The 60948-nt window shown below is 43.7% G+C and overlaps 1 pseudogene; it reads right to left on the bottom strand.

Annotated features, from left to right (window-relative positions):
• Nucleotides 1–35897: 35897 nt before the first annotated feature.
• Nucleotides 35898–58448, bottom strand: LOC118372072 (E3 ubiquitin-protein ligase HACE1-like; annotated as a pseudogene).
• Between the last annotated feature and the right edge of the window lie 2500 nt (nt 58449–60948).

Consider the following 60948-nt stretch of genomic DNA (forward strand, 5'->3'; position numbering starts at 1 on the left):
CTCGACGACTCATTGCGAGCTCACAGAACAGGGCTCCGGGCAGCCGAGCGGAAATGGAGGAAAACTCGCCTCCCTGCGGACCTGGCATCCTTTCGCTCCCTCCTCTCTACATTTTCCTCCTCTGTCTCTGCTGCTAAAGCCACTTTCTACCACTCTAAATTCCAAGCATCTGCCTCTAACCCTAGGAAGCTCTTTGCCACCTTCTCCTCCCTCCTGAATCCTCCTCCCCCTCCCCCCTCCTCCCTCTCTGCAGATGACTTCGTCAACCATTTTGAAAAGAAGGTCGACGACATCCGATCCTCGTTTGCTAAGTCAAACGACACCGCTGGTTCTGCTCACACTGCCCTACCCTGTGCTCTGACCTCTTTCTCCCTCTCTCTCCAGATGAAATCTCGCGTCTTGTGACGGCCGGCCGCCCAACAACCTGCCCGCTCGACCCTATCCCCTCCTCTCTTCTCCAGACCATTTCCGGAGACCTTCTCCCTTACCTCACCTCGCTCATCAACTCATCCCTGACCGCTGGCTACATCCCTTCCGTCTTCAAGAGAGCGAGAGTTGCACCCCTTCTGAATAAAACCTACACTCGATCCCTCCGATGTCAACAACTACAGACCAGTATCCCTTCTTTCTTTTCTCTCCAAAACTCTTGAACGTGCCGTCCTTGGCCAGCTCTCCCGCTATCTCTCTCAGAATGACCTTCTTGATCCAAATCAGTCAGGTTTCAAGACTAGTCATTCAACTGAGACTGCTCTTCTCTGTATCACGGAGGCGCTCCGCACCGCTAAAGCTAACTCTCTCTCCTCTGCTCTCATCCTTCTAGACCTATCGGCTGCCTTCGATACTGTGAACCATCAGATCCTCCTCTCCACCCTCCCCGAGTTGGGCATCTCCGGCGCGGCCCACGCTTGGATTGCGTCCTACCTGACAGGTCGCTCCTACCAGGTGGCGTGGCGAGAATCTGTCTCCTCACCACGCGCTCTCACCACTGGTGTCCCCCAGGGCTCTGTTCTAGGCCCTCTCCTATTCTCGCTATACACCAAGTCACTTGGCTCTGTCATAACCTCACATGGTCTCTCCTATCATTGCTATGCAGACGACACACAATTAATCTTCTCCTTTCCCCCTTCTGATGACCAGGTGGCGAATCGCATCTCTGCATGTCTGGCAGACATATCAGTGTGGATGACGGATCACCACCTCAAGCTGAACCTCGGCAAGACGGAGCTGCTCTTCCTCCCGGGGAAGGACTGCCCGTTCCATGATCTCGCCATCACAGTTGACAACTCCATTGTGTCCTCCTCCCAGAGCGCTAAGAACCTTGGCGTGATCCTGGACAACACCCTGTCGTTCTCAACTAACATCAAGGCGGTGGCCCGTTCCTGTAGGTTCATGCTCTACAACATCCGCAGAGTACGACCCTGCCTCACACAGGAAGCGGCGCAGGTCCTAATCCAGGCACTTGTCATCTCCCGTCTGGATTACTGCAACTCACTGTTGGCTGGGCTCCCTGCCTGTGCCATTAAACCCCTACAACTCATCCAGAACGCCGCAGCCCGTCTGGTGTTCAACCTTCCCAAGTTCTCTCACGTCACCCCGCTCCTCCGCTCTCTCCACTGGCTTCCAGTTGAAGCTCGCATCCGCTACAAGACCATGGTGCTTGCCTACGGAGCTGTGAGGGGAACGGCACCTCAGTACCTCCAGGCTCTGATCAGGCCCTACACCCAAACAAGGGCACTGCGTTCATCCACCTCTGGCCTGCTCGCCTCCCTACCACTGAGGAAGTACAGTTCCCGCTCAGCCCAGTCAAAACTGTTCGCTGCTCTGGCTCCCCAATGGTGGAACACACTCCCTCACGACGCCAGGACAGCGGAGTCAATCACCACCTTCCGGAGACACCTGAAACCCCACCTCTTTAAGGAATACCTAGGATAGGATAAAGTAATCCTTCTCACCCCCCTTAAAAGATTTAGATGCACTATTGTAAAGTGGCTGTTCCACTGGATGTCATAAGGTGAATGCACCAATTTGTAAGTCGCTCTGGATAAGAGCGTCTGCTAAATGACTTAAATGTAAATGTAAATGTATGTGAGGATGCTGTTCATCGACTACAGCTCAGCATTTAACACCATAGTACCCTCCAAACTCGTCATCAAGCTCGAGACCCTGGGTCTCGACCCCGCCCTGTGCAACTGGGTACTGGACTTCTTGACGGGCCGCCCCCAGGTGGTGAGGGTAGGTAACAACATCTCCACCCCGCTGATCCTCAACACTGGAGCCCCACAAGGGTGCGTTCTGAGCCCTCTCCTGTACTCCCTGTTCACCCACGACTGCGTGGCCATGCACGCCTCCAACTCAATCATAAAGTTTGCAGAAGACACTACAGTAGGCTTGATTACCAACAACGACGAGACGGCCTACAGGGAGGAGGTGAGGGCCCTCGGAGTGTGGTGTCAGGAAAATAACCTCACACTCAACGTCAACAAAACAAAGGAGATGATTGTGGACTTCAGGAAACAGCAGAGGGAGCACCCCCCTATCCACATCGACAGGACAGTAGGGGAGAGGGTAGTAAGTTTTAAGTTCCTCGGCGTACACATCACGGACAAACTGAAATGGTCCACCCACACAGACAGCGTCGTGTAGAAAGCGCAGCAGCGCCTCTTCAACCTTAGGAGGCTGAAGAAATTCGGCTTGTCACCAAAAGCACTCACAAACATCTACAGATGCACAATCGAGAGCATCCTGTCGGGCTGTATCACCGCCTGGTACGGCAACTGCTCCGCCCACAACCGTAAGGCTCTCCAGAGGGTTGTGAGGTCTGCACAACGCATCACCGGGGGCAAACTACCTGCCCTCCAGGACACCTACACCACCCGATGTCACAGGAAGGCCATAAAGATCATCAAGGACAACAACCACCCGAGCCACTGCCTGTTCACCCGCTATCATCCAGAAGGCGAGGTCAGTACAGGTGCATCAAAGCAGGGACCGAGAGACTGAAAAACAGCTTATATCTCAAGGCCATCAGACTGTTAAACAGCCACCACTAACATTGAGTGGCTGCTGCCAACACACTGACTCAACTCCAGCCACTTTAATGGAAATTGATGTCAAAATATAGCACTAGCCACTTTAAACAGTGCTACTTAATATAATGTTTACATACCCTACATTACTCATCTCATATGTATATGTATATACTGTACTCTATATCATCTACTGCATCTTTATGTAATACATGTATCACTAGCCACTTTAAACTAAGCCACTTTGTTTACATACCCTACATTACTCATCTCATATGTATATACTGTACTCGATACCATCTACTGCATCTTGCCTATGCCGTTCTGTGCCATCACTCATTCATATATCTTTATGTACATATTCTTTATAATATATTATATATTATATATTATATTTATATTTTACAATTGTGTGTATAAGGTAGTAGTTTTGGAATTGTTAGATTAGATTACTCATGGGTTATTACTGCATTGTCGAAACTAGAAGCACAAGCATTTCGCTACACTCGCATTAATAGCTGCTAACCATGTGTATGTGACAAATACATTTGATTTGATTTGATTTGGAAAGCTATACACCTGTCTATATAAGGTCCCATAGTTGACAGTACATGTCAGAGCAAAAACCAAGCCATGAGGTTGAAGGAATTGTCCATAGAGCTCCGAAACAGGAGGATTGTGTAGAGAAACAGATCTGGGGAAGGGTACCAAAACATTTACGCAGCATTGAAGATCCCAAGAACACAGTGACCTCCATCATTGTTAAATGGAATAAGTTTGGAACCACCCAGACACTTCCTAAAGCTGGTCGCCTGGCCAAACTGAGCAACAGGGGGAGAAGGGCCTTGGTCAGGGAGGTGACCAAGAACCCGATGGTCACTCTGACAGAGCTCTAGAGTTCCTCTGTGGAAATGGGAGAGTCTTCCAGATGGACAACCATCTCTGCAGCATTCCACCAATCAAGCCTTTATGGTAGAGTGACCAGACAGAAAAAGGCACATGACAGCCTGCTTGGAGTTTGCCAAAAGGAACCTAAAGACTCTCAGACCATGAGAAACAATATTCTCTGGTCTGATGAAACCAAGATTGAACACTTTCGCCTGAATGCCAAGCGTCACATCTGGAGGAAATCTGGCACCGTCCCTAAGATGTAGCATGGTGGTGGCAGCATCATCCTGTGGGAATGTTTTTCAGCGGCAGGGACTGGGAGACTAGTCAGGATTCAGGGAAAGATGAACAGAGCAATGTACAGAGAGATCCATGATGAAAACCTGCTCCAGATTGCTCAGGACCTCAGACTGGGGGCGAAGGTTCACCTTCCAACAGGACATCGACCCTAAGCACACAGCCAAAATAAGGCAGGAGTGGCTTTGGGACAAGTCTATGAATGTCCATGAGTGGTCCAGCCAGAGCCCAGACTTGAACCCGATCAAACATCTCTGGAGGCCTGAAAATAGCTGTGCAGCGATGCTCCCCATCCAACCTGACAGGGCTTGAGAGGATCTGCAGAGAAGAATGGGAGAAACTCCCCAAATACAAGTGTGCCAAGCTTGTAGCATCATACCCAAGAAGACGTGAGGAGGTAAACGCTGCCATAGGTGCTTCAATAAATTACTGAGTAAAGGGTCTAAATAGTTATGTAAATGTGATATTTCAGTTGAATGTTTTTATACATTTGCAAAAATGTCTAAAAAAAACTATTTTTGCTTTCTCATTATGGGGTATTGTGTGTAGATTGATCTGAAGACAAAACGATTTAATTAGGCTTTAACGTACAAAATGTAGAAAAAGTCAAGGGGTCTGAATACTTTCCCGAATCTCTGGGATTGTAGAATTGTAGAATTGTAGATTGTAAATTGTAGATTGTAGAATCTCAGAGTTGTAGAAATAATTGTTACCATTACATTCTGCATCAAGTTATAAATAACTTTGATCTAGCTGTTTGATAAAGCAGAACTGTATAATGGAACAGTATTCTAAGGCTGCATTTACACAGTCAGGCCAATTCTGATCTTTTTTCACGAATTGGTCTTTTGACCAATCAGATCAGGTCTGAAAACAATCTGTTGTGAAAAGATCTGATGTGATTGGTAAAAATACCAATTAGTGTGAAAAAATATATCAGAATTGGGCTGCCTGTGTAAACGCAGCTTTCAAGTCCACAGTGCCCCCACCACCTTTGTTACCAAGAGCTCTATTCTAAACAGAAGGACATTACTACTGACTGACTCTCGTTGAACACAACAAAACAGCATGGTCTCTGTGTATTATATACAATGCAACACAAATTCTATATTCTATAGAATACCAAGAGCCAAAACGGTTTTGTTGTGTTCAATCCCACTAGGCACTTCAATAAAAAATTTAATTTCAATGAAATGACATTGAACAAACGTGGAATAGACGTTGAAGTGATGTCTGTGCCCAGTGGGATGTGTCAGTCAGGAGTAGAATCTATGTGCCTGTGTTTACTGTTCCATCTGTCTTGTTTCCCCTACAGTCTATGCTCCCTGCTCCTGTTTATAATTGTGTTCCCACTGAAGCAGATAATAGGTGTAAAACTGGAAACTCAGCCGTATTCACACACAAGCCCTGCAAGCGCTTTGATAGCACTGAAACTTGAACTTGAAGGCTACAGGGAGGAGGACTGTCGCACTTTGGTTCCCTGTGACTCACTAAAACAGTTTAACTGGATGAAGTATGTAGATACACACAGACACACACCTCTGCTACATCTGCAACACACTCCCACTCAGAAAAGGCCGTCGTCACAGGAGGCCTTCAGTAAGTGTGCACCTGTTTGATCCTAACTTGATTCCTGCTATCTATGACACATCGTCTCTGTGTGTGATCTCATGGCTGTATTGGGAAGGACAGTCAAATTAGATGACAAAAAAGATCCCCCCCGTCGCCCACTACCTCCCATCCCTCCCACTCCCTCCTCTCAGCCCCTCCCTAACCCATCCACCCCTGTGAACAGCGAGGTCATGTCATTAGTGAGCGCCTCCCTCCAGGCTAGTTGGAAGGTCGGTGTTAGAAGGTGTTCCTGTGGCTGGCTGCTGTAATCAGACCACAGACTCCATCATCACTATCCGGGACCATCATTAGTGCAGCATCATCTTAATTAAAACTTCAACTGCTAATTAAGAGTCATTGTTTACCTTGCAGGGTTCAGGCATTGATATTCTTGTCATTGCTGCTGCCAATGTTTTTCATGGCTTTCCAAACCCCCGTTCTCCTCCAAACTACTCACGGGCACAGCTAGGCTACCCCGTCGACCGGCACCGTCGCCATCTCTCTCTCTCTCTCTCTCTCTCTCTCTCTCTCTCTCTCTCTCTCTCTCTCTTTCTCTCTTTCTCCATCCCTCTACATCTCTCTCATCGTGCCTTATTTTATTTATGTTATTTTTGTCAAATACATACAGGGGAACCTCCGGCTTCGACCCAATTCTACAGAGTTTGCTGATCTTCCTTTCCCCGGCCAGACCATAATGACAGGTTTTATTATGAGGAGGACCTTCCCGTGAGGCGGGGTAATGGGAGAAATACTGTGAACATATCCAAACGTAACCCCTTACTTGTGTTGTGTAGATCTGAGCGGATTGCGTTGGTAAAATAGATATGGAGATAATTCCGACTGGCCTATTAGAAAGCAAGATGGAGTGATCATTATATTGCTTATACCTATCCAATATTCTCATATCTACTCTGTGGCTAGGGGGGCAGGGGCTGGGCGTTGATTTGGGATTCAGGGAGAGAGGTGGTGGTATTTGCAGATAGACAGGTTGGTTACATGTAGTCCAATTACAAAAAACTGTAACTGTAATCAATTACGTTACCAACAAAAATATTGGAATCGGAATACAGATACTTTTGAAAAACTAGATGATTATATCTTGGATAACTTTAAACAAAAAAATATACAATGACACCTTTCTGTTTTCTCAATGACATTCAAATCAGCATTGAGGGCACAAGGTTAAAAAAAGTCCACCTGAACGAGTCTGACCACAAGTCAGAAACCACTATGATGACACACCAAATGCGATTGTCTAGTTATCCTAAAGTAATTGGAAATAGCCCGATTACGTTACTGAGTTTGGGTAATCCAAGAGTTACAATACTGATTACATCATTTTGGACAGGTAACTAGCAACTGTAACAGATTACATTTAGAAAGTAACCTATCCAACCCTGGATAGAGATCACAGAAGAGAAGAGCAGGCAGAACCTGTGGAGGAAGGTTGAACTAACACAGTCATTTGAAGCTACACAGAGAGACAGTCTCAATGGGACATCGTAAAGAAACACTGATTTTTCCACTCTGTGCTGTTGCATTTTTCATAAGGCTGCTTGGCTGAGCACTCTCATGCAGTTGCTTTATGATGAATGTTCAGACACACACACACACTTAATTCCATCATTATTCATACTTCAACAAATAGGCCTGTATACCAAGCACGCAAACTGCCACGTATTTCAGATTCTATGAATCTATGCATTGCAGTGCAGTTTAGCAATACGTTTGTGTGTTATGGCTCCAGTACATTATATATAAGAGGCAGTAGATAGTGATACACTATAAAAAATAAAAAACAAGGAGACAACTCTAAAAGTGTCTTAAAGCCAGTCTTTAAAAGACCATGCACTTGGACAATAGGCTACAATAGACACTTTCCACAGTCCGGCGAATTAGCATATCCCTCTGTCGTGGTTTTAGAACTGAAGTGGAGGTTCTCTCATAATGGTGTTAGAGGTATGGGGGAGTGGAGTCACACGCACACACACACACACACGCACACACGCACGCACGCACGCACGCACGCACGCACGCACACACACACACACACACACACACACACACACACACACACACACACACACACACACACACACACACACACACACACACACACACACACACGGATCATCTCTTGTAATTGTTGAATCATATTGTTGATTCATCTCTATATGGTCTGCTCTAGTCTGTGTGCTCACCGGTCTCCTTCCAATCTCTGCCCTCCCTCTAATAACGTCCACAGTCATTTCCCCCAAACCATAGCGTATAATGTACAGTACATCATCAGGACCAGTCCCTGGCTGAGTGGAAAATAGTGGACTAGACAGAGCCTAGCAGTCAATACTACATGCATGTACTCGCGCTCGTATGCACACACACACACCATGTCCAGTCATCACCTTGGCAACAGTGTGAGCTGGCAGTGTTCTGGGCACACGGAGGGAGTCAGGGGGAGACATTATTCCCTCAGTAATGGGAACAAACCTAAGACAAATCTGGCAACAACTCCTGAAGCGGAGTAGCATAAATCCGGTCATTTGTTTGAGGATCGAGGTGTGTGTGTGTGTGTGTGTGTGTTTGGCTCTGAGTAAGGCAGTAACGAGGCCAAAGGGCCTCCAAGGGACCAATTTCCCTGTCTGCTCTGTTCTGCAGGCCGTGGCACCTCACTTTTTACAACATGAAGGGATGAAGAAGAGAAAGAGTAAGAGAGAGAGATTAGAGTAATTGGTGCATGTGTTAACAGCTAGCTACCTGCCACAAATCTTTCAAGAAGATAAAAAAGATCACCGTGATTTGTGAGTTCTGCTCCACTCAGTTCAATCAAATTTTAACGGGGAGACAGAAAAATCCCTGGGAAAGTCCACAGAATGTCAGGAACCTAAACACAAAAAACGCTCCACTGATTTTGGTCTGTCAGAATCATTCCTCTCCTGCCCCAGGTCTCTGGACTCCTCAACATTTCCACTATCATCTACTCTTTTCCCACCCTTTCCCAGACACCCAGGTCAGAGGTTAGAGGTCAGAAGTCTTCTCAGCAGAAGACAGGGGGTATGTGGGGAGGCAGTCTAACCTGAACAAGGCTGTGCTGATTCATCAGAGTCCTCATTATAGAAGTGCACACTGCAAGGTGTGACCTATCACCACACACACACACACCAACAGGTAACTGACAAAATAATGGAAACACTTGAGTAATTGAGGGATACCAAGTATAATGAAAGCAGGTGCTTCCACACAGGAGTGGTTCCTGAGTTAATTAAGCAATTAACATCCTATCATGCTTAAGATCGTGTATAAAAATGCTGTGCAGGCCATTATTTTGGCTACTATGGCTATGCCCCTATAGGATATCAATGCCCCCATCTACAGGGCACGAGCAGTCTCGGAATGGTTTGATGACCGTAAAGACTATGTAAACCATATGCAATGGCCTTATCAGTCACCAGATCTCAACCCAATTGAACACTTACGGGAGATTCTGGAGAGGCTCCTGAGACAGCGTTTTCCACCACCATCAACCAAAGCATATCATTTATCTTGGAAGAATTATGTCACATCACTCCAATAGAGTTCCAGACACTTGTAGAATCTAGGCCAAGGTGCATTGAAGCTGTTCTGGCCCAACCCCCTATGAAGACACTTTATGTTGGTGTTTCATTTATTTTAACTGTTACCTATATACTATTTGAAGGCTACATACTGTATTGTAGTTCAGGGCTGGTCAACCCTCCTCCTATTGGACCTACTAGTTTGCAGACCTTTGCTCCAACCCTACACAAACAAAAACAAATGATTCAACTGGCAAGTCCTGAGTAGCAGCTGATTAGTAAAATTAGGTGTGTTAGATTAGGGCCGGAAATGCAGGTTGGTAACTGGCTGGAACTGGATGATAACTTCTTGAGAAAGGTTGGCCACCCCTGATGTAGATAAAGACACCAATGAGCTACACAGCCTTGCTGACCCTCTGGTCCTCACTCAGTCTCTCAGAGAAAACAACTGCATCCCCAGTGAGCCTAACACATCACAGCTTGCACTCTCTGTCAAAGGAAGGCCAAGAAGATCATTAACACCAGTCACCCAAACCACAGACTGTTGACTCGGTTACCGTCTGACAGACAGAGACAGTACAAGTACATCAGTGCCAAGACAGGGAGACTGAAAAACTGCATATATTAGAATGGCCATCAGACTGTTGAACAGCTTTGATTACCAGGCCATCAGATTGTTGAACCGTATCTATTAACAGGCCATCAGACTGTTGAACAGATTCTATTACCGGGACATCAGATTGTTCAACCGTATCTATTAACAGGCCATCAGACTGTTGAACAGATTCTATTACCAGGACATCAGATTGTTGAACCGTATCTATTAAAAGGCCATCAGACTGTTGAACAGATTCTATTACCAGACCATCAGACTGTTGAACAGCTTCTATTACCAGACCATCAGACTGTTGAACAGATTCTATTACCAGACAATAAGACTGTTGAACAGCTTCTATTAACCGACAATCAGACTGTTGAACAGATTCTATTACCAGACCATCAGACTGTTGAACAGATTATATTACCAGACCATCAGACTGTTGAACCGCATCAGGCCATTAGACTGTTGAACAGCTTCTATTCCCAGACCATCAGACTGTTGAACAGATTCTATTACCAGACCATCAGACTGTTGAACAGATTATATTACCAGACCATCAGACTGTTGACCAGCTTCTATTACCTGACAATAAGACTGTTGAACAGCTTCTATTAACCGACAATCAGACTGTTGAACAGATTCTATTACCAGACCATCAGACTGTTGAACAGATTATATTACCAGACCATCAGACTGTTGACCAGCTTCTATTACCTGACAATAAGACTGTTGAACAGCTTCTATTAACCGACAATCAGACTGTTGAACAGCTTCTATTACCAGACCATCAGACTGTTGAACAGCTTCTATTCCCAGACCATCAGACTGTTGAACAGCTTCTATTAAATGACAATAAGACTGTTGAACAGCTTCCATTAGCAGACCATCAGACTGTTGAACAGCTTCTATTACCTGACAATAAGACTGTTGAACAGCTTCTATTACCAGACCATCAGACTGTTGAACAGCTTATATTACCAGACCATCATACTGTTGAACAGCTTCTATTACCAGACCATCAGACTGTTGAACAGATTCTATTACCAGACCATCAGACTGTTGAACAGATTCTATTACCAGACCATCAGACTGTTGAACAGATTCTATTACCAGACCATCAGACTGTTGAACAGATTCTATTTCCAAACCATCAGACTGTTGAACAGATTCTATTACCAGACCATCAGACTGTTGAACAGATTCTATTTCCAAACCATCAGACTGTTGAACAGATTCTATTACCAGACCATCAGACTGTTGAATCGCATCCGGGCAGCCGAGCGGAAATGGAGGAAAACTCGCCTCCCTGCGGACCTGGCATCCTTTCACTCCCTCCTCTCTACATTTTCCTCCTCTGTCTCTGCTGCTAAAGCCACTTTCTACCATTCTAAATTCCAAGCATCCGCCTCTAACCCTAGGAAGCTCTTTGCCACCTTCTCCTCCCTCCTGAATCCTCCCCCCTCCCTCCTCCCTCTCTGCAGATGACTTCGTCAACCATTTTGAAAAGAAGGTCGATGACATCCGATCCTCGTTTGCTAAGTCAAACGACACCGCTGGTTCTGCTCACACTCCCCTACCCTATGCTCTGACCTCTTTCTCCCCTCTCTCTCCAGATGAAATCTCGCGTCTTGTGACGGCCGGCCGCCCAACAACCTGCCCGCTTGACCCTATCCCCTCCTCTCTTCTCCAGACCATTTCCGGAGACCTTCTCCCTTACCTCACCTCGCTCATCAACTCATCCCTGACCGCTGGCTACGTCCCTCCCGTCTTCAAGAGAGCGAGAGTTGCACCCCTTCTGAAAAAACCTACACTCGATCCCTCCGATGTCAACAACTACAGACCAGTATCCCTTCTCTCTTTTCTCTCCAAAACTCTTGAGCGTGCCGTCCTTGGCCAGCTCTACCGCTATCTCTCTCAGAATGACCTTCTTGATCCAAATCAGTCAGGTTTCAAGACTAGTCATTCAACTGAGACTGCTCTTCTCTGTATCACGGAGGCGCTCCGCACTGCTAAAGCTAACTCTCTCTCCTCTGCTCTCATCCTTCTAGACCTATCGGCTGCCTTCGATACTGTGAACCATCAGATCCTCCTCTCCACCCTCTCCGAGTTGGGCATCTCCGGCGCGGCCCACGCTTGGATTGCGTCCTACCTGACAGGTCGCTCCTACCAGGTGGCGTGGCGAGAATCTGTCTCCTCACCACGCGCTCTCACCACTGGTGTCCCCCAGGGCTCTGTTCTAGGCCCTCTCTTATTCTCGCTATACACCAAGTCACTTGGCTCTGTCATAACCTCACATGGTCTCTCCTATCATTGCTATGCAGACGACACACAATTAATCTTCTCCTTTCCCCCTTCTGATGACCAGGTGGCGAATCGCATCTCTGCATGTCTGGCAGACATATCAGTGTGGATGACGGATCACCACCTCAAGCTGAACCTCAGCAAGACGGAGCTCCTCTTCCTCCTGGGGAAGGACTGCCCGTTCCATGATCTCGCCATCACGGTTGACAACTCCATTGTGTCCTCCTCCCAGAGCGCTAAGAACCTTGGCGTGATCCTGGACAACACCCTGACGTTCTCAACTAACATCAAGGCGGTGTCCCGTTCCTGTAGGTTCATGCTCTACAACATCCGCAGAGTACGACCCTGCCTCACACAGGAAGCGGCGCAGGTCCTAATCCAGGCACTTGTCATCTCCCGTCTTGATTACTGCAACTCGCTGTTGGCTGGGCTCCCTGCCTGTGCCATTAAACCCCTACAACTCATCCAGAACGCCGCAGCCCGTCTGGTGTTCAACCTTCCCAAGTTCTCTCACGTCACCCCGCTCCTCCGCTCTCTCCACTGGCTTCCAGTTGAAGCTCGCATCCGCTACAAGACCATGGTGCTCGCCTACGGAGCTGTGAGGGGAACGGCACCTCAGTACCTCCAGGCTCTGATCAGGCCCTACACCCAAACAAGGGCACTGCGTTCATCCACCTCTGGCCTGCTCGCCTCCCTACCACTGAGGAAGTACAGTTCCCGCTCAGCCCAGTCAAAACTGTTCGCTGCTCTGGCCCCCAATGGTGGAACAAACTCCCTCACGACGCCAGGACAGCGGAGTCAATCACCACCTTCCGGAGACACCTGAAACCCCACCTCTTCAAGGAATACCTAGGATAAGGTAAGTAAGGGTAAGTAATCCTTCTCACCCCCCCTTCTCCCCCAACAAGATTTAGATGCAAGTGGCTGTTCCACTGGTTGTCATAAGGTGTATGCACCAATTTGTAAGTCGCTCTGGATAAGAGCGTCTGCTAAATGACTTAAATGTAAATGTAAATCTATTAACAGGCCATCAGACTGTTGAACAGATTCTATTACCAGACCATCAGACTGTTGAACCGCATCTATTAACAGGCCATCAGACTGTTGAACAGATTCTATTACCAGACCATCAGACTGTTGAACAGATTCTATTCCCAGACCATCAGACTGTTGAACAGATTCTATTACCAGACCATCAGACTGTTGAACAGATTCTATTACCAGACCATCAGACTGTTGAACAGATTCTATTACCAGACCATCAGACTGTTGAACAGATTCTATTACCAGACCATCAGACTGTTGAATCGCATCTATTAACAGGCCATCAGACTGTTGAACAGATTCTATTACCAGACCATCAGACTGTTGAACCGCATCTATTAACAGGCCATCAGACTGTTGAACAGATTCTATTACCAGACCATCAGACTGTTGAACAGATTCTATTTCCAAACCATCAGACTGTTGAATCGCATCTATTAACAGGCCATCAGACTGTTGAACAGATTCTATTACCAGACCATCAGACTGTTGAACAGCTTCTATTACCAGACCATCAGACTGTTGAACAGCTTCTATTACCAGACCATCAGACTGTTGAACAGCTTCTATTACCTGACAATAAGACTGTTGAACAGATTCTATTACCAGACCATCAGACTGTTGAACAGCTTCTATTACCAGACCATCAGACTGTTGAAAAGATTCTATTACCAGACCATCAGACTGTTGAACAGCTTCTATTACCAGACCATCAGACTGTTGAACAGCTTCTATTACCAGACCATCAGACTGTTGAACCGCATCTATTAACAGGCCATTAGACTGTTGAACAGCTTCTATTCCCAGACCATCAGACTGTTGAACAGATTCTATTACCAGACCATCAGACTGTTGAACCGCATCTATTAACAGGCCATCAGACTGTTGAACAGCTTCTATTCCCAGACCATCAGACTGTTGAACAGCTTCTATTAAATGACAATAAGACTGTTGAACAGCTTCTATTACCAGACCATCAGACTGTTGAACAGCTTCTATTACCAGACCATCATACTGTTGAACAGCTTCTATTAACCGACAATCAGACTGTTGAACAGCTTCTATTACCAGACCATCAGACTGTTGAACAGCTTCTATTTCCAGAACATCAGACTGTTGAACAGCTTCTATTAACCGACAATCAGACTGTTGAACAGCTTCTATTACCAGACCATCAGACTGTTGAACAGATTATATTACCAGACCATCAGACTGTTGAACAGATTATATTACCAGACCATCAGACTGTTGAACAGATTATATTACCAGACCATCAGACTGTTGAACAGATTATATTACCAGACCATCAGACTGTTGAACCGCATCTATTAACAGGCCATCAGACTGTTGAACAGCTTCTATTACCAGACCATCAGACTGTTGAACAGCTTCTATTACCAGACCATCAGACTGTTGAAAATCTTCTATTACCAGACCATAAGACTGTTGAAAATCTTCTATTACCAGACCATAAGACTGTTGAAAATCTTCTATTACCAGGCCATCAGACTCTTGAACTACTTCTATTTCCAGAACATCAGACTGTTGAACAGTTTCTAATACCAGACCATCAGACTGTTGAACAGCTTCTATTACCAGGCCATCAGACTGTTGAACATCCGTCACTAGCTGTCTACCATGTGATTCACACTCACTGACACAAAACACACACACAATCTATCACACACCTTATACTCACAAACACATGCACACTCACACACACTCACACTCACACCCTCACACACACACAGACTACGCTGCTATTCCATGTTGCTATCCCACTGGACACTTCTCGACATAGCTCAATATAACTATTATACTACTGTACATTGTGTTTTAGTCAGGCTGTTTAATCCACAGCACATTTATAAACTGAATTCTTGACATAGCTCACTCTAATATATCTTATGCTGAACAAATCATTCTTAGTGTATCTTGTGTTAATTCATCAGATGTGTACATACGTATAAATTGCATTTGGATTTTACTGTGATTTTGGGGTTGTTAATTAGATATGTTCTTATGTTTCTTTGTTTCTTTATTTTACTTATAATTTGAGTTATTTAAGCTCTAGCATCTGCTAAACTGTGTTTGATTTGTTCTGAGGACCTCTGGGCTAGTCTGGACCTCGGAAGAATTTGGAATTTGGACAAACCTCATGTTCCAGGATTAAGATTTCTAACGGAGAGTAAAGGAACATTTCTTAAAGCCACCGACACGTCCACACACAAACACATGTGTATTATTGTAGTGGAATGCTAAGATTCGTCTGGCCTATGTGTGTAGTTAGAGAGATGGTGTGATGGTGAGTAAACTTTCATCTCTATGATCCATTGACACCACCACTATGTGTAGTCATAGTGGCAGTATGTGTGTGTATGCAGAGTTGTTGAGATGGTGTGCTGTGTGTGTTGGGAATGGGATGGTGTGTTATGTTATGTGCAGTTTCTGTGTGATGAGTGTTGAAATGGTGTACGTAGGCTGTCCTCATGCTGTTATGTTGATGTAGTTTTGTCTCGTGTTGTGGTATGTTGTGTTTTGTAGTGTGGTTCCTACGGAATGTGTGTGTGTGTGTGTTGAGAGCCTATCTGTGTAGAGAAATAATCAGAAGGTGCACTGAGAGGGGAGCTGAGAGCTCAGAGGGTCCTCTCCCCCCACCCCACTTATATCGCTACCACTGGGGAATGAGAGTAATCACTCTGCTCTCTCCCAGCAGACCCCCCCCTCCACTCCACCCTATTCATAAATCCTGTGCACACACACACACACACACACACACACACACACACACACACACACACACACACACACACACACACACACACACACACACACACACACACACACACACACACACACACACACACACACACACACACACACACACACACACACACACCAAACCTCCCACCCAGCCATCTGCCTCCAACTCAGTGGTACCAGGCCAGCGGGATGGAAAATTGCATCTTGTCATTTAATTTCCAAAAAAATCGTTGTTTTCACAGGATTAATCTTTCTGCTTTGCTCCACTTAAGTTGAAAGCTCAGCAAAATGAAGCAGCCTGTATCTGTGTCTGCAATCTGTGGGGACAGAGTTGGAGAACTCGCACAAAGATGAATGATGATCAGCTAGTTGTCGGGCAGCGTGTTACAGTACCCTGCGTACACACACACACATGCACACACACATTTGCTCTGCAAAAGCTACATATTACCCTGTTAAGGCCTTGAGGTACGGCACTCCAGTGGAATGCATTCTTATTAAGGGAAATAACCTGACAAAAGGTGGCCTTTCAGTCTTCCACTGTCTGTGTTACCATCAACTGTTTTCATTAGCTGCTCTGTAAGCTCTGTTAAGCAAATTATGTAGGAATTGCCCTTGATTGAATATGTAATGATGTCTCATTTAAAGATGAGACAGATTCATTCCTATGATCACTAAAGAGTGTTTTAATGCATAATGAGACTATAGATTAGTGTAACATTTACATTACATTTAAGTCATTTAGCAGACGCTCTTATCCAGAGCGACTTACAAATTGGTGCATTCACCTTATGACATCCAGTGGAACAGTCACTTTACAATAGTGCATCTAAATCTTAAAGGGGGTGAGAAGGATTACTTATCCTATCCTAGGTATTCCTTAAAGAGGTGGGGTTTCAGGTGTCTCCGGAAGGTGGTGATTGACTCCGCTGTCCTGGCGTCGTGAGGGAGTTTGTTCCACCATTGGGGGGCCAGAGCAGCGAACAGTTTTGACTGGGCTGAGCGGGAACTGTACTTCCTCAGTGGTAGGGAGGCGAGCAGGCCAGAGGTGGATGAACGCAGTGCCCTTGTTTGGGTGTAGGGCCTGAAGGTAGAGCCTGGAGGTACTGAGGTGCCGTTCCCCTCACAGCTCTGTAGGCAAGCACCATGGTCTTGTAGCGGATGCGAGCTTCAACTGGAAGCCAGTGGAGAGAGCGGAGGAGCGGGGTGTAAATTTGTTATTCTGCAAGGCAATTGATTGGCTGGAACACACAGATATACCCCACTACCCATATGTACTCATATTAACTCAACATTCACATAGCCCATTATCAATGTCCATGCACATTTCATATTGGTCGTGACTTATGGCAGCACTCAAGTAGTTGCTTACATTATATCATACTGAAGAAAAACCTTCCCATGATCCTTCCCATTGCCTGATCCAATCGCAAACCCCTCAACAAACGACCTGATCAGTTGATCAATCACTTTGTACAATCAGCAGTGGCTCCTACAGGGCTCATAAAGATGTCATTAATGAAAAAACAAATAGATGCAGACGGACAGACGAGAGGGGTTGGTGGGGGAAACACACTGTGGTGTGGAGACATGGATTGGATGGTGGATCAGGACATATGGTGAAGGCCGGGGGGGAAAGGGGAAGGAAGCTGGGTTATACTTATTAACCTTTTTGAAATGGCCCATGGAACTGAGGCTTTATTGATGACCCGGGTTATGAAGTCACAATGATTTCTCTAGGAAGTTCAAATGAAAGGTTAAACTATTCACATGAATTGCTCTATGAGGTCGTTTATCGACAGATTCCCTAAGCTTCAAGAGCTGCAGAAAGAGGGGCAGAGAGTGAGAAGGAAAGTGAGAGGGAGAGGAAAGGGAAAGAGATGGGAGGGAGAGAATGACAGCGAGAGAGAGAGAGAGAATTATCGGCCTAATAATAAAGACGTAATTTTAAATGAATTATAATTTAATGTGGCATGATTACAACCAAAAATAGTCTGTTCGCCCACTCCAAAAGAATTCCAGCATCCAAATTGCATGTATACATTTGATGAATGGAAATAGACATCTGTCACAAAACACCAAAAAGTGTGCTTAATGACATTCAGTGATTGCTAACATTGATTGATGCGTCTTGCTGACAAATGTACCTTTTTGATAGCCTGATATTTCGGGACACTGGATGGTCACCCTAACACACAGGGTCAACTTACTAGACTACAATGTGTATTACCATGAACTTTAAATAAGCCAGTGATGTAGTGGTCAAAAATAGGTGGGTAAACTGTGCCAGTCAAGTAAAAATAATTAGAATAATAATGCTTTCCATACTTTCAATACATTTTTCAGAAAAAGGTGGGTAAACAGCATTTAGTGACGTTTACCCTCCACTAGGCCTACATCACTGCCGGTAGCTTACCCTCTCAGCCAGGACAATTTTATACACGAACACATGCAGAAGAGGTAGCGTACATTCAATATAATACATGAGTTGAATCAAAAACATGTTTTACATCCTAGATCATGAGTTGTCCATCATTCATGCGTAAATGAGTCTTCACATATGTGACATAAAACAGTACCTTTCTTTCTTTACATTAATGACATTAATGACAGTGTTATTTGTCATAAATAAAACATTTAACAATTGAATTAGATCATTGAATTTAGGGGAGCTAATGTCTCATTGAGTGGAGCTGAGCACCCCCTGGCTCCCCCGTAATTCACACCTTGGTGGTAGGATGAAGGGAGCTACTTGATGTTGGTTGAGAGTTATGAACAAGCATTTTTTTATAGTGCTGTGCTTTTTAAAGGGCTATGAATAACTCAGAAGGTAGGCGCTGATGACAGCCGTCACAACTCTCAGAGGATTCCATATTCCATGAATAACATCACCACGCTGGGGAATTTACACTGGCAAACACAATGCATTTGCACATAAATGTGTAGCTCTAAGCAATGGGTCCACACAGCAACCTGCCACTCCTCATCCTCCTTCTCCTCCTCCTCGTCCTCTTTTCTGCCACCCAGAAACATTTAACACAGCCCACTACTCATGTGTACCAGTCAAAAGTTTGGACATACCTACTCATTCAAAGTTTTTCTTAATTTTTACAATTTTCTACATTGTGGAATAATAGTGAAGACATCAAAACGGTTAAATAACAAATATGGAATCATGTAGTAACCAGAAAAAAAGTCTTAAACAAAGTAACCACCCTTTGCCTTGATGACAGCTTTGCACACTTGGCATTCTCTCAACCAACTTCACCTGGAATGGTTTTCCAACAATCTTGAAGGAGTTCCCACATATCCTACCTATCTCTCTGATTTGGTCCTGCCGTACACACCCACACGTACGCTACGGTCACAAGACGCAGGCCTCCTAATTGTCCCTAGAATTTCTAAGCAAACAGCTGGAGGCAGGGCTTTCTCCTATAGAGCTCCATTTTTATGGAATGGTCTGCCTACCCATATGAGAGACACAAACTCGGTCTCAACCTTTAAGTCTACTGAAGACTCATCTCTTCAGTGCATCATATGATTGAGTGTAGTCTGGCCCAGGAGTGTGAAGGTGAACGGAAAGGCTCTGGTGCAACAAACAGCCCTTGCTGTCTGGCCGGTTCCCCTCTTTCCACTGGGATTCTCTGCCTCTAACCCTATTACAGGGGCTGAGTCACTGGCTTACTAGGGCTCTTTCATACCGTCCCTAGAAGGGGTGCGTCACTTGAGTGGGTTGAATTACTGATGTGATCTTCCTGTCTGGGTTGGCGCCCCCCCTTGGGTTGTGCCGTGGCGGAGATCTTTGTGGGCTATACTTGGCCTTGTCTCAGGATGGTAAGTTGGTGGTTGAAGATATCCCTCTAGTGGTGTGGGGGCTGTGCTTTGGCAAAGTGGGTGGGGTTATATCCTTCCTGTTTGGTCCTGTCCGGGGGTGTCATCAGATGGGGCCACAGTGTCTCCTGACCCCTCCTGTCTCAGCCTCCAGCATTTATGCTGCAGTAGTTTATATGTCGGGGGCTAGGGTCAGTTTGTTATATCTGGAGTACTTCTCCTGTCCTATCCGGTGTCCTGTGTGAATTTAAGTATGCTCTCTCTAATTCTCTCTTTCTTTCTCTCTCTCAGAGGACCTGAGCTCTAGGACCATGCCTCAGGACTACCTGACATGATGACTCCTTGCTGTCCCCAGTCCACCTGGCCGTGCTGCTGCTCCAGTTTCAACTGTTCTGCCTGTGATTATTATTATTTGACCATGCTGGTCATTTATGAACATTTGAACATCTTGGCCATGTTCTGTTATAATCTCCAACCGGCACAGCCAGAAGAGGACTGGCCACCCCACATAGCCTGGTTCCTCTCTTGGTTTATTCCTAGGTGCTGACCTTTCTAGGGAGTTTTTCCTAGCCATCGTGCTTCTACACCTGCATTGCTTGCTGTTTGGGGTTTTAGGCTGGGTTTCTGTACAGCACTTTGAGATATCAGCTGATGTACGAAGGGCTATATAAATACATTTGATTTGATTTGATATGCTGAGCACTTCTTGGCTGCTTTTCCTTCACTCTGCGGTCCAACTCATCCCAAACCTTCTCAAGGTCTGGTTATTGTGGAGGCCAGGTCATCTGACGCAACACTCCATCCCTCTCCTTCTTGGTCAAATAGCCCCTTACACAGCCTGGAGGTGTGTTGGGTCATTGTCCTGTTGAAAAAATAATTATAGTCCCACTAATCACAAACCAGATGGGATGGCGTATCGCTTCAGAATGCTGTGGTAGCCATGCTGGTTAAGTGTGCCTTGAATTCTAAATAAATCACTGACAGTGTCACCAGCAAAGCATCCCCACATTATCACACCTCCTCCTCCTCCATGCTTAAAGGTGGGAACCACACATTCAGAGATCATCTGTTCACCTACTCTACGTCTCACAAATACACGGTTGGAACCAAAAATCTCAAATTTGGACTCATCAGACCAAATGACAGATTTCCACCAGCCTATTGCTGGTTTTTCTTGGCCCAAACAAGTCTCTAATTCTTATTGGTGTTCTTTTGTAGTGGTTTCTTTGCAGCAATTCAACCATGAAGGACTGACTCATGCAGTCTCCTCTGAACAGTTAATGTTGAGATGTGTTTGTTACTTGAACTCTGTGAAGCATTTACTTGGGCTGAAATTTCTGAGGCTGTTAACTCCAATGAGTTAAGGTACAGTAACTCTGGATCTTGCTTTCCTGTGACAGTTCTGATGAGAGACAGTTTCATCATAGCGCTTGATGGTTTTTGCGACACAAAGTTCTTAAAATTTTCCATATTGTCTGACCTTCATGTCTTAAAATAATGATGGAATGTAATTTCTCTTTTCTTATTTGAGCTGTTCTTTCCATAATATGGAGTTGGTATTTTACTAAATAGATCTTCTGTATACCACCCCTACCTTGTCTCAACACAACTGATTGGTTCAAACGCATTAAGAAAGAAAGAAAGAAATCCACAAATGAACTTTTAACAAGGCACACCTGTTAATTGAAATGCATTCCAGGTGACTACCTCATGAAGCTGGTTGAGAGAATGCCAAGAGTGTGCAAAGCTATCATCAAGGCAACGGGTGGATATTTTGAAGAATCTCAAATATAGAATATTCTTTGATTTGTTTAAACCTTTTTTGGTTACTAAATTCAGCAAGAAAAGAAATGTCCTCTCACTGTCAACTGTGGTTATTTAACATAGCAAGATTCAACAACTGTGACATAAACTGAACAAGTTCCAGACATGTGACTAACAGAAATGGAATAAGGTGTCCCTGAACAAAGGGGACGGGTCAAAATCAATAGTAACAATCAGTATCTGGTGTGGCCACCAGCTGCATTAAGTACTACAGTGCATCGCCGGGCTCTTCGCTGGCCTTGCTGGATGACACACCGCCCCAGACCATGACGGACCCTCCAGCTCTAAATCGATCCCACTTCAGAGTACATGCCTCAGTGTAACGCTCATTCCTTCGACGATAAATGTGAATCCGACCATCACCCCTGGTGTGACAAAACCGCGACTCGTCAGTGAATAGCACTTTTTGCCAGTCCTGTCTGGTCCAGCGACGGTGGCTTTATGCCCATAGGCGACGCTGTTGCTAGTGATGTCTGGTGTGGACCTGCCTTACAACAGACCTACAAGCCCTCAGTCTAGCCTCTCTCAGCCTATTGTGGACAGTCCGAGCACTGATGGAGGGATTGTGCGTTCCTAGTGTAACTCGTGCAGTTGTTGCCATCCTGTACCTGTCCTGCAGGAGTGATGTTTGGATGTACCGATTCTATGCAGGTGTTGTTACACGTGGTCTGCTACTACGAGGATGATCAGCTGCCCATCCTGTCTCCCTGTAGCACTGTCTTAGGTGTCTCACAGTACAGACATTGCAATTTATTGCCTTGGCCACAAGTGCAGTCCTCATGCCTCCTTGCAGCATGCCTAAAGCACGTTCACACAGATGAGCAGGGCATCTTTCTTTTGGTGTTTTTCAGAGTCAGTAGAAAGGCCTCTTTCGTGTCCTAAGTTTTCATAACTGTGACCTTAATTGCTACCGTCTGTAAGCTGTTAGTGTCTTAACGATCGTTCCACAGGTGCATGTTCATTAATTGTTTATGGTCCATTGAAAAAGCAGTGTTAAAACCCATTACAATGAAGATCTGTGAAGTTATTTGGATTTTTACTAATTCATCTTTGAAAGACTAGATCCTGAAAAAGTGACAATTCTTTTTTGGCTGAGTTTACATGATTCCATATTTGATATTTCATAGTTTTGATGTCTTCACTATTATTCTACAATGTAGTATATAGTAAAAAAATAAGTAAATCCCTTGAATGAGTAGGTGTGTCCAATCTTTTGACTGGTACTGTATGTACAGAGCATGTTGAAATTACACTGAACACGGGGCTACAGCCACAAAGGGAGTGAGGGAAGAAAGATGGAGAGGCAGATAGAGGGGGAGGTGGAGAGGGAGAGCACGTGAGAGAGAGAGGGAGGGGTAAAGAGAAACAGATATGGAGAGAGAGAAAGATAAAGGGAGAGAGAAAGCAATTTATGTACTAGTCATTGAATGTGACCTCCAGTGGTGCCTCGTCACAAAGATAATGGTGATTGAGGTGGGTTGAGGCAGGTGGGGGCTGGGGGTTGGGGGGGGTTGATAAAGGGAGCAGGTCGAGGTGATTTGTCAAAGGATCGTTCATCTGCTTAGCTGCACATAGTTGCACCACGAGAGTTCAACTAAGGGCTATGCAAACACCATGGGCCCTTCATTCTCCCCCATGACATGGAGATATAGCGTGGAACAGTGGTAGTAGTGGTGGTAGGGAGCACTGGTCATAATGGCATGCCTATAATACATGTAGATGTTTATCTTCAAGACCACTCTTATCAGACCCGGGGTAGATTTAATTTCCCTTTTGGCCTGTGTTGATATCACTGTAGGGCTTTTACAACTGGACGTGGCTCTGGATAAGAGCGTCCGCTAAAAGACTAAAATGGACAATGGAAAAATAACTCCATATGCAAAGAACCCCCCCTCCCCTCCGCCCCAGTCCCCCCTCCATCTTTCTTTTCCCACACTGTCTCTCTCTTTCAGTGTTCAGCAGTAGAACATGTTCTTTATTCAAAGTCCTTGTCTGTTAACCAGGGAATATTACTCTGTTACAGTTTTGTTGTGCATTTCCATGAAGAACAACAAAAGAACAGAACAGCCAATTATTGCACGATATCCAAGGATATCCTGTTGTTTTCCTCTCAAGGACAAGAACCTGTCTTCTCTTCCTCCTCATCACCCCCTTCTCTCTCACCCAGTCTCTCTCTCTCTCTCTCTCTCTTTCTCTCACCCAGTCTCTCTCTCTTTCTTCTCTCACCCAGTCTCTCTCTCTCTCTCTTTCTCTCTCTCTCTCTCTCTCTCTCTCTCTCTCTCTCTCTCTCTCTCTCTCTCTCTCTCTCTCTCTCTCTCTCTCTCTCTCTCTCTCTCTCTCTCTCTCTCTCTCTCTCACCCTCTCTCTCTCTCTTTCTCTCACCCAGTCTCTCTCTCTCTCTCTCTCTCTCTCTCTCTCTCTCTCTCTCTCTCTCTCTCTCTCACCCTCTCTCTCTCTCTCTCTCTTTCTCTCTCTCTCTCTCTCTCTCTCTCTCTCTCTCTCTCTCTCTCTCTCACCCAGTCTCTCTCTCTCTCACCCGGTCTCTCTCTCTCCATCTCCCCCCCCCCTCCCACCCACCCACACACACAGCAGGGGGATGTGTATGTTTTCTGCTCTACCTCATCTTAGAGCTGGGACGATAAACTGAAAACTGATCACTCATCGCAGGCATTTTGATATTGTTCATTACAATAAGTAGCCTGTACTAGATAAATGTTTGAAATGAAATAGGTTTGCTAATATGGGTGATTGTTAAAAGGACAGTAAATGGCTACAGTACAACCATCAACATTTTTTTAAAACTGTGGTGCACATTAATGTTATAAACGTATTGTTATATTTATCATTTTTGCAATTTATCTTGATATGGATGTTTGTCCATATCGCCCAGCTCTACCTCATCCTCCGTTTCATTGTTAACAAGGCCAGTTCAGTACTTCTCCTCTCACAGTCCATCACTGTACCAACCAGAGCAGTGCATTATGCAGGAAATAATACTTCAAAGACTTCTATCAGGCTGCATTCCACTTATTCCTGACAACATCCTTCTACAGGATTTACATTATAATAGTACTCAAGAACAAAAGCTGCCGTTATCTGGAAAGGAACTGAGTTGACATCTGACAAATATTAAATACAGTTATGAAGTATATGTAGTGACTCGACCATGTATACAGGGACTCTTTTCCTAAAATCTCAACACCACATTTAGCTAGAGGAACAAAATGACCGCCACATTTTTTAAGCACTTTTTCTATGTAAAATACGTGGTAGTTTCCCTGTCAGAATTCCCTCAAACTTGTGTAAGTACATTTCTCTCTCACCCCCAATGGGCTTGAACAATAAAAAGCTATTAGAGCAGATTTATATTAGTCATAAGGAGGTGGTAGGTGGTGGTAGGGGGGGTAATGTCAGCGCTCACGCTTCATGGGCCTGGGGTGTGGGCGGGATGTGTGGCGCGGACTCTGGAGCAACGCCCGTCAAATCAAATCAACCCTAAAAGGAGGCATTATGCAGGGCTAATGGAGATTAAAAGCCCTGGCCGTCAGAGCTCTTTCTCCATCTCCACAGTTCCATTCTGCTCTACCTCTGTTCACTTACCTGCCCCATTCTTATTGTCCTAAATCTGACCAACACACAAAAGACTAAAAGCTTCTAACCGCTGTTCCACTTCAAAGCATCTGCTGTACCCCAAGAAAGGCAATTTCAGCCCTATTATAAGGCAGGGACGTACGGCACGCAGGCCCTCATAGAACAAGCACGCCCTCATAGAACAAGAACACACTCATGCATGCACGTGTACACACAAACACACATTCACTAAAACACACACATTCGCTAAAAGACACGCTATGGAAACAGGAGAGGGTTCCGTTGAGCCCATGACAACAACTAACCACCTTGAGACATAATCACAGATAATGATAAGTAGCCTTTCTCCCTGCATCGGTTCTCCACATAGAGAGGGCACTGGGAGACGAGGCTTCAACAGTCATCTCCATCAACTCCATCTGGTCCTCCTCTCGTATCTGAGTGGATGGACTCAACAATAGACCATCAGTTAAAATGAACCCTTGAGATGGTGAGGTTGATGATGATTCAAGTAGCTAGCCCACCACGACGCAAGACAAGGCACTAATAAAGGAGTTGGCTCAGTCCTTGAATAGATTGATTTAATTACTGACCTCCTCTCATTGGCTAATTTCCCAGAAAGCAGTGCAGGGATAAAACAGTAGTAGGGCAGATATGATTTGTGTTCTGTGTAAACCATGGGGGGGTTGACGGTTAGATGTCAATCAGTGGTAGATGGGGGAGCATGTACTCATTCTCTCCACAGGATATTATTGAGGACTAATCAGGACAATAATCACTGTAATGAGCTCTCTTTAGAGGCAACAAGGGATCCCGTTGATGTTCTGGATCTCATTACGTTCAACAGACCTGGGAAGAATGTCATTTCAAATACTCTAGGTCAGGTATTCCCAAAACGGGGTACATGCAATGCGGTCGGGGGTACGCCAAATAAAATTGTGATTCACGTTTAATAAGACATTTTTAAAACATGTTTATATATATAGATTTTTTTCTTCACATTTTCAAACAGTCCATTTCTATTTTCCATAAATTTGGGTTATTTTTCTTTCTTGCCTGAGTAGCCTAGTTTCACTTCCAAAAATTAAACAATCTAGTGTTTAATAGCAAATTAACAACACAATGCTAGTGTTTATCTAGCAAAAAAACAACAACACAATGACAAATACAGGTAGCCTAGTCAAATAATAAACATCCAATCACATTACCCGTTACTCTCTCGCGGGAATTCCACTAACAGTCCGTATGTAGCCAAACATATCTGCTGCTCAAGTTGGTATCTGTACTGATGGAGCAAAAGCCATGACAGGGAGACATAGTGGAGTGGTAACGCGCTTGCAAGCAGTGCTTGCTCCCAATGCCACTTGGGTACACTGCAGCATCCACCGAGAGGCTCTTGCTGCCAAGGGAATGACTGACAGCTTGAAAGACGTTTTGGACACAGAGTGAAAATGGTTAAGTTTGTTAAAGCAAGGCCCCTGAACTCTTGTGTATTTTTTGCGCTATGCAATGATATGGGCAGCGACCATGTAAAGCTTTTACAACATACAGAAGTGAACTAGTTATCAAAGAGCAAAGTATTGACACCTTTTTTTTAATTGAGAGACGAGCTTAAAGTTTTCTTTACTGACCATAATTTTCACTTGTCTGACCACTTGCATGATGGCAAGTTTCTCACACGACTGGCCTATCTGGGTGATGTTTATTCTCGCCTTTATGATCTGAATCTAGGATTACAGGGACTCTCCACAACTATATTCAATGTGTGGGACAAAATTGAGGCTATGATTAAGAAGTTGGAGCTCTTCTTTGTCTGCACTAACAAGGACAACACACAGGTCTTTCCATCATTTTATGATTTTTTTGTGTGCAAATGAACACAAGCTTACGGACAATGTTAAATGTGATATAGTGAAGCACCTGAGTGAGTTGGGTGTGCAATTACGCAGGTTCTTCCCCGAAACGGATGACACAAACAACTGGATTCGTTATCCCTTTCATGCCCTGCCTCTAGTCCATTTACCAATATTTGAACAAGAGAGCTTCTTCGAAATTGCAACAAGCGGCTCTGTGAAAATGTAATTTAATCAGAAGCGACTGCCAGATTTCTGGATTGGGCTGTTCTCAGAGTATCCTGCCTTGGCAAATCATGCTGTTAAGACACTGATGCCCTTTGCAAACACTTACCAATGTGAGAGTGGATTCTCGGCCCTCACTATTATGACACTAAATACAGGCACAGATTGTGTGTGGAAAATGATTTAACACTGAGACTCTCTCCCATAAAAGCCAACATTGCAGAGTTATGTGCATCCTTTCAAGCACACCCTTCTCATTAACCTGTGGTGAGTTATTCACAATATTTGATGAACAAATCAGGTTTTATATGTAAGATGGTTAAATAAATAGCAAAATTATTGATTATTATATTATTATTATTTGTGCCCTGGTCCTATAAGTGCTCTTTGTCACTTCCCACCAGTCGGGTTGTGACTAAAACTCACACTCATTCTTATGTTTTAATAAATGTATTGTATAGTGTGTGTGGCAGGCTTACAATGATGGCAAAAACAACATTTGAGAGTGCGCTGACCCTGGTGCTAGAGGGGGTACAGCTGACCCTGGTGCTCGAGGGGGTACGCAGCTGGAGGTTGAATGTTTGAAGGGGTAGGGGACTATAAAAAGTTTGGGATCACTGTTCTAGGTTGTCGAATAGTCTATATACATTTTTACTAAAAGGCTATTTTCTTTGATATTCAAATAAACCTCTCATAAAACCAAATAATAATTGAAAGTATTTTGAATACATCAGAAAACCAAATGTATTTGAAGTTTTTTGAAAATATATATTTGTTTTGATAGCTGCCAAGAAACAAAAACTACAACAGCTATTGAATTAGTGTAAATATAATGGTTTGGAGGGCTCTTAGATATGAATCTAACATAGCCATATAGACTAGAATGAAATACATGAGGGACATGGAATCACCTCGACATTAGAGTAGACCACTTTTGCAGCTTCAAAATAACTAACAAATATATTTTCATAACGGGTGAGACGTAAGGTAATGCAGAAACACTTCTTATATATTTAGTTAGTTCTTATAAGTACAGTTGTCATGAAACCCTGACAACATCACCTGGTGGAGGTTTGGAGCACCAGGACTCTTAACAGTATAAAGTTTGAGTTCTCGGGACCAGCGAATCACAGTAACCATAAAACACAAGGAGGCAAGATTTCAGCAAAAAACTATGGACATTTATTTTAAACAAAAATAAATAGGTAAACATTTAGGCCACTAACTAATTGGCTAAAGTAGAATTTTAAGAGGTGGGGAAGTCCTTTCATGTTATTCCTTCTGCTCTGTCCACTCCAGATTCACCACCTCTGGGTTAGGCCTGAGGCACAAAGAAATTTTGAGCAGTACAATGCCACACAATTGTCTTTAAATATATATATCTTTACAATAAACCAGTCTATTCCTTAAAATCCAAAATCCATTATTTAAAATCACCCAGTCCGGTCGAAAATAGTTAAACGATGCACTTCCCTGTTACTTCACTGTTTGTCTGAGTTCCTTCCTCATTGGCGCCCAACGCGGTTCTGCCCCCCATGCTGCTTCTGCAAGGCTTTAAATACAGGCTTCAATATGCAGTGAACCAATGGGAATACATCTGAATGATTGTACCTGCATTCTCACAAGGGGAGGTGTGCCAATCGGGCTGTGAGTTGTTCTGGTTCCTCCCGTTGTTACACTCCAGTGATTATCGGCAATGTTACTATGAATCCACTCAGTGACGCTCCAAAACAAAACTTATGTGAAATCACAAAAAAATATATGTGAAAAAAGTAAGAGCAACATTTTCATATGATTTCATCTTATCATGACATACTAACCTTGTGATTATTACAATAGCACATTGTTATTACATAGGATTTTGGAAGTTACTGAGATTGCTAACAGTAACCAAATATGGCTATTAAGTGTTACTGAGATTGCGTGTTTAAGTGATTAAGTGTTGAAAGGAAACTAAATATCCCAAAACTGCCTTCTTGTATCAATTGCAGCCAAGGTAGGTTGAAAATCATATTAGTTTGGTTTCTGAGTAAACTCTCTCTTTAAATATCATATAGTGTGTGTTTGAAAAAACAACATGTCATTTGAAACAACCTCTCATGTCATCATCATTACCCATCCTGCATGTCTAGAGGGTGAAACGGAGAGAGGGTGAGGGGAGATGAATGCGCTGTAATTATCCATCCATGGCACATATCAATCACACACAGCCAACACACACAGACACACAAACACACACACACACACACACACATGAATCACGTGTCCTGGAGACCTTGCCACAGAGCGAGTGCCGGAAAGGAAAAGCAGATGAGGAAAACCCGTTTGACCTGTCCAAGACTAAATTAATTATCCAATTACTCGTCTCCTCTCCGACTGACTGTGCTGCCCAGATAACTCTGCAGCTATTTACAACTGACTGGCTCCCCAAGATAACAAAAAGGGCCATTTGCAGCATAATCACTTCACGTGGTGAACGATCGGAGCAAACTCTCTGAGACTGCCAAAAACTCGGAGGAGTCGGACCTCCAAAATCTAATTAGCATTTCTTTTAGCTTTCCACACTCAGTCCATCCAGAATGACTGACGACGAGGAAGTCTCCAACAATTGAATGACATGCATTTTAGTGGCCCACCTCTTGACGGCAGAGAGAAACATTTACGTTTTAATGCAGAATTCCTGCAATTCTACAAATGTTGCTATGGTGCATAGAGAAAATGGTGCAGTTTTAATTAAAGCAAGTTTCCTATAATTCTACACATTTTGCCATGGGGTGGAGAGAAATGTTTGCAGTTTTAAAGCTCATTTTCTGCAATTCAACACATTTTGCCATGACTTATGCCATGTTAATATAATATGGGAATGAGAGTGATTAACAAAATCAATGGGGGCCCCTGGAGGTCAGGGCCCCTGGGCACGTACCCTGCATAACCAGGTGAGTATTCAGTCATGATTACTACAAGTTTAGATAGCTGGCTAGACTATCTTACCATCTACAAATCATTAGCTCACATAGCTCATTGAGTGACTGTGAGTGACTGACAACAATAGAAAACCTGCTGATGCACAACCAAATTTTGAAATGGCTCTTTCTATATTCTGCTATTCTTACTCTCAATATTACATTGAGACTCCAACTGAGTTCCTGGTCGGAGCCCCCTAGTGACTGCGTATGTCTCTTATGCATGGACGCACGCACGCACACACACACACACACACAGGCCAGCAGGAAAATCTGACAGAGCCCTGTAATAATCTCAATGTATCAAAGAGCTCTTCACGGCTCCTCACGGGACAATATGTCTTCCCCTGTTCGCCAGGAGTAAGCATATTTCTCCTAGGAAAACAAGAGCAGGGACGAAAGAAGAAGGGAGGGATATATATTTGTTATTGCATGGAAACAAGACAGGGCTTTAGACTGTTATCTGTCAAAGAGCAAAATAGGACGTTCCATCCCTTTCTTCTACCTTCTCCTTAGATATGCTAATGATAAACCCCTGTCCTTACCTCACCCCCTTCTCCCTTCCTCTTTCCCTCTCTCCATCCCTCTCTCTCTTTCCCTCTCTCCATCCCTCTCTCTCTCTTTCCCTCTCTCCATCCCTCTCTCTCTTTCCCTCTCTCCATCCCTCTCTCTCTTTCTCTCTCGCTCCCTTTAACTTCTTCTCTTCTCTCTGACAAGAGTTTTTCAAAAGACAATGTGTGGGCTTAAATGATTTAAAAATATATATATTTTGAATCGTACACCTGAAAAAGTGCAGCAAAGGCAAAGACATGCCACAGTTAGGCAAGATTATAACACACTAAAGAGAGTTCGAAACATAAAAGATGTATTACCCACAACTGAAAGACAAAGAAGCAAACAACAAGTCAAGCTGAACTAATGACAATTACAGTACAGACAGCAAAGAAAAAACCCAACAGCACTCTGGGAAAGATTATGGAGGACCTCAGAGGTGTATGTGATTGTTTGACATGGAATTGGAAGGATGGGATGGACAGATCAATATTGTATGTCAGTGTTCCAGAACCAGAACCCTTCTGAGAGGAGCCCTCTGCCACTATGAAGGGGAGGTAGTGCGTGGCAGCGTGAAACAAACTGAGCACGCTCACAACTGCCAACATCAGAGCCAAAGTCAAACAGAGGTGGAGAGAGTTCAAACGCAGAAACACATTGATGTGTATTCATGAATGTGTAAATAAGGAGAGGAAGGCCAAAATGTAGGAGAATGTGAATAGCAAACACACATACACACACACGCTTACACAATAATACAGGCACACACACACATATTATGGAGTAGTTCATCTGCTGTTTGATGGGGTGCCCCTTTCATGGTGCTCTCAGGCAGAAAAAGCACTGACGCCAACCCTGACCATATCCCTGACCTCTCTTTTGAGGCCACAGGCATGATGGAGGGAGAGGGAGAGAGGGAAAGAGAAATGAATAGAAAAACAGCCCCCGGCGTCACCTCCCTTGTCTCTCTCTGCCCTCCGGTGTTCCCATAATCCCCCCAACCTTGAGGTCACTACCTACCAGCTTCAGCACTGCATAACTATTTTCTGACTCTTTTGGTTAGGCAGAAATCTGCTGCTATGTGAATGACTGACACATATCACAGTTTATATCACCTTTCAAAAATATTCTTAGTTACACCCCAGCTAGCACATAACGTTCTGAGAACCATATGTTTCTTAGAGCTTGGTGTGAGCATGGTTGTCCTATGGTTATTTTACATAGAACCTTCCCACAAGAACACTTTAGTAACGTTCAGAGAACATTAGAAGAATGTCATTTAAAAACATATACATTACGTAGCATCAACAAAACTCTCTCTATGCTCTAAGTGTGTTCATATGTGTTGGCCACGCCCACTATTTTGCCACCTGATCTTAATGAGTGCTTGTTTCCTTTGAAAGGTGGTCTGTTTGAATAGACTAAAATGAACAGCTCTGAATGTGTAAAACAACCTGGCATGCCTGCTCCATCTTGGTGGAACAGTGGACTAATTCCATTCATAGAGACCAGAATATCATAGGCTTGAATCTCACTGATGATGTGTCACAATAAAATTAAACAATAATGCCTAAGGAAATGAATTCCCATGTGTCTTATCTGTGTTGGAGTTCAAAAAGGTTAACAGTATTATTGAAACATTTAAAGAAAGTTTTAAGAAAGGTTTTTAAAAACCTCTAAATAACCTACCATTTCAGTTCTCAGAGCATTAATAAAACCTCCCACATAAACTTTCAAGGAACCAGAATTGGCTGTGTACTCAGAACCTCCCTGAACCTCCCTGCAACCTAAAAACATATGTTCCCAGAATGGGCTAAATGTTCAAGTCTGTTCTCAGAACATTAGAACATTTTGGGGTTTAACTGGTCAGGAAACATTTGGCTTCCTTCCCACAACCAATGTGAAACCATAAACATATGTTCCACCAACTTCCAAGGAACCAAATGTGCTTGCTGGGACATATTATTGCCTCAGGCCTCTTACTAAAATGACTCTTGTACTGATGAAGCAATGTTCCCAAAGCAACATGACCAGGGCAGTGGGGAAAAGAGCAGGACAGCAGTGTGGGAGTCAGCAATAAAAGAGAGGCGAAATGAGAGAGTTTTCCATGAAAAACGTCAATCCATCTTTAAATAGAAACATGAATAGTTCATGAAAATAGGTCAGGTCATTTGGGCATCTGGGCAGGGTGATGTTATTGATGTTTGTGTGTGTTTGCATTCTGTCGTTTGTATGTGTATATTTTGTACTGTTTGAAAAAAATTAGCTTACAAAAATAAGCCAGCTCTGTGCTAAAGTATGAAGCACTTTACAGGAGAGTTATTTTTTATTTATTTTATTTTACCTTTATTTAACCAGGTAGGCCAGCTGAGAACAAGTTCTCATTTACAACTGCGACCTGGCTAAGATAAAGCAAAGCAGAGCGACAAAAACAACAACAGAGTTACACATAAACAAACGTAGTCAATAACACAGTAGAACAATCTATGTACGGTGTGTGCAAAAGTAGAAGAGTATGGAGGTAAGGCAATAAATAGACCATAGAGCAAAATAATTACAATTTAGCATTAACACTGGAGTGATAGATGTGCAGATGATGATGTGCAAGTAGAGATACAGGGGTGCAAAAGAGCGAGAGGGTAAGTAATAATATGGGGATGAGGTAGGTGGGTGTGCTGTTTACAGATTGGCTGTGTACAGGTACAGTGATCAGTAAGCTGCTCTGACAGCTGATGCTTAAAGTTATAGAGGGAGATATAAGACTCCAGCTTCAGTGATTTTTACAATTCATTCCAGTCGTTGGCAACAGAGAACTGGAAGGAAAGGCGGCCAAAGGAAGTGTTGGCTTTGGGGATGACTAGTAAAATATACCTGCTGGAGCGCGTGCTATGGGTGGGTGTTGCTATGCTGACCAGTGAGCTGAGAAAAGGCAGGGCTTTACCAAGCAAAGACTTATAGATGACCTGGAGCCAGTGGGTCTGGCGACGAATATGCAGGTGGGGCCAGCCAACGAGAACATACAGGTCACAGTGGTGGGTAGTATATGGGACTTTGGTGACAAAACCGATGGTACTGTGATAGACTACATCCAGTTTGCTGAGTAGAGTGTTGGAGGCTATTTAGTAAATGACGTCGCCGAAGTCAAGGATCGGTAGGATAGTCAGTTTTACGAGGGTAAGTTTGGCAGCATGAGTGAAGGAGGCTTTGTTGCGAAATAGGAAGCGGATTTTAGATTTAAAATACAGAATTGTGTCGTCTGCGTAGAGGTGGATCAGAGAACCACCAGCAGCAAGAGCGACATCATTGATATATACAGAGAAAAGAGTTGGTTCGAGAATTTAACCATGTGGCACCCCCATAGAGACTGCCAAATGTCCGGACAACAGGCCCTCCGATTTGACACACACTGAACTCTATCTGAGAAGTAGTTGGTAAACCAGGCGAGGCAGTCATTTGAGAAACCAAGGCTGTTGAGTCTGCCGATAAGAATGTGGTGATTGACAGAGTCGAAAGCCAGGTCAATGAAGACAGCTGCACAGTACGGTCTTTTATTGATGGCGGCTATGATATCGTTTAGGACCTTGAGCATTGCTGAGGTGCACCCATGACCAGCTCGGAAACCAGATTGCATAGTGGAGAAGGTACAGTGGGATTTGAAATGGTCGGTGATCGGTTTGTTAACTTGGCTTTCGAAGATTTTAGAAAGGCAGGGCAGTATGGATAAAGGTCTATAACAGTTTGGGTCTAGAGTGTCTCCCCCTTTGAAGAGGGGGATGAACGCGGCAGTTTTCCAATCTTTGGGGATCTCAGACGATGTGAAAGCGAGGTTGAACAGGCTCGTAATAGGGGTTGCAACAATTTCGGCTGATAATTTTAGAAAGAGAGGGTCCTGATTGTCTAGCCCAGCTGATTTGTAGGGAGACAGATTTTGCAGCTCTTTCAGAACATCAGCTGTCTGGATTTGGGTGAAGGAAAAGCGGGGGGTGGTCTTGAGCAAGTTTCTGCATATCCCAGTTTTAGGTTAGCTAACAGTACGAACTCTGAAGATAGATAGGGGGGCAATCCATTGACATATGGTATCCAGGGCACAGCTGGGGGCTGAAGGGCGTCTATAACAAGCGGCAAAGGTGAGAGACTTATTTCTGGACAGGTGGATTTTTAAAAGTAGAAGTTCAAACTGTTTGGGCACAGACCTGGATAGCATGACAGAACTCTGCAGGCTGTCTCTGCAGTAAATTGCAACTCCACCCCCTTTGGCAGTTCTAGTTAGGGATGGAAATTTCAGGATTTTTGGTGGCCTTCCTAAGCAATGATTCAGACACAGCTAGGACATCAGGGTTGGTGGAGTGTGCTAAAGTAGTGAATAAAACAAACTTAGGGGGGAGGCTTCTAATGTTAACATGCATAAAACCAAGGCTTTGCATAAGGTATTTGGTGATTTTCCCATCTGTGATTTTATGTCCAACTAATGGAGTAGCATGCATTAATATATTTATATAATTAGCTATCATAACTAATGTACCGTACATGTGATATCTGACTTCAACCGATATCAAGAGTTGATATCAACCACACTTAGTAAAGATTACACCAGGGAGAACAACAGGTTGGGAGAAGGGAAAGAGAGAGAGAGAGGGGGAATAAACACTTATACAGACAGAGAAGGAGAGAGAGACAGAGGTAGAGAGGGAGATTGTGTGTGGAGGGGGGCACTGCTCCTCATTGTGTATAAGTGAAAACACCAGTGAGATAATATGAGCTCCTGGCCAACAGGAGACACTCTGGGTAAACATGCACTCCATACAGCATGCAGAATGACAAGCTCTATTCACACAAGCTGACATACTCTAAATATTCAATGGCATTGAAAACGCTACAATCTGGCAAGCATCCTACCCCCTATCCTCCTTGGTAGTACCCCCCACCCTATTCGTTGGCGGAGCGCTGAGTGAATGCAGCTCCTGTGACGAGGGTGCCAGAGTACGTTAGGGCTGCCGCCCAATCTCAGTAAACGGCCGTGAGAGCTGCAGTCTGCTTCAATGAGGCACACAGCAGGGGACTGGGGTCCAGAGGAGGAATAATGGGGAGGGAGTAGGAGGGAGAGGAGGGTGCGGAGGCACAGATGGTCTTACTGCACATACTGTACAGTACCTCTTTTGACAACACTGCCTATTCAAGATGCTTTAGAGTAGCCGAGGAAAGAATTGGAGGAGGATGATGAATATCTTTGATGTCTCAAGGAAAACATATCCGTTTGTCAAGACACTGAAGATAGTACCTCAATCTTATCCCACTGGGCACAGACATGAGTTCAACATCTAGTTTTGATTTATATTTTGTTGAGTTGTCAACTAACGTGAATTCAACAAAACATTTCACCAAGTCATTGGATTTAGTTTAAAAGTTGGGTGACAAAAAGACAAAATGCCCTCACATTGATGACTTTTTGCAAATCCAATTTGTTTTCCACATTGCTTCACATCACATTACATTTTTGGGGTTGAAATGACATGGAAAGAACGTTAATTCAACCAGTATTTTCCCCAGTGGGATGTAACATGCCACCACACGTCTGCTTCATTCAAAGGCAGCCTACTGTATCTCATTCAGAGTTGCCCTACTGTACAGAAAGGCTGAATGCTGCAAACATGTACTGTATATAAACATCAGGAAATGGAATCAATAATGTCACTGCCTATTGCTGTTAGTTGTAAGCACATAACACACAGTTCATCGAATGAAACAAAGATACATGTAGCCCAGATACTCTACCCAGGATAAATGACATCGCCCAGGTGAGCCATGCACATCGATGTAAATCAGCTGGAGATATACTGCTGACAGTCTAAATACATTACAATACGTCTTTGCCTTTTAAATGCTTACTAAGATCCGGCGAGTATCCCGAGAACACACACCCTCTCGACTTTCACCCATAATTGAATAAGAAGGACCGCAGAGACAAGGTGAGGCTTAATAATAATATATTCTCCCGGGCCAGTGAGAAGTGAGCTGGCAGCAAGAGCACCAATTACATGGACAGTTAGTTAGGGTGACATGGTGAGAGCGGCTTGTGATGTCGTTAACCAACATGTCGGCCATTTTAGCTCCTGATAAAACATACAGTGCCTTCAGAAAGTATTCATACTTATTCCACATTTTGTGTTACAGCCTGAATTTCTCCCATAATGACAGTGAATACAGGTTTAACAAATGTTTGCAAATGTATTGAAAATGAAATGCAGAAATATCTCATTTGCATAAGTATTCACACCCCTGAGTCAATACTTCATAAAAGCACATTTGGCAGTGATTACAGCTGTGAGTCTTTATGGGTAAGTCTCTAAGAGCTTTCCACACCTGGATTGTGCAAAATGTTCCCATTATTATTTTCAAAAATCTTCAAGTTCTGTCAAATTGGTTGTTATTCATTGCTAGACAAACATTTTATGGTCTTGCCATAGACTTTCAAGTAGATTTAAGTCAAAACTGTAACTGGGCCACTCTGGAACATTCACTGTCTTCTTGGTAAGCATCTCCAGTGTAGATTAGGCCTTGTGTTTTTAGTTATTGTCCTGCAGAAAGGTGAATAAATCCCACAGTGTCTGGTGGAAAGCAGACTGAATCAGGTTTTCCACTAGGTTTTGTCTGTGCTTAGCTCCATTCCTTTTTATCCTGAAAAACTCCCCACTCCTTAACGATTGCAAGCATACCCATAACATGATGCAGCCACCACAATGCTTGAAAATATGGAGAGTGGTATTCGGTAATGTGTTGTATTGGATTTGCCCCAAACATAACATTTTGTATTCAGAAGAAAAAGTTAATTGCTTTGCCACATTTCTTTGCAGTATTACTTTAGTACATTGTTGCAAATAGGGTGCATGTTTTGGAATATTTTTAGTCTGTGCAAGCTTCCTTTTCACTCTGTCAATTAGGTTAATATTACAGAGCAACTAAAATGTTGTTGATCCATTCTCAGATTTCTCCTATCACAGCCATTAAACTATGTACTGTAACTTTTTTAAAGTCACCATTGGTCTCATGGTGAAATTCCAGTGCGGTTTCCTTCCTCTCCGGCAACTTAGTTAGGAAGGCTGCCTGTATCTTTATAGTGACTGGGTGAATTGATACACCCTCCAGTGTAATTAATAACTTTACCAGGCTCCAAGGGATATTAAATGTCTGCTTTTATTTTCTCCCATCTACCAATACAGTAGTGTCCTTCTTTGTGAGGCATTGGAAAATCCCCTAGTCTTTGTGGTTGTATCTGTGTTTGAAATTCACTGCTCAACTTAGGGTCCTTACAGATAATTGTATGTGTGGGGTACAGAGATGAGGTAGTCATTCAAAAATCATGTTAAACACGATTATTGCTCACAGTCCATGCAACTTATGTGAAGAAAATTCTAAAAACATCATCCTACTTAGACATTATGGAGTATTGAGTGTAGGCCAGTGACAAAGAAATCTCAATTGAATTCATTTAAAGTTTCTGAAGGCACTGTACACTGTAGTAGAGAGGAACAGGTGAAGCAAGAGAGCTGATTCCACCCCAAAATCTGTCCACGTGAAGATAGTTCTCTGTAGCGCTCTGCCTGCAGGTCATTGTCTTGGTGAAATATGCCCCAGTGTCTGCACTAGAACAAGCCGAAGGGGAGTGACAATCTACACAACCACATTTTCAGCCTCATTGCTTTGTGCAGTTTGTACGACAGTAGAGGACATGTACGCAGTCAGTGGTTGTGTGTGTATAAGAAACAGAGAAAGGGTGAACACAGCAGATTTAATCAGTGTGTGAGGATGCAGAGGTAATAACTCCAGATGCCGGCCAGAGGAGCACATTTATCTCTGCCTGAGGACACAGCAATCAGAAAAACCTCAACCAGCCAGATGAAGAACTCTGGAGGTCAAAGGTAAGAATCTACTCTATAGTGCAGTGGTATCACCTGACAGTGTCTAAAGCAGTGTGTGTGTGTGTGTGCTGTGTTATCACCTGAATGTGTCACACAGGTCCAGGTAGGAGACTGGAGGGTGAGGATGAATAGTTAGCTAATTAAATTAAGTGAATGATGAGAGTGCATGTTAGTGTGGCAAAAGTATGTGGTAGAATGTAATGGACACCTTTTCTCTCCCGCTCTCCATGTTCTACCCACATATTCAACCACTTTTACATTCTCTGTCTGCTCAGTCGCTCTGGGTTGCCAAGGGGACATATGCCGGGTCCACATCTCAGCCAGCCCTGGGCCTGTCCATGCTGCGCTGCCTGTGTGTGTGTACTCAACCAGACGTTGGCGTTGCCATGGTGAACCAGCCAGGCTGTGTTTAAGGTAGAGCTTGGGAAGGGCAGATTGTATGGAGGATGCAGCATTGCTATGGGGAACAGAACATTCATGTTTAGAATGTGGCTTTGGTCACAGTGTGTCTGTCTGAGAGAGATGGAACAGAGGTTGTATTTGAGAGAGAGTGCTGAGGAAACCGTTTAGCACAGGTAGCCCTGCTGATCTCAGACCCAACACAGCACATGCTGAGGGCACATACGTTCAGCCACACACACACACATCCACCCACTATGCACTTTACCAGCATGCCCTCACTCACACAAGCTTGTGTATTGCTCAATGCTCTCCCACAATCACTCACTAACAGTTTGATTATGTATTATGTTTATGGTAAAATACATACTTTGTTTTTGAGTAATAAGCAAAAATATCTATAAAGGCTCTGTATACAATACAACATCTGATTACAATTGCAAAATAAGTCATACATTTAAAACAACAGTGTAATGCACTATATAGGAACTACGGAGCCATTTGGGAAGCACAGAGAAAGTCCTGCCAGTCAGATACAATAGAAAGGGATGACTGAGTACTGGGCCCAGTTTTTCAAAGGTTTTTTAACCGGATAGGATTAAAAACATAGAAATAGAATGAATAGAAGTCAATGATTTGTCTGTTCTATTCATTATATTTTTTATTCATTATATTTCTATGCATTTAATCATTTCCGACTTCTGAAAAACTGGGCCCTAATGATCACTACAAGGACACAGAAATACAGCTACAGATGACAGACTTACACATTCCAATACAACAGAATGACACTAAACTGAAGAATCTCACAAAGTAGAGCCACATGAGAGGTGCACCTTATAGGGTGAGGGAGTTGTGTGAAGATCAGGGATGTACTGTAGCGGGGGGTAAACGCCTGTAAGCACCGTTAACGCTTCTATTCATTTTGGGAATCGTTTATGCACCTATTCCCAGGACAAATGAGCATTTTCTGCATTAGTGTTTGTCACTAGTCACCTTTTTACAACTACCTCCCTGGTAAACACATGTAAAGCCACCTGGCCACACCCCCTTAACTTAATATCCTTATAGACTCCCCCTTCAATTCTGAAATACACACCAACCAGATCATTCCATATTACCATGTTACAGGAGAAGAATGTCAAAGGAGAGAGACTTAAAGGAAGGCAGCTGACTGGCTTCATGCTGTGGGAGGGATGCTGTGCAGCCAGTCTGTAGTGTATAAGTTGTTGTGGTAACATGTTTTTGGCAGTTCAGAGTGAAATCAGGGGTATTTCCTTTGGGAGCTTGTTTATCTTATAAAAATCATACCTTTTTTGTTGTTTTAGCCCTTTTTCTCCACAATTTCTGGGTATCCAATTGTTTTAGTATTTTGTAGAATCTCTACAACTGCGTCCTCCGATACACAACGCAACCAAGCCGCACTGCTTCTTAACACAGCGCACATCCAACCCGGAAGCCAGCCGCACCAATGTGTCGGAGGAAACACCTGGCAACCTTGGTTAGCGCGCACCAGTGACTCCTGTGGGCCAGGCGCAGTGCGCGCTAACCAAGGTTGCCAGGTGCACGGTGTTTCCTCCGACACATTGGTGCGGCTGGCTTCCGGGTTGGATGTGCGCTGTGCTCAATGAGACACAGGAGTCGCTGGTGCGCAATGAGACAAGGATATCCCTACCGGCCAAGCCCTCCCTAACCCGGACAAAATTGTGCGGACCTCAAAGTCGCGGCCGGTTACGACAGAGCCTGGGCACGAACCCAGGGACTCTGGTGGCACAGCTGGCGCTGCAGTACAGCGCAATTAACCACTGCGCCACCCGGGAGGCCTAAAATCATACCTTGCTCTGGCTGTAGAATATACCCAGCTAAAACAAACTGCCACATAGAAAGGTGAAATATGCCACATAGTTGGGTGAAATATGCCACATAGTTAGGTGAAATATGTCTGGATTAGGAAGTGTTAAATGGTTTCCCTGCACTGATGTGTGTCCATGCCAATGTGCACACACACACACACACACACACCACACACACACACGTGTGCATGGACCAGAGGAGTCCCGCTGAGACGTAGCTGCAGCCAGCGTCACGCCATGGTGTACCCATAACTCCCACAATGCCTCCTGGCTGGGGTATTCTGGGAGTTTCATCATGTTGATGCTGTGGGAGGAACATCATGGTCAATGTAGTATCTTGTGGTTCACTGCAGATTGATGGCATGTCATTATGTCTCATATCCAGCTGCTGTAGTATACAGTACAGTGGTGATTTCTACCTGCCAAAGTATAGACCTACAGCGATGAGAACTACAGTACCTGTCCTTTCTATCCAACATGCAGAAACCCCTCCCTGTTTTTCCCTCTCCTATACCAGTGCACTAAAGCCACACACACACACACACACACACACACACACACACACACACACACACACACACACACACACACACACACACACACACACACACACACACACACACACACACACACACACACACACACACACACACACACAAAAGGAGACAGAGGAACCATACTGCCCTCTAGTGCTTTTTCTGTCAGCATGCTGCTCTCTCTAGTGGGTGACAGCGAGTGAGCGCATGTGTGTGAGCATATACGTGAGTGCGGTCCTCACCAGGTGCTGGAGGTAGGCAGTAGGTTTGATGTGTATGTTACAGAGGCAATAGTGAACTTCTGTAAACCACTACCTCCCATCAGAAAGGCAAAGCCACCATGAGGTACCCTGGAACTAACAGGGACATGAGAAAGGAATTAGACAGGACAGGAGTGAGAGTAAGTGACGGATCATTGATCAGCTCTTACAATGGCCTTATGTGAAAAACTCACGCACTGACTAATTAGAAATTCACCTGCCAGTGACAAACTGCAACAGTAGGACCCTCTCCTCTTGGGTAAGGCTTTCTACCACCTTCCAGAACCACTACAAGACAAGAGAATCCACATTACACCAAATGAAAACCACTGTAAGATAAGAGAATCTGACAAGAGAATCAGCTTTAAACCACTAAGCCAGCCTGGGAGGAGGTGTTAAGATCTCTGTAGGATCAGCCAAGCCTGTGGTACATCTCTCTAAATTGAAATTGTTCTAGTAAACAGTGTCCTGCTCTCTGATGAGGTGGAGTTACATTAAAAAGAGTCCTGCCCAGTGACAGCTAACTCACCTGGATGACAGGTTCCCCCAGGTCATAGCCACTGGTGTATTCTGTGCCAGTCCATCGATCTCTGGCATCCCAGAAAGCAGCAGCAAGCAAGAGACAAGACAGGACAAGACCAGACCAGACAAGACCAGACAGAGGTTAAATGGAGTAGTAGTCAGGACACATGTACAGTTGAAGTCGGAAGTTTACATACACTTAGGTTTGAGTCATTAAAACTTGTTTTTCAACCACTCCACAAATTTCTTGTTAACAAACTATAGTTTTGGCAAGTCGCTAAGGATATCTACTTTGTGCATGACACAAGTAATTTTTCAAAGAATTGTTTACAAATAGATTATTTCACTTAAAATTCACTGTATCACAATTGCAGTGGGTCAGAAGTTTACATACACTAAATTGACTGTGCCTTTAAACAGCTTGGAAAATTCCAGAAAATGATGTCATGGCTTTAGAAGACTCTGATGACATCAGAATGGCATCAAACTTCTCAAATTATATAATTTGAGTCAATTGGAGGTGTACCTGTGGATGTATTTCAAGGCCTACCTTCAAACTCAGTGCTCTTTTTCTTGACATCATGGGAGAAAAAAAAAATCAGCCAAGACCTCAGAAAAAGAAATGTACACCTCCACAAGTCTGGTTCATCCTTGGGAGCAATTTCCAAGTGCCGAAAGGTACTACGTTCATCTGTACAAACAATAGTATGCAAGTATTAACACCATGGGACCACGCAGCTGTCATACCGCTCAGGAAGGAGACGTGTTTTGTCTCCAAGAGATTAACTTACTTTGGTGTGAAATGTGCAAATCAATACCAGAACAACAGCAAATAACCTTGTGAAGATGCTGGAGGAAACAGGTACAAAAGTATCTATATCCACAGCAAAACGAGTCCTATGTCGACATGACCTGAAAAGCCGCTCAGCAAGGAAGAAGCCACTGCTCCAAAACCGCCATAAAAAGACAGACTACGGTTTGCAACTGCACATGGGGGCAAAGATCGTACTTTTTGGAGAAATGTCCTCTGGTCTGATGAAGCAAAAAATGGAATTGTTTGGCCATAATGACCATCGTTCTGTTTGGAGTAAAAAGAGGGAGGCTTGCAAGCCGAAGAACACCATCCCAACCGTGAAGCACGGGGGTGGCAGCATCATGTTGTGGGGGTGCTTTGCTGCAGGAGGGACTGGTGCACTTCACAAAATAAATGGGATCATGAGGGAGGAAGATTATGTGGAAATATTGAAGCAACATTTCAAGACATCAGTCAGGAAGTTAAAGCATATGCGAGCAAGGAGGCCTACAAACCTGACTGTGTTACACCAGCTCTGTCAGAGGAGGAATGGGCCAAAATTCACCCAACTTATTGTGGGAAGCTTGTGGAAGGCTAAGCAAAATGCTTGACCCAAGTTTAACAATTTAAAGGCGATGCTACCATATACTAATTGAGTGTATGTAAACTTCTGACCCACTGGGAATGTGATGAAAGAAATAAAACTTGAAATAAATCATTCTCTCTACTATTATTCTGACATTTCACATTATTAAAATAAAGTGATGATCTTAACTGACCTAAGACAGGGAATTTTTACTAGGGATTAAATGTCAGGAATTGTGAAAAACTGAGTTGAAATGTATTTGGCTAAGGTGTCTGTAAACTTCCGACTTCAACTGTATCATATACAACAGACATATAAAACATAACTTAATGCTTCTTCTGTTCAAAATCATGTTGACAAAGAAACAAGGGTGTTTTTCTAACGCAACTGAACACAGGTGGTCCAGTGGTAAACAGAGCTAAACTCTCCTCCCCACTGAGTCTGAGTGTTGTCAGCAGGCGAGCTGTGACCGTGTGACCGTGTGACTGCACACACATGTCCAATAACACACGGCGGGCCAGATAATCGCCATGGTACCCTATCGATCCAGGGACTAGTGAGGACATGGATTTTGCCGACACACACAGAAACAAATCTGATCTGAGCTGGGCGATGGCGAGAGGCCTCAAGGTGACCCCAACATCCCATTGACACCCCTGAGCCAGACAAGACCAATCAATCCCTGCATCAGACGTCAGATCCCGCTAGGCAAGCAAGCGAGAGCAGAGAATGAGAATAAAAGATAATGGGTAAGAGGGGGTGAGAGCAGAGAAAGAGGTGAGGGGAAGAGAGTTGAGGACAGTGGACAGGAGAAGAGAGGAAAAGAGAGAGAGGAGAGGTAAAGGAGAAGGGAGTTGAACACAGGCAAAAGGAGAAGAGAAGGAAAGGACACTAACCAATTCATATTCATCAAAGAGCTGGATGAGGGAGGGGGGAATGAAGGTGTGGAACCCATGCAGGAAAGTATTTATCTGGGGTTGGATGGCTCGAGTCATCCTCAACTCTGTTACCAACTGGACATACTCTGCCTGAGTGAGAGAGAAGAGAGCAGAGAGCAGAGAGGAGAGAGAGAGAGAGAGAGGTTTATATAGGGAACATTCACTATGTAGAGTATGATTGATCTTTGGGCAGCCATCTAACACGTCTCGTTTCACAGGCTTCTTCCTTACAGAATATTACCACCTGCAGGCCACCTGTGGTACTACACACTCAAATTCCAAATGAACTTTCTCAAACACAGGCAAGCACGCACATCATATACACATTACATATTAATCATATAAGGTCATAAGTGTTAGAGAATACAGGGAGTGCAGTCTACATCACAACTTCCTTCTGTTTGACATGTCAATCATCTGCTATTCTCACCTAGTTGATTTTGAGAGCAACAAAACAAATGCTAGGAATTAGGAGTTTCAGATCCTTCTTCTGTGATCGGCTGGCTCACCTTGTTGTCCTGGGTGACTATGAAACTAGTCCCGCCAGGTTTGAGTGGCACCTCCTCCATGGCGCCGAACAAGTCTGTTTCCACAGAGCAGGTTAGGTCCAGTCCCAGGTCGCTGATGTCGTTGTCCAGGATCCACTGCAGATTCTTGGCATACTCTGGATCGATGGACGAGACGTCCTGGTAGTTCACTGGGATGCCAGGACACACAGACAGCACCCATACTGTTACAACTCTGCAGCGTCACTGTAATATCCCTGTAAAAACACTAACAACTCTATTATAACCCAGTTACAAATGTAACAACCTGCTCAAGCAGAGAATACACCCTGGTAGTTCACTGGGATGCCAGGACACACAGACAGCACCCATACTGTTACAACCCTGTAGCGTCACTGTAATATCCCCGTAAAAACACTAACAAATCTGTTATAACCCAGTTACAAATGTAACAACCTGCTCAAGCAGAGGATACACCCTGGTAGTTCACTGGGATTCCTGTCCGCACATTACATCATGTTAACAACCCACTGTAGAACGTGGGTGTGTCTGTGTGTTACCGGGTATGTGTTTGTAGAAGGAGCAGGTGAAGTAGATGTTGACCAGCTGACGGTGGTCAAGAGCCAACCCCAGGATCTGACCCGCAAACCGGAAGTAGTTCAGATGATCAGGGTTCACTGACGAGTTACTGTTGGGCTGGAACGTGGTGCCTGTGACACACACACAAAAAACACAAACATCATCTCATCAGCCAATCGAAAAGTGTCTCACCGTCCGAAGAGGCCATAGTCTGCATTGATGATCTCATTGGACAGGACGTCAAACCACTCCCTCACCACACCCTGGACACAAAGGTCACAGGTCAACTAAAGGTCTACTGATAAATGAGCATGGGCTGAAATGGGACCCTGTATCCTGCACTAATAAAGTGTTGCTAGGACTAAGCACGGGTCATTTGAGATGGTACCCTATTCTCTTTGCATTTTGGGAACTATTGCATTGTTTCCATTGCGCTAGGCAAGTTCAATCATGAGTTTCTAAACTAAAGTATTTTAAAAGAAAATAAATACTATTTGAACCTAGGTCAGATAGACACTGATAATACCCACCATTCCTTTCTATCCATGGAATCGTACGGCGATGCCCTGTTTGAACTCCTCATTGGTAGATTTGGAGAACATCGCATGGCTACTGCTGAATATGGACTCTGAGAGAAAAGAGAAACATTGAGAAAGAGACACAAACTGATACATTGCTGGGTGGAGTGTAAGACATTTGGGGATGTAGGAGGGTCAGTCTGGATTAGCAGGATGACGTTCTCGTTGACAGGTCGGTGGACCATGTCCGAGTCTGGCTGTCCTACCAATAGGTGCTCATAGAACCACTTACAGCGCTCCTTGAAGGGCTGCGAGGGGAACAAACAATAACACTTCACTTACAGCCTGCAGGTATAGTGCATTATGATGCAGTTATAATGTATTACAAGACTTCAAAGGCCTTATTATGTCTTATAATTATCCTAACTAAATACCAGCCACAGCACTTCCCAAAACTCATTATCTCTCTCTCTACTTTCAAATCTACGACGGTATCTAAACCAATGGTTCCAAAGCCTCAAGTGTTGAAATACAGTGTCTGGAGAATGCAGAGAGGGAAGAGTGGCATTTATATTTGCATAATGTTTGAATGTCTTTGTTCTCTATGAGAGATGAGCTGGGGAGAGAGAGAGCGCAGGAGAGAGATAGAAATGAGCGAGAGAGGTTTTCCCCCGGGGCTCCTGTGCATACTGAGAGGGAGATGTGGAGATGGAATAGTCTTCTTCAGGTTAAAATCTGTAATTAAAACGAGGGGCTCTTGTTCCCAGGTGGGATATAATCCAGAGGTGATGAGGCTTGGCACGCCGTCCGCCGCTCAAATATGAATAGCGAGGAGTGAGATTGGAACACTACACACAACTTAGAACAGGCACTTAAAATTTATCAAGCTGTATAAAAGGAACTTACGACAAGTGTTATCGCCATGGCAATAACGTTGTTAAATGATCCTGCCTGGAAGACACGGGTGTTTCAAAGTCACACGCAACATAGTCCCCTGAGGGAGAACTACAGAGGGACATAAAGAGAGGGAGAGAGAGGGAGAGGGGAATATATAGAAAGAGAGAAAGGGAGGGGGAGAGAAAGCTGCTGTCATAGCATGCAAATAAGAGGCCATGGGAACATTGTCTTGGCCCTTGTATGTCCTAGCTACAGCAAATACACAACCAGGAAGTTGACTGATAGACCAGCCAATCACAGGTCTTACCTGGCCTTTGATTATGTGCATGAAGCGGGACATTAGCTCCGGACATTCCAACAGGAAGTGGAAAAGAGGATCTTTGGATTCCTGAGAGCGATAGAGGGATGGAGAAAGAGAGAGGAGAGAGAGAAATGGAGAGAGCGAGAGAAATGGAGAGAGAAAAACGCCAGGTTAAGTTATAGAGATTGATAAGAAGTGTCTGGGTAAGATCCTGTCAAAGGACTCACCTGGTTATGAAACATTTGAGAACATCGTCATGCTTGTAGACAAACTCTATGAAGCGAGGAGACGTCATTCTGGATGAGGAAAGACAAGGAAACACAGAGGGAGCAAGATAAAGAGGGAGGAGGGAGACAAAAAGAGAAGATGGAGCAAGATAATAAGATGAACACACTCACTACATAACCAGGAGCTGTGTTTCAGAAGAACACAACACAGAGATAAGTCGTGCAGCATCTGTCTATTATAATGGGTGGATCTGATCCCTCTCCAAAACACAATAACCTGCATTATTGAAACAGTGTTTCCCTGACAGGGGAACAGCCAGCTATCAGCTAATGAAGAGCAGGCCTGGGAACACAAAGACAAACACAGCCATCTTCTTCTACTACAGCAGCATAGGGCCAATAACAGTGGATCCTATTCAGCGTTCAATTAGGCAGAGTTTAATGATCTAATTAAAATGTAATTATCTAGCCAGGGGGCCAGGAAAGGTGTGTGTGTGTGGAGAGGAGACATTAAAGCTACATTATTTCCCAGGCCTACTCACACAGAGGGAATCTGAAGGAGGAAGTTACAAAGTATCTCTGTGAAACTAGGAGATTATGAGAGGAACACTGACTGTCATTTAGAGGCCAATATAGATCTGTAAAATCAGGTGTGTGCACTTGAGTTCAATCAAGAGCCAGGCCAAAGTGAAAACCAGTAGATACTTAGGACTCCCAAGAACTGGAGTTGCCCATCCCTGGGTTAGAGGTCAGAGGTCAGAGGTCATTCTCACCCCTGTGGAATCTGACAGGAACAGCACATGTAGAAGGCCTGGATCACCTCGCTGAGCCGCTCGGCCGTCATAGAGATGAAATCCTCTCCGTCCGTGTTTCCATATCAACCTCTGGGTCCAGCAAAGGGGGTAGGGGCATGGAGGGTGGCAGCGACGGTGCAGACGGCAAGGGGGAGGCGGAGGCGACATCGTCAAGTTGTTTGAGGAGAAGAGACGCGATCTCGCTCCGAGGATGAGGAGTTGAAAGGGCCCTTCCCCTTTTCTTCTCCAGCTCTGTGGAGATCAACACCAACCACTCATCTATAGAGTGCCACAGCAACTCCAACGGGCTGGAGGAAATCAGAGAGAGAGAGAGGAAAGGGGGAGGCAAGGAAAGAGACTGAGTGAGTGAAGTAGAGGGAGCAAGTGAAGGGGAGAGAGGAGAGAGAGGGAAAAGAAAGAGGGATAGAGCGAGTGAGAGAGAGACAAACAGATGTTAAAAGAGAGAGAGAGAGAAATTAGGAAGAGAAAGAAAGAGAGGGGTAGATGCTGACAAACAAAAACACACACACATACACAAACACACACACACACAAACACACTCAAAGTCATGCACTAGGACAAGTCATGGATCAGGGGATCAATAGATGGTGAACAATCTCTCAATGCCCTCTTCTGATTCACACCATGTACTACATCTCTCTGTGTATCTGAATTCAGGTTCAGTACTAACCCCATACTGACCTTAAAGACCTGGCGGCGCTGCGTCTTGATCCCATTGTATCCCATGTCATTCTAATTGTTGTGAGAGGAAGGGCCCAGGCCGAAGACATGGCAGAAGATCCGGATGATTCTCAGCAGACTCTTCATCTGAGCGTTGTAGCTACTGGAGAGGAGACTGACGGTGAGTACGGAAGAGAAGAAACATTTACCCCTAAATGACTAGCTTTAAGGTAGTGGTGTTGCTGTTACACATTTATTGCGTTGTAAATGCCTGAATAAATGCATTTGCCTCAGGTGTGGCTGGGAGCCTAGTCTAGCAGAGGGTTTATTACCTGAGGAGTTTGTGTCCATTAGTAATGGCCACCTCTGCTAGACTGGTCAGGATTATCTGGTAGTGACTGTCACACTGCTGGGAGACACGCTCTAGAATCTGCCTGAGCTCTCATATATACAGTGGGGCAAAAAATTATTTAGTCAGCCACCAATTGTGCAAGTTCTCCCACTTAAAAAGATGAGAGAGGCCTGTAATTTTCATCATAGGTACACTTCAACTATGACAGCCAAAATGAGGGGGAAAAAATCCAGGAAATCACATTGTAGGATTTTTTATGAATTTATTTGCAAATTATGGTGGAAAATAAGTATTTGGTCACCGACAACAAGCAAGATTTCTGGCTCTCACAGACCTGTAACTTCTTCTTTAAGAGGCTCCTCTGTCCTCCACTCGTTACCTGTATTAATGGCACCTGTTTGAACTTGTTATCAGTATAAAAGACACCTGTCCACAACCTTAAACAGTGACACTCCAAACTCCACTATGGCCAAGACCAAAGAGCTGTCAAAGGACACCAGAAACAAAATTGTAGACCTGCACCAGGCTGGGAAGACTGAATCTGCAATAGGTAAGCAGCTTGGTTTGAAGAAATCAACTGTGGGAGCAATTATTAGGAAATGGAAGACATACAAGACCACTGATAATCTCCCTCGATCTGGGGCTCCACGCAAGATCTCACCCCGTGGGGTCAAAATGATCACAAGAACAGTGAGCAAAAATCCCAGAACCACACGGGGGGACCTAGTGAATGACCTGCAGAGAGCTGGGACCAAAGTAACAAAGCCTACCATCAGTAACACACTACGCCGCCAGGGACTCAAACCTGCAGTGCCAGACGTGTCCCCCTGCTTAAGCCAGTACATGTCCAGGCCCGTCTGATGTTTGCTAGAGAGCATTTGGATGATCCAGAAGAAGATTGGGAGAATGTCATATGGTCAGATGAAACCAAAATATAACTTTTTGGTAAAAACTAAACTCGTCGTGTTTGGAGGACAAAGAATGCTGAGTTACATCCAAAGAACACCATACCTACTGTGAAGCATAGAGGTGGAAACATCATGCTTTGGGGCTGTTTTTCTGCAAAGGGACCAGGACGACTGATCCGTGTAAAGGAAAGAATGAATGGGGCCATGTATCGTGAGATTTTGAGTGAAAACCTCCTTCCATCAGCAAGGGCATTGAAGATGAAACGTGGCTGGGTCTTTCAGCATGACAATGATCCCAAACACACCGCCCGGGCAACGAAGGAGTGGCTTCGTAAGAAGCATTTCAAGGTCCTGGAGTGGCCTAGCCAGTCTCCAGATCTCAACCCCATAGAAAATCTTTGGAGGGAGTTGAAAGTCCGTGTTGCCCAGCAACAGCCCCAAAACATCACTGCTCTAGAGGAGATCTGCATGGAGGAATGGGCCAAAATACCAGCAACAGTGTGTGAAAACCTTCTGAAGACTTACAGAAAACGTTTGACCTCTATCATTGCCAACAAAGGGTATATAACAAAGTATTGAGATTAACTTTTGTTATTGACCAAATACTTATTTTCCACCATAATTTGCAAATAAATTCATTAAAAATCCTACAATGTGATTTCCTGGATTTTTCCCCCCTCATTTTGTCTGTCATAGTTGAAGTGTACCTATGATGAAAATCACAGGCCTCTCTTATATTTTTAAGTGGGAGAACTTGCACAATTGGTGGCTGCCTAAATACTTTTTTGCCCCACTGTATATATATATATATATATATATATATATATATATATATATATATATATATATATATATATATAGCTCAAAAAAATAAAGGGAACACTAAAATAACACGTCCTAGATCTGAATGAATGAAATATTCTTATTAAATACTTTTTTCTTTACATAGTTGAATGTGCTGACAACAAAATCACAAAATATCAATGGAAACTGGATTTAGAGTCACACTCAAAATTAAAGTGGAAAACCACACTACAGGCTGATCCGACTTTGATGTAATGTCCTTAAAACAAGTCAAAATGAGGCTCAGTAGTGTGTGTGGCCTCCACGTGCCTGTATGACCTCCCTACAACGCCTGGGCATGCTCCTGATGAGGTGGTGGATGGTCTCCTGAGGGATCTCCTCCCAGACCTGGACTAAAGCATCTGCCAACTCCTGGACAGTCTGTCGTGCAACGTGGCATTGGTGGATGGAGCGAGACATGATGTCCCAGATGTGCTCAACTGGATTCAGGTCTGGAGAACGGGCGGGCCAGTCCATAGCATCAATGCCTTCCTCTTGCAGGAACTGCTGACACACTCCAGCCACATGAGGTCTAGCATTGTCTTGCATTAGGAGAAACCCAGGGCCAACTGCACCAGCATATGGTCTCACAAGGGGTCTGAGAATCTCATCTCGGTACCTAATGGCAGTCAGGCTACCTCTGGCGAGCACATGGAGGGCTGTGTGGCCCCCCAAATAAATGCCACCCCACACCATGACTGACCCACTGCCAAACCGGTCATGCTGGAGGATGTTGCAGGCAGCAGAACGTTCTCCATGGCGTCTCCAGACTCTGTCACGTCTGTCACGTGCTCAGTGTGAACCTGATTTCATCTGTGAAGAGCAACAGGGCGCCAGTGGCGAATTTGCCAATCTTGGTGTTCTCTGGCAAATGCCAAACGTCCTGCACGGTGTTGGGCTGTAAGCACAACCCCCACCTGTGGACGCCAGGCCCTCATACCACCCTCATGGAGTCTGTTTCTGACCGTTTGAGCAGACACATGCACATTTGTGGCCTGCTGGAGGTCATTTTGCAGGGCTCTGGCAGTACTCCTCCTTGCACAAAGGCAGAGGTAGCGGTCCTGCTGCTGGGTTGTTGCCCTCCTACGGCCTCCTCCACATCTCCTGATGTACTGGCCTGTCTCCTGGTAGCGCCTCCATGCTCTGGACATTACACTGATAGACACAGCAAACCTTCTTGCCACAGCTCGCATTGATGTTCCATCCTGGATGAGCTGCACTACCTGAGCCACTTGTGTGGGTTGTAGACTTTGTCTAATGCCACCACCAGCATTCAAAAGTGACCAAACCATCAGCCAGGAAGCATAGGAACTGAGAAGTGGTCTGTGGTCCCCACCTGCAGAACCACTCCTTTATTGGGGGTGTCTTGCTAATTGCCTATCATTTCCACCTGTTGTCCATTCCATTTGCACAACAGCATGTGATATTTATTGTCAATCAGTGTTGCTTCCTAAGTGGACAGTTTGATCTCACAAATGTGTGATTGACTTGGAGTTACATTGTGTTGTTTAAGTGTTCCCTTTATTTTTTTGAGCAGTGTATATATATATATATATATATATATACACAGTTGAAGTCAGAAGTTTACATGGTTGGAGTCATTAAACCTCCTTTTTCAACCACTCCACACATTTCTTGTTAACAAACAATAGTTTTGGCAAGGACTCACGCTGCCAAGCTTACCCTAGTAAAACTGACTATCCTACCGATCCTCGACTTCGGCGATGTCATCTACAAAATGGCTTCCAACACTCTACTCAGCAAACTGGATGCAGTCTATCACAGTGCCATCCGTTTTGTCACTAAAGCACCTTATTGCGACTTGTATGCTCTAGTCGGCTGGCCCTCACTACATATTCGTTTCCAGGTCATTTACAAGTCCATGCTAGGTAAAGCTCCGCCTTATCTCAGTTCACTGGTCACGATTCAGTGCTCCAGCAGGTGTATCTCACTGATCATCCCTAAAGCCAACACCTCATTTGGCCGCCTTTCGTTCCAGTACTCTGCTGCCTGTGACTTTGCAAAAATCGCTGAAGTTGGAGACTTTTATCTCCCTCACCAACTTCAAACATCAGCTATCCGAGCAGCTAACCATCGCTGCAGCTGTACATAGTCTATAGGTAAATAGCTCACCCTTTTCACCTACCTCATTCCCATACTGTTTTTATACTGTTTTTATTTATTTACTTTTCTGCTCTTTTGCACACCAATATCTCTACCTGTACATGCCCATCTGATCATTTATCACTCCAGTGTTAATCTGCAAAATTGTATTATTCGCCTACCTCCTCATGCCTTTTGCACACATTGTATATAGACTGCCCATTTTTTTCTACTGTGTTATTGACTTGCTAATTGTTTACTCCATGTGTAACTCTGTGTTGTCTGTTCACACTGCTATGCTTTATCTTGGCCAGGTCGCAGTTGCAAATGAGAACTTGTTCTCAACTAGCCTACCTGGTTAAATAAAGGTGAAATAAAAAAAATAAAAAAAAAACATCTACTTTGTGCATGACACAAGTAATTTTTCCAAGAATTGTTTAGACAGATTATTTCACTTATAATTCACTTTATCACAATTCCAGTGGTTCAGAAATGTGCATACACTAAGTTGACTGTGCCTTTAAACAGCTTGGAAAATTCCAGAAAATTATGTCATGGCTTTAGAGGCTTCTGATAAGCTACTTTACATAATTTGAGTCAATTGGAGGTGTACCTGTGGATGTATTTCAAGGCCTACCTTCAAACTCAGTGCCTCTTTGCTTGACATCATGGGAAAATCAAAAGAAATCAGCAAAAAATAATTGTAGACCTCCACATGTCTGGTTCATCCTTGATAGCAATTTCTAACTGCCTGAAGGTACCACGCTCATCTGTACAAACAATAGTACGCAATTATAAAACTCCATGGGACCACGCAGCCATCATACCGCTCAGGAAGGTAATGCGTTCTATCTCCTAGAGATTAATGTACTTTGGTGCAAAAAGTGCAAATCAATCCCAGAACAACAGCAAAGGACCTTGTGAAGATGCTGGAGGAAATAGGTACAAAAGTATCTGTATGCAACTGCACATGGGGACAAAGATCGTACTTTTTGGAGAAATGTCCTCTGGTCTGATGAAACAAAAATAGAATTCTTTGGCCATAATGACCATCGTTATGTTTGGAGGAAAAGGGGGAGACTTGCAAGCCGAAGAACACCATCCTAACCGTGAAGCACGGGTTGGCAGCATCATGTTGTGGGGGTGCTTTGCTGCAGGAGGAACTTATGCCCTTCACAAAATAGATGGCATCATGAGAAAGGAACATTATGTGGATATATTGAAGCAACATCTCAAGACATCAGTCAGGAAGTTAAAGCTTGATCACAAATGGGTCTTCCAAATGGACAATGACCCCAAGCATACTTCCAAGGTTGTGGCAAAATGGCTTAAGGACAATAAAGTCAAGGTATTGGAGTGGCCATCATAAAGCCCTGATCTCAATCATATTGAACATTTGTGGCCAGAACTGAAGAAGCGTGTGTGAGCAAGGAGGCCTACAAACCTGACTCAGTTACACCAGCTCTGTCAGGAGGAATGGGCCAAAATTCACCCAACTTATTGTGGGATGCTTGTGGAAGGCTACCCGAAATGTTTGACCCAAGTTAAACAATTTAAAGGCAATGGTACCAAATACTCATTGAGTTTACATAAACTTCTGACCCACTGGGAATGTGATGAAAGAAATAAAAGCTGAAATAAATCATTCTCTCTACTATTATTCTGACATTTCACATTCTTAAAATAAAGTGGTGATCCTAACTGACCTAAGACATGGAATTTTTACTAGTATTAAATGTCAGGAATTGTGAAAAACTGAGTTAAATGTATTTGGCTAAGGTGTATGTAAACTTCCGACTTCAACTGTATCATTGTACCTACAAATGGTAAACGTAACTGTAACACTCTAGCCACTATGACTAAGGCTTACATACACAGAGTTCTAAAAAAATATAACAAGTTAGTGTTGGTTAAGGTTTAAACTCTATATAACAATACATAATGACATTTCAGAAGACAAGGGTTAACGTTAAGAGGTGGTGGTCAATAGATGGCTGAAGTCAGGGTTGGAGATCTGAGAAGGGCTTGTACCAAATCAAGATGTCCAGTGTATTATTTCATTCACTAGACAGGTACATTAGCTGGTACATTAGCCAAATTTCGACTGATATACATGCAGTCAGTTGACAGGAAAACAACATTTCATTTATCCACAGTTCATTACAGATTAATTGTTCTAATCACAGTGCTTTTCAGATTGCGCCTCCTTAATGGGAACTGACTAATGTACAAGTGAAACATAATCAAAACAAAAGATCAGAGGATTATACGATCACTGCGGTCTCCAACCCTGCTCATCCTCTGTGTGTGTGTGTCTCTCTGCATGTGTATTTGTCTCTGCATGCGTGTATGTCTCTGCATGTGTGTGCACCCCTGCATGTGCGTGCGTGTGTTTGAGTGTGGAGCTTAATACATAGCACTCAAAGGAAGGCTGGGGTGTCACTGTCATGTCCTGAATTAATAGGAATCTCATCATTCTCCATCTCTCTGAAGCTGAGGGATGAGTTTCCTCGTGCCTATTCTTATCATCTGAATGAGACAGGCTGCATAGAGACCATCAGAGGACTGACAGGGATAGGAGTGTGCTACTGAAGTTTGGGACATAACTCTGAACAGCTGTCTGGCTGTGATCCTTGTTATTTGGTCTCTTCATATTCCATCACCCAGCTTCCTCCTCCTCCTCTTCCAATAACTCCTCCTCCCATTAATAGCCTTGTACAATGCCGTGAAATATATGTTTACAGCCACACTGAATCAAAACAACACCTTTGCATTTCAATTGACGAACCAATGTTACAAAGAATAGTTCATACTCCATCTACAATTCTAAGTGGACAATAGGAAGAAGGATGAGAGGAAGTATTGCATCATCATTCCTGTACTAGTGTACGTAGTGACCTGCAGGCGAAGTAGAGGGGTGTGGCCCCAGAGCAGTTAGGTCTGTTGATGTCCGCTCCACTGTCCAGCAGGCACTGCACCGTCTGATGACGTCATCGACCACACACAGGCAAATGAGGAAGAGGGAGAAGAGAAACAAACCCATCATCAACACTACTGTCTGGTATTCATCATGTTATTCACCATGGAACTTATCATGAAGTTATGATTAATAAACGTTGAAACTTGGTTATATAATAACACTGGCAAAGGTTCCAAATGAACATCCATTTACGACTTCTGAGATATCAAAAGTGACACCTGTTCTGTACACTCACAGCCTTGTGTCTATGACGAACACTGTATACTGAACGAATGTTGGTACTTCCATACAGGTCTTGGTTGATATAAGCGTGTTATCTACTCACAGTCTTGTGTCCGTTCTGGCAGGATACATGAAGGGCGGTCTGTCCCATGGCATCCTCTACATCCACGTTAGTCACATGCTGCACCAGGTCATGAAGCAGCTCAGTCCGCCCGTTCAGTCAACCAGTGGATCTAGAGGCATAAACATAAGTAAACTGTATAGACACATTTTTATTGTGTTAATGGCATTTACTGTACGCAGTCTTGACCTGCGTTCACCATTTTTAATAGAACTACATCCCTGAGATATGACAGAATTTAACAGCAGTACTGGTCTGTCTATACACATGACTTCACAGTGGTACTCACAGCTGTCAGTCCCTCATTGTTGCAAATGTTCACCTCTGCATTGTATTCTAGTAGTCTTCCCATACACTTTTTCTGTCTATAGGGAGGAAAGATGAGGAGGGGGATTCATTAAGTATCAGATATAATACGGTAAACATTATCACTATCATCAACATCACTAAACCATGTTCACTGGGCTGGCAGGGATTTGTGATTGCAATGTAAAGGTGTAATCCTGCCTCCCTACCAAAGGGGGGCAGCAGAGTACTATAGTGAACATGCAGTAATGTCTATGTCCAGTATCCTACCGGTTTCTGGCAGACAGGTGCAGATGTCCTGGTAGTTAGGGTTCGCTCCTCTCTTTAGCAGTAGGACCAGGCACTCCACTGATCCACAGCTACAACACAATAACCAACATGTTCACAAGCACTGCAATACACAAATAGATGTAGCGTACACACAGACACAGAAAGACACACACCCACCGAGACCCACCAAGACACACAGAGACCTACAGAGACACATCACACCAGATACCGAGTTTCATCAGACACCACTGTGATAAAAATAGATGCTGGAGAGATTATGCCGTCTGGATGGTTTCTAACAAAACAATGGAACAATTAGAACAATCAGTGATAAAAAATTAAACATTCCTTACATGGCAGCAATGTGAAGTAGACTTCTCTTGACTCGTCCGAAAGTGTAGTTCACATCAAACTTGGAGTTGAGGAGTAATTCAGAAACCGACCTTCAAGTACAAGACAGACATGTCAGATAATTATCTACTGGGAACCAATGTTGACAACTTCCTCACACACACACACACACACACACACACGCTGGTCAGCCATAACCATTGGCATTAGTGTGTAGACTGCGGTTTCATTGTCTGAGGGGAGAAACGGGGAGAGGGTGCGTCATTGATAATTGTGGAATTAAAGAACAAAGATCTTCCTCTGCTAAAATCAGTACTCTTAGAGCGCTCTATGTAGAAGCTACTGACTCATACTTAGGGCCATCATAACTACTGATGTACAACCACTATCAGTGACAACGTATGTATCAGTTGGTCTCACTAGATTCATATCATATTATTACATGGTTAGCATAATACCCTATCCAGCATACAGCCTGTAGACAGGCAAATGTCTAGTGCCCTCAAGGGTTGCTGGCTTCCGCCTTGTTGACAAACTGTAAGATGATACTGTAATTCCAACATTTAATGACTATATGTATTAGCATTAAAAAAATATATACAGTATGCTATAGATATAGCTAAAGCCTCCTATTATGCTCTGTCGATTATTTGTGTCCTTTGGTCGATAGGCTATACCTTCCGGGAGATCGACGGTCCTGGCGCGACGCAGAAAGCGGGTCAGCCTGTTCATCTGTACGTTTAGTTGCTCCATCGCCCGTTCCATCATAGGTGTACCAACAACCGGGAACAAAACCGAGTGTACAAAGCCTCGAGCAAGATTATTTTGCCGCTAAAAGGCTGCTTCTGGCTTCGATGTAATCCATCGAGCCTCCGAGAAATGTACATTAGGCTGCCCCTTTTTCTATCTCGACCCTCTTCATTCGTGCCCATTGCATGTGTCAAGTCTCATTCTTCCTGTTTTCATTTACGTCCGATGGCAATGCGGTCTGGGTACTGTAGTTTTCGGTGTTCAATATGTGTAGTTCATAGTAGTGTATGACGGTTCATTGATTGATTCATTCATCATCAAATGTGTATCTCTTTATTGTTTAGTGAACTATGCTGTTAAAATGTTGTTGTTTTTTGTCAGAATGTGTATTGTGTTTCAACCATAGAGAACTGACTAATGTGTAAAAAATCTAATTTGACAAAAAAGGCAAATAATTCATGTGTATAAGATATTATTCTTGTAATGTTTTTAATTGTTAATTTTTTTCATTTCATTAATTGTTATTGAATGGATACAATGACACCTCTGTGTCACGCTACTTATGGTCATGTTCTCTTAAATTGTTTTGACTTGGATAAAACTTTCAGGTTTTATATGTCTTCAGAAAAAACATACGTTTCAAACGACCAACATGTAGTCAACCTCTCTAGCCTTCACACCTTTTTACCCCATATGATTCTGGTGACTTTTCATGTGTATTTTTGCATTAAAAAAATATTTTGAGACTAGAATTGAAAACGTGGAGTTGTATTCGAAGACATAAATAATGTGTGTGTCACGGGAGGTTGGTGGCACCTTAATTGGGGAGGACGGGCTCGTGTTAATGGCTGGAGTGGTGAGTGGAATGGTATCAAATACGTCAAACACATGGTTTCCATGTGTTTGATGCCATTCCATTAGCTCAGTTCCAGACATTATTATGAGCCGTCTTCCCCTCAGCAGCCTTCACTGTGTGGGGAGCTAGAAGCAGAACCTAAAGTTGAGGCATGCTTGAACAAAATGGCGACCATGCTTTACCCTCCAGTGACTCTCAATAAAGGGCTTCCAAGCTATGGTGCCAGTCATGTGTAGCCCAACCACCTCATCAGCGAAAACACTAAGAATATCATGCATTTCATACCACCACACTTTGTTTGCATTGAAAATTCTGATTTGCATGCTTTTTCAATGTGTAAGCATAAGGACTGAGGCCAGAAATGTCTCAATGTAAATTATATGACAAGTAAAGTGTGGGAAACTTGAGAAAAAAAAGCATTGATTAATTGAAATATATATTCATCATCATTACATTTTATATTTACCTTTGTGATTTAAAAAAAAAATGCACCAAGAGAAAGACATTATGAGTAGTATAATAAATCCAAAGATTAACCAAGTAGATTATACTAAAAGTTACAATAAATTATGAAAATCAACATTTGGATTGGACATAAAATTCACTCTGTTACTATTAATTTTAATTAGAGTAATACATTTTGAGCTAAAATGTCAGATATTATCAATTAGTAATAGTCAGCCATGAATTAATTTGTGTATTGATAACAACCTGTTGTTCAATTCCCATCACTGGAAATATTTTATTGTAAAATAAAACAATAACAAAATCCTAAAAATTATAGGACCAAGTAAACAATTAAGGAATTAATTAATAAAGGAAAGGATAGAAATTGTACATTTATTTCAGGTTGATCAAAATGAGCCCTGTATCTGAAAGAGAGAACATGTGTTGTATTTAGAAAGGCCTACATGTCCATTTTATGTCCAGGAGTTGAATTAAATTAATTCTAGAAATTCTGAAATATTAATATTTTGTTAATATAATTGTTGACAACCAAAACGGCACCAGAACGTGTTCTTGTTCTTTCTCTCTTTTACACCTTTGGCACTGACAACATCTTCACATGGAAATGTACCTCTTTTTTCATGCAGAATTTCATGAATTTAGTCTTCAAGAAATATTTGCAGTTAATTTGTGCATTTACTTTTTTTTACATTTGTTTTATAAAAAGGGCTGTTCAAACGTGTAACATTCTTAGATGCCATACATCATTTTAGGCAAACATTTGAATACATTGTTGTTGTTTTTATTGTCCGATTCTGTGATTCAGATGAATGAAATGAAGTTTTGTCTGCTTTAAATTGAGATGTGAAGCTTCTGTATGAACAATATATCTGTGAGGAGGATCAAAAAGGTCCGTTCCAATCGAAATACTTGGACTTTGTCCTAAAACTCTTGTAGGCTATCCCTAATTGGGAATTTAAGTTTCAGAAAAAATAACGTGCGTGTTTAATTTGTTTTTAAAATCTACTTTTAGTTTCATCTTCATCGATGCACGTTGCTTGATAGCTAACCAAACACTATAGGATAATCAAACAACTTTGATCTTAATCGAATCTCTTCTACAACAGGACTATCTATTTTAAAACATGGAGACTGTTCGATTCTGAATTGTATTGTAGTTATTGTATGGTTTACTATTCACATGATATATTT

Source organism: Oncorhynchus keta, chromosome 31 (genome assembly GCF_023373465.1).
Source record: "Oncorhynchus keta strain PuntledgeMale-10-30-2019 chromosome 31, Oket_V2, whole genome shotgun sequence".
NCBI classification, from domain to species: Eukaryota; Metazoa; Chordata; class Actinopteri; order Salmoniformes; family Salmonidae; genus Oncorhynchus; species Oncorhynchus keta.